The sequence below is a fragment of the Eretmochelys imbricata genome, chromosome 1 (assembly GCF_965152235.1).
Source record: "Eretmochelys imbricata isolate rEreImb1 chromosome 1, rEreImb1.hap1, whole genome shotgun sequence".
NCBI classification, from domain to species: Eukaryota; Metazoa; Chordata; order Testudines; family Cheloniidae; genus Eretmochelys; species Eretmochelys imbricata.
The window spans coordinates 271662697-271734493 of record NC_135572.1 but is presented as its reverse complement, the minus strand read 5'-3'; the positions used below and the strand labels follow the sequence as shown (position 1 = coordinate 271734493).

The 71797-nt window shown below is 45.5% G+C and overlaps 3 protein-coding genes across 4 annotated transcripts in view; all 3 read left to right on the top strand.

Moving 5' to 3' along the window:
* The first annotated feature begins 25566 nt into the window (after nt 1-25566).
* On the top strand, nt 25567-46691 carry LOC144259404 (pentraxin fusion protein-like). Its single transcript, XM_077807618.1, has 11 exons — nt 25567-25826; nt 26942-27096; nt 29892-29936; nt 31656-31703; nt 32423-32708; nt 34499-34653; nt 35946-35981; nt 38818-39103; nt 39815-39969; nt 41348-41425; nt 46084-46691. Exons 2-11 carry the CDS (start codon nt 26961-26963, stop codon nt 46689-46691), a joined length of 1833 nt encoding a protein of 610 aa, XP_077663744.1. The 5' UTR covers nt 25567-25826; nt 26942-26960.
* A 6729-nt stretch (nt 46692-53420) lies between these two features.
* Nucleotides 53421-54161, top strand: APOLD1 (apolipoprotein L domain containing 1). The gene has a single exon (XM_077807617.1). It carries the CDS (start codon nt 53421-53423, stop codon nt 54159-54161), a length of 741 nt encoding a protein of 246 aa, XP_077663743.1.
* Nucleotides 54162-69787: 15626 nt separating this feature from the next.
* Nucleotides 69788-71797, top strand: part of DDX47 (DEAD-box helicase 47) — a 10586-nt gene continuing 8576 nt past the window's right edge. The window contains exons 1-2 of one of the 2 annotated variants that reach the window (XM_077831311.1): nt 69788-69882; nt 70874-70967. In XM_077831311.1, the coding sequence (XP_077687437.1) occupies nt 70884-70967 (84 nt within the window). In that variant the 5' untranslated portion in view covers nt 69788-69882; nt 70874-70883. The remainder of the gene's footprint in view (nt 69883-70873; nt 70968-71797) is intronic. The other variant, XM_077831302.1, reaches the window with a different exon arrangement.

Genomic DNA, 71797 nt, shown 5'->3' with positions numbered 1-71797 from the left:
TTTCCTGCTCCAGCCTCTGGACTGTGAACATATTCTAATGGGAGCATTCTAACCAAGGGACTGTGGACTTGAAGGTAATCTGGAGCCTTCATATTTCCTTGATCCTTTGCAGATGGACTTATGAGTTGGTTATGGTACAGAGACTATTCTAGCCTCATTGATTGCTGATTTCTCCCTTGCAATGGACAAAGATCAGATATCTGCTGACTTTCTCACATGAGTCAGCAGCTTTTGATACCTGTAATATAAGCAACATAGCCCTTGCTTGAGTGGTTTTGTTCTTTCCTCTCCAAATGTCAAAGCCTGTTCCCATTGAACTCAATAGCAAAACTCCTTTTGATGTCAATGGAAACAGGATTTGACCCCAAGAGATCAGACAATGTGATTTTGATCAGTTGCTTATCTGTCTACAGACAGTTCTCATGCATGTTCTGCCAGGCTGATTTTGATTGCCCCTCCTGTATGTCATGCTGAGGAAAATAATAAAATCATTTGGGCTGTAGTTCTATCAAGATGTACATGGCACACACAGTTTGATGCCTCTTTTCCATCAAACCCAGATGGCACAGCATCTTGCCTTTCCTAGTGCCTGGCGGAGAGCAATACTTAGATAAAGGCAAGCTGCAGAAGCTTAGTTTTGACATAAGGGAGGCACTGATAGTGTGTTGCGGGAAATGGGGTGATTGTTCTTCCTATCCTTCTTTCATTTAAGAAGTTTTCAATTTGGGGTGCTGCTGGATCCTCAGTGATACCTAGAAGTACAGTTGGCACCAGGGGCCCAAAGCATTATTTTTACAATTGCATCTGTTCAACAGATGCAGTTGTAAAATTTGAGACAGGTAAGGGGGGTGTTGGAGGGGATGGGGAGAACATGGAGGCCCCAGGCTGGGGAGGAGTCACATGGGTAGGTCACGTGCCCTCCCTTGTGTCCCTCCTATGAATGCAGTACTGGTAAGAAATTATTTCTACTTGCACCATTGTTTTCAGGTCATTAGAGTGTTCCTGATGGAGCCATATTGGCCTCTTCCTATCTTTCCTTTGCATCAGGATAGTTTGCAATTGTGCATTTATTGAATTCAGTGGGGTTCTGCATGGATACGGGACACCACCCTCAAGCAGTTCCCCTCTCATTATTGAACTTTCTTCCCACTTTATCAGTCACAGGGACCTTTAAATATTTGGTCAAACAACGTTCCTCTTTCTAGAACAATTCTGATTGGAAGATATTGTGCTCAAGTGAGTTTAATCCTCTCAGAATCTTTCCATCTCCCAGAACTGGGGAGTTGTCCAATTTTCAAACAGGGTATTTAAATAGAAATCGAACATTTTGTTTGCAAATACAGTGAAAAGGCTACTATACAACCATGTTACGTAGCCTCTCCCTGCTTCTTATGCTAGTCCTGAAGGGACCGTCTGCAGATGAAGGTAAGTGCTAGTTAGAGATTATTCTTTACTTTTATTTCCCCACTCCCCATTATCTGATCATTTTATTGAGAAGGATTCCTATTAGCAGGCCAAGTCCACCACTGCCAAAAGCAGCTACAGAACCAGCGTGTTGACCCACTTACATTAGCCGTGATTCTGCCACTGAGCACTCTTACATGCCAACTGTTTTCTCCGTTGATCGTTGACAGATTTGATCGTAATCCTACAAGATACTATTAGTTTCCAAATGCAGACAATGGGACACACCCTCCAGGGACGCCATTTAGGGGGGCAGGAGGGGCTTTAGCCCTCCCCCCCGCCCAAGTTTCTTACCTGAGGTCTGCTCACAGTGCACCTCCAGCCCCAGACAGAGCTCTTATCTGCAACACAACTTGAGTGTGATATGTGATGAGTTCTGTGCTGCTCCCAGCTTCTGCCTTTGGGGCAGGCAGTTTGTTTATAAACAGAGGAAAAGTGATTAAGATAACAAAAAGCTTGCCATTAAATTAAATTAAGGATTATTAAATGATCCTGAAAGCATTGCCAGGCACTCCAGTTAAAAGATAGGAAACAAAGGGTAGGAATAAATGGTGAGAATGGAGAGAAGTAGATAGTGGTGTCCCTCAGGGGTCTTTATTGGGACCAGAGCTGTTCAACATATTCATAAATGAGCTGGAGAAAGGGGTAAACAGTGAGGTGGCAAAATTTGCAGATGATACAAAATTACTTAAAACAGTTAAATCCAAAGCTGACTGCAAAGAGTTACAAAGGGATCTCACAAAACTGGGTCACTGGGCAGCAGAGTGGCAGATAAAATTCAATGTTGATAAATGCAAAGTAATGCACATGGCAAAATATAATCCCAACTATACATACAAAACGATGGGGGTCTAAATTAGCTTTTACCACTCACGAAAGAGATCTTGGAGTCATTGTGGATAGTTCTCTGAAAGCATCTGCTCAATGTGCAGCAGCAATCAATAAAGCTAACAGAATATTGGGAATCATTAGGAAAGGGATAGCTAATAAGACAGAAAATATCATATTGCCTCTATATAAATCCATGCTATGCTCACATATTGAATATTGCTGCAGATTTGGTCACCCCATCTCAAAAAAGATATATTGGATTTGGAAAAGGTACAGAGAAGGGCAACAGAAATGACTGAGGTATGGAACAGCTTCCATATGAAGAGAGATTAATAAAACTGGGACTTTTCATGTTGGAAAAGAGATGATTAAGGGAGGGATATGATAGAGATCTATAAAATCACAAATGGTGTAGAAAAATTTAATAAGGAAGTGTTATTTACTCCTTCACATAACACAAGAACTAGGGGTCACCCAATTAAATGAATAGGCAGCAGATTTAAAACAAACATAAGAAAGTATTTCTTCACAGTCAACCTGTGGAATTCTGTGCCAGAGGATGTTGTGAAGGCCAAGACTATAACCGGGTTCCAGTAAGACCTAGATAAGTTCATGGAGGACAGGTCCATCAATGGCTATTAGCCAGGGTGGGCAGAGATCCAACATCATGTTCTGAGTGTTCCAAGCTTCTCTTTGCCAGAAGCTGGGAGTGGGCGATGGAATGAATCATATGATGATTGCCCTGTTCTGTTCATTCCCTCTGAAGCACCTGGTATCGGCCACTGTGGGAAGACAGGATACTGGGCTAGATGGACTATTGGTCTTATCCAGTATGGCCATTTTAATCTTCGTATATGGAACCCAGATGTATCTGCTCCCTGCTGTAGACCCCACTCCCCTCCCAGAGCTGAGATAGAACCCAAGAGTCCTGATGGTGTCTCTCTGTAGAGTTAGTAACAAAGTAAGAATATACATTAAAATTTTAAACCTAACCGGAATCCCTTAAGTGACTTGCCACAAGATGTCAAAACATGTTAGTATTAGAGTTGAATGGGTCTAATATTTATTTAATTTTCTTTCTTTTATATGGGAATTAGATACAGTAGTCCTTCAGCTAATTGCTAAGTTATCTGCCTAAAAAACAGAGTTTTCAAATGCCTAAGTAGCCCCTGGAACCAAGGTTAAAGTTGCCCCCACAAACACACACCAAAATCTGAAATAGTGCCGCTGGCACCCTCCCCTACCAGCAAGACCTTCTCCTATCTAAAATTTATCTGGGAAAATGCTCCCAGAAGAAACCCTTCCCAGGTCCTCTCTGCCCGTGCAAATGGGGTTTATCATTTGAAAGTTTAAGTTCGCCTGCAGTAAAACAGGGTATTCCTGATTATTTCCTGCAGTTTCTAATGTGGCACTTGAAGATGTAGCATCCCAGTCCAGCACCTTTAACGAATATGGAAACCCTGGCAATGCCATTGATGGGTCTCCATCCAGTGATTACCTGAGTGGAAAATGCCCCAGTGGAATGCACTGGCTTGTGTTCAGATACATGGCTGCCTTTTGCTGGAGAGACTCAGATCTACATGGATGTGTGTATACGCACCACTGCTTTCTGATCTGTAGAATAAGACATACGCAAGTGTGTGATGTATTGGATACACATCAGCAATGTTAAATGTATGTCACTGAAGAGAAGAGACTTCTGGGGAAAAACCTTATCTGCTGCAAAGAGAGTTTTTGGGAGTGAAGTCTCCAATCTGACTGTGCCCGCCGAGATGGTAAACAAAGCTTGTGAGATGCCTGGAACTGTATAAATAACTGGTATGAATATTGTCCTACATTTTTAAAGAACAGTTTGTCTCTCTTTTATTCTCTGTTTCCTTCCATATTTTTCCTTGCCTTTCTTTCTTTTTTGTGCCTTACTCTTGGTTTCTAGTTTTGGTTTCTACTTTGGGAGATTTTTGTTTGTTTGTTTAATTTTCGTATACCCCTCTGCCCTCTCTACATCCCCTAAAAGGGACAGTCAATTTGATTTTTGTTAACGTACTCCTTTTCAGTACTCCAGTTTCTGAGACAACCCTTTCTGACTTGATTTTTTTCTGCTTCCCTATTGATGTTTACAGATGTTTGTAGATGTTTTTTTCCAGCAAGGGAGAAACGGACTAACTGAATCTATAAAGGAGCACTGAAACTAACTGTACACAAAATGTTGTCAAATGTACAAGGGACCTGTGCTTACTCTATTTAAGTCTCATTTAAGGCAAAACTCTCCTTGACTTCAATGGTGAAGGACTAAGCCCAGTGTAAATAAACTGCAAGTAGGAGAGGATAATATTAGGTGTAGGAGTAGAGCATTGCCTCCGTGGAATGCACTGGCTTGTGTTCAGAGACATGGCTGCCGTTTGCTGGAAAGAATCAGATCTACATAGGTGTATGTACACGCACCACTGCTTTCTGATCGTTGGAATTAGATATAGTCAAGCGTGTGGTGTATCGGACACACACCAGCAATGTTCAATTTATGTCACTCAAAAGAGAAGGGACTTCTGGGGGAGAGCCTTTGCTGCTGCAAAGAGAGTTTTGATGAGGTTTGTGAGTGAAGTCTCCAATTTGACTGTGACCACTGAGGTGGTAAACAAAGTTTGTGAGACGCCTGGAATTGTGTAAACAACTGGTATGAATGTTTTCTTACATTTTTAAAGAATAGTTTGTCTCTTTGTCTTTCTCTGTTTCCTTCCAACTTTTTCCTTGCCTGTTTTTGTTTTTTTGTGCCTTATTCTTGGGTTATAGTTTTGGTTTCTGCTTTGGGGGATTTTTGTTTGTTTAATATTCTTTCACCCCCTCTCTACATCCCCTAAAAGGGACAGTCGACTTGATCTTTTGTTAACATACTCCTTTTAAAATACAATACTCCAGTTTCTGAAAGACAACCCTTTATTACTTGATATTTTTTTTTCTGCTTTTCTGTTGATGTTTACAGATGTTTTAGATGTTTTTCCAGAAAGGCAGAAACTGACTAACTGAATCTATAAAGGAACACTGAAACTAACGATACACAAAATGCTGTCAAATGTAGAAGGGGCCTGTGCTTACTCTCACTGAAGTCAGTGACAAAACTCTCCTTGACTTAAATAGTGCTAGACCAAGCCCAGTGTAAACAAACTGGGGGAAAAGGGGATAATTTTAGGTGTTTCTTGTTACTAAAGTAACAAACACAATTTCAGACAAATATGTAAATTTTCAAATTGACTACATCCATTTAACAAACAAACTAAACTTGTGGCCTACAGTTTTTCCATCATAAAAACATAGGGTTGCCAACTTTCTAAATGCTGACAGCTGGTCCCCCTCTGCCCCACCCCCTGCCCTGCCTCTTCCCCCTGAAACCCTACCCCTGCTCCACCTCTTCCCTTGAGGCTCCACCATTGCCCTGCCCCTTTCCCCAAGGCCCTGCCCTCTGCTCTGCCTCTTCCCTCAAGGTCCTGCCCCCCACTTGCTCCTCTCTCCCTCACCCCCTACCAACCTCCTTCCCTTGCTGACATTAGGAAAAGAAATTCATTATGGAGTCAGGTATTTCCTTGAAGCAATCCTTTTATTCACAAGCAATGTGCACAAAGTCCTGTTTCCCAGAACACAGTAGGAATTAAGAAGTAGGAGGCAGTTTCCCTGTTCTCAGTTCCAAACCTCTTTCCAGTCAGCACTTCTGCCCAAAAAGTTCTCCCTATAGGCTTTCTCTCAGGGCCTTGTTAACTGTGTTCCACTTGTTGTCTCTTTGGCTTTCTGCTTCTGCTGCCTTCTCTGCCTTCTTCTGCTTCTGGCTGCTTCTGCCCACAGACAAGCACGCTTCCACCAAACAACAGCCAGCCAGCTGCATTGGCATTCAGTCACCAGTGAAACCCCTCCAACCACATAGCTCAACATCTAATGAGCCTTGCATGTGTTCTGTGGTTTGGTCAGTGGTCCCTCTTGTTTCAGTTATCTTACTCCAAAAAGTAGCTTAACTGCTAACATTATCCCAGATGAAAGGCAGCTATCAGACCCACCAGTGTTAGACAGGTTCCACCCATCCTCTAGCCTAATAATATACAAAGTGTGTCAAATGCACAAAGTACAGAAAGGGAAGTATAGAAAACAAAGAATATTCTTTCCTGTAGTCTTTTGCAGTGCAAGAAACCTGAAGTGTTAATAGTTAAACAATTTTCACAGAAAAATGTGATTTTGGGGGGGCTTATATGAAAAAATTTGGTTGTTTCAATCCATTTTTAAGGAACAAATTTCCTCATCCAAAAGGCCACCAACACTGATTCATATTACTGTAGTGCCTAAAAGGCCCACTATGGACTAGTGTCCCATTGTGCTGGACGCTGTACAAACACAGAACAAAAAGATGCTCTCTGCCTCAAGGAGTTTACAATCTCAGTACAAAACAAGAGAGAGCCTCTGGACTCTCTCGTTCTTCTCCCTAAGATACTTGTGTGTACCTTTTTGAATGGGTGATCTCATCAAAGTCAAGCCACCACAGAACACGTCAAGGTCCGCCCATCACTTATTACGACTGAGCATGCTCACACAACCCTCCCCGTTGTGACTCACCATTTGGCAATAATTATCCAAACCACTCTAACGTTCAGAACAAATACTGTGAAGGCAAGTGAATGAAATCTCACACTGAAGAATGAATTTCATTCTCTTCAACTGTTATCACACACTTGGTTTGAAAGATGGGCACGTTTGTGGAGGGTTCTTTGTTACTTTTGCCTAAGTCACATCCTGTCTTCTTTCCTGATCCTATTCTGACTCAAACCCATTCATTCCTCACAGAGAGTCAAGTGATGAGAGAATAACAGTTGCTCTAGGATGGGTGTGATTATAACTAGCTATGATTTCTGTCCTAGGTCTCCTTGAAAAAGCCTTTATTTTCCCAGAGGAAACAGAGACTAGCTATGTTGTCCTGTCCCCAGATCTGCCCTTTAGTCTTGGAGCATTTACACTTTATATGAAGGTGGCCTCAGAGTTACCAGCCAAATGGGAAACCATTCTTTTCGCCTACCACACCAAGGACTATGATGAACTTAATATGTGGCAAGAGTTTAATGGCACTTTCAGCTTGTACCTGACTGGTCCTTGGGTGCACTTTACTCTCCCAACACTCAACACCTTTGGGAACCATATGTGTGTGTGACCTGGGACTTCAAATCCGGTCTCACAGCCCTTTGAGTAAAAGGTAAAGGAGCCAAAGAAAAGTGTTGAGACCAGGGCATAGGATCCAACCACAGGGCATTGTCATGTTGGGGCAAGATCCAGACACTTTATTGGGCAGCTTTGACAAGGCCCAAAGCTTTGTGGGAGAAATAAGCGACCTTTATATGTGGGACCATGTCTTATCACCTTCCATTATCCATTATAGGCATGGATTATCCATTATCCATATTCCATTATCCATTATAGGCAGACTAGTCCCATGCTCACATATGCTAATGCCACACTTGTATCTAATGTATTATCTCAAGACACCTTGAGACCAAAGACACTATGCAGATTTGTGGTGGAAAGTGTCTAACTTGGAGGAAAACCCCGGGAAAGTCAGGTGATGTCAGTATGTATATTTTTACCTCATGAATTTGAACTAAAACTTTGCCTAAGTGCCAAGAATATGATCCATAACTAGTTCTTGTAGCTGTAGTTTGCAGCCAACCTCAGGAGACCCTAGGCCAAACTCAGCACTTAATTTCAATGGAGTTAACCCAGGACTGAATTTGGTCACCTCTCTAAAGCCAGGGGGAAAGTTGTATCCCAGAGGTGGGTCATGTAGTTCCCTGGGGATTGGCACATATCACACATGTCTTCAGCACTCCTTTCCAACATATTCATTACAAAGCACTATTGACAGCAACCTTAAACTGTATTTCTACTCTGATGAGTTACTGTGAAACTGTATGGCCTTCCAGGTTTGTTTCTCAGCCATTTCCAGAGCAAATGTACTCAGTTAACAAGGAAAAGCAGTAACCCCTCTCCCACTACAAATTTCCAAACCTTCAAATTTAACCTGGAATCTGAGAATCAAGCTAGAATCTGAGAATCAAGCTGGGCTCTTCTTGCCCATCGACACCAGTGATAAAGGATCAGCCAGAAAATTAGTCCATTTATAAAAACGTTACAACACCGTAGCGATGCCTCAGTGACAACCTGGGAGACTCCATTGAGATCAACGGAACTTGGCAGTTAAGGAATAGAAGTCTGCAAAATAAACCTGGTTTTAGTCATTAAAGTAACAACTCGCTTCCTAAAGGGGGAAATCACCAGAGTAATTGTCATGTTTATACAGTTACTTCAGGCAGAACTGCATTTGAATGCAGTTGGCAGGATCCCATGACTACAACCAAGGGTCAAATGTCACACCGCAACCACCAGTAGTAACTAGACTGGCAGCCATCTTGTGAGAGGAGGAGAGAATTGGCTTGAGACACAATCCTAGACTGCAGAGGTAAAAATGCTATGTATGAAGTTTACTGCAGTCCCAGGGGCTCCTAACTCCAAGTCTGCCACCACTTCACCTCTATCCTGATCTGAAGCAACCTGTACACAAATGCCAGAATATGAGATCCATCACATAAACTCAGGCAGTCTTTTTGCATTTGTGGGGCAATGCTGGTCATTCTAATTTAAACAACAACAATTTAAAATGTTCCTTTCCCGTAAGTTTTCACATTATTTAGCAGAGCCATCGAGGAACTTCACAGGTGGCGCGGCTGTTAGTTTGCTGCACACACTGATCCTCACCGCAGCAGTAAGGATAGAATTCAGATCCTCATGCTCCAAAAGTACAGGACCTTACTACTTGAACTAAAAATGAATCTTCTTCGCTATCAACAATATAGGGCTGGTGGCACACAGCTGAGCAGCTCTGATACCACTCCCTAGGCAGTTAGGGTTGCCAACTTTCTAATTGCACAAAACTGAACACCCTTACCCCTGCCGTGCCCCTCCTCTGAGGTCCTGCCCCTTCTCTGGGGCCCCGCCCCCACTCACTCCATCCCCTATCCCTCTGTCGCTTGCTCTCCCCCGGCCTCGTTCACTCACTCATTTTCACTGGGCTGGGGCAGGGGGTTGGGATGCAGGAGGGTGCAGGCTCCAGGAGGGAGTTTGGGTGTGGGAGGGGGGTCCGGGCTGAGGCAGAGGTGTGGGAGGGGGTACAAGCATCAGGCATGACTTTGGGTGTGGGAGGGGGCTCAGGGCTGGGGCAGGGATTAGGGTGCAGAAGGGGGTATAGGGTGAGGGTCCTGGGAAGGAGTTTGGGTGTGGGAGGGGGATCCAGGCTGTAGCAGGGAGTTGGGGTGTGGGAAAGGGTGTGGGCTCTGGGTAGTGCTTACCTTGGTGGGCTCCCAGGAAGCAGCAACATGTCCCTCGACTCCTAGGCATAGGAGTGGTCAGGCAGCTCTGCACTGTGCACGTGCCTCCTCCTGCAGGCGCTGCCTCAGCAGCTCCCATTGGTTGCAGTTCCTGGCCAATGGGAGGTGCAGAGCTGGCACAGAGGGCGGGTGCAGCACTTTTAACGGCCCACTCAGCTGTGCTAACTGGAGCTGCTAGGGTCCCTTTTCAACTGGATGTTCTGGTAGAAATCAGACACCTGGCAACCCTATAAGACAGAAGAGGGGCTAGCCATTTCATGACAGTAGTATGTAGTCTGAATCTTCCTCTGTTTGAATCATATAATCCACTGCCGGAGCCAACCAAAGTAAATGAAAAGATGCTGAATGACTTCATTGGGTTTTGGATGAAGTCCCTAATTAAGTGGTCTGTTTTTCCATGGAGTGCAGCTGTCTCCCAAATAAAGGAACAAACAAATTACATATTCTGAATCTGAAGAGGTAAATCAAGTCCATGTGGTGTAAATTTAACCTTGCCCCACCGCACTAAGTAGCAAGTCTGGGATGTGTGCAGAAAAAAGTTAAACCCCAGACTAGATCCTGTTTCAGGCACAGCTGTTTAATAGCATGTGTTACACAAATAGTGGTGTGATCCAGAGTGTGAAGTCTTTCCTCTTCAATAACTGAGGCCTGGTCTACACTGGCAAGTTTCTGCGCAGTAAAGCAGCTTTCTGTGGTGTAACTCCCGAGGCGTAGACGCTGCCAAGCCACTTAGTGCCCAGAAACTGCACAGTTGCAACGCTGTAAAAAACCCACCCCGACGAGAGGCGTACAGCTTTCTGCGCCTGGGCTACAGCACCGCGATGCCAGTGTAGACACCCTGGCGATTACAGCGCTGCGATTGGCCTCCGGGAGATGTCCCACAAAGCCTGTTCTCGCCTCTCTGGTCATCGGTTTGAACTCTACTGCCCTGCCCTCAGGTGACCCACCGTGAGCCCCACCCCATACAGTCCTTGGGAATTTTGAAAGACCCCTTCTCCTTTGCTCAGTGATGTGTGCCGTGGTCTCAGCGCATCTTTCCAGGTGGCCAGGCCTGCTCCACACACCAGGCGATTCCCCACTTGGAGCAATGCCGAGCGGCTGGACTTCATCGGCGTTTGGGGAGAGAAGGCTGCCCAGTCCCAGCTGCGCTCCAGCTGTTAGAATTATAATACCTATGGCAGAATTCACGATGCATGACAGAAAGGGGCCATGACTGGGACACACTGCAGTGCAAGGTCAAAGTGAAGGAGCTGCGGAGGCGTGGGAGTCAAACTGCCGCTCTGATGCTGCGTCCATGAGCTGCCAGCTGGGCCATCCTTAAGCATACGCAGAATATGCAGCTGCATAGGGCACCATGAAATTTGGGGCACCAAATTGCCCCAAATTTCATGGCGTCCTACGCAGCTGCATACTTCATATGCTGCAGCGCCAGCGGCCAGCCCCATCCCCCATCTGGCCCTCCAGTGAGTTCCTTGGGGGATGCGGGGCCCGGGACAACTCCCTCCACCTCAGGCCCACCCTGTCCCCATTTTCCACCCCTTCTCCCAAGCCCCCTCCCCCAGCGACGGATGCGGCCCGGGTGGCCTGGCGATGGCAGCAGGAGTCAGGCCTACCCCTGCACTCACCAGCGGTGGCGGGAAGCAGAGAAACCCAGCCCCAGCCCACTCCACTCCGCTGGCTCCGCGCTGTGTCACTCTGCTTCCCACCGCCGGTGAGTGCGGGGCAGATGCCTTCCCCCAAGCCCCCTCCCCTGAGCGACATGGCTGGGTCCGGGGGAGCGGAGCGGGCTGGATCCGGGTCGTCCCGTTTCCTGCTGCCAGTACCAGACCCCCCGCTAATTCCCCGGGCTGCTCTGGGCCTGTGGGCCCCCCCAAAGCGGCCCTCCACAGCTCCTGCCTCTGTGGTCCCACAGGCCTTGAGCTAAGCCAAGACCCTCCGCACGGGGGGAGCAAGTGCTCGGGCTGTGTAAGGCACCATAATTGGTAGGGATGGCCCTGGCTGCCAGTTCTACAAAGAGCTGGACACGATACTCGGTGGCGACCCCACCTCCACTGTGAAGGCCACTGTGGATACTTTGGTGGCTCACATGCCAGTCGAGAGTGGACTGAGCTAGGAGGAGGAAATCTTGGACGAGAATGTGGAGGGGGAACGGGACCCAGAGGCAGAGGACAACTCAGAGGTTAGAGATGCATGCAGCCAGGAGTTCTTCTCTACCCCGGAGGAATCTAGCCAGTCACAGCGGTCAGATCTTGGGGAAGCGCAAACAGGAGAGGAGGCAACTGGTAAGTGGCTTTGATTTTGGGAATCGCTGAAGCAAGTTCTCAGGGGCAGGAGGTTTGCAGAAAGCAGGCTTGTGTCTGTATGATGCATGTACCACCACATGCCTAGTCTGGGCAACGGAACAGGGTGTTGATTGACTCCCTCACTTCACAGGAATCTACCTCAGAGATCTCCACAAAACTCTCATGGACATACTGAGCAAACTGCTGCTGCAGTTTCTTTGGCAGAGCTGCTGCAGTTTCTTGCCCCATTAAGGGTAACTTTCATGCGCCACTGTGCCATCACTGGAGGGGGAAGGGGACCATTCCTGCACACAGACGAGCCGCATAAGGGCCAGGGCGGAAGCCACAGTCTTGGAGAAGACCCTCCCTTGATTCCCTGCTCACCCTCAGCAGCGAGATATCTTCCATAATGAACACAGCCTGTGGAAAATGTGGGGACAGGAATGATTATAAGGCCCCCCCTACAGTGCTGGCTCTCCCCAATAGCCACATACCCAGTGTACAGTATGGTCCTGGAACACTGATTTCCCCTGCCCCTGTGGTTACTCACCATTTTGGGTGTCTTGTGGCTCATGTGTGCTTGCCTGGGGTCAGCCAGTTAGTGACAGGTATGTGCATAGTGGCTGTCTTTTAAATCAGCGGTCTGTGTTCTGCAAACAATTACTGCTTCTGTAAAATGTTGCATTTTGGCTTCACAGATATGACCTTGGGAACCCAGCCTCCCTCTTTGTTATCGCCAGCTGAACGGCTGCGCAGAATTAGAAAGCGGCCACGAAGAACTAAAGAGGACTTTCTGCCTGATGTCACGATGCACTCGGCGGCCGGAAAACAAGAATTGAAGGAGTGGCCAGACAGCGAGAAGAGGGGCGGAAAGTAGAACATGGCACACCAGAACAAAGCCACGGAGCGGCTCTTAAATATTATGGAGCGCCAAGCGGACACACTCCAGGCGCTACTAGCATGCCCGCCCTCCCCTGCAGCCGCTGTTGCAAAACTCTTTCCCACGGACCCCCCAGACCCCACCAACACACTCTTATCAACCTCCTGGCATTCCACTCCTGCCCGGTCACAGTCCAGCTCTGCGGACTCCCAGTGCCCCACTGCATCAACACCCGTCCCTCTACAGTTTAGCCCTGCTGAAGTACAGTACCTGCTGCACTGTACTCCAGTGAAGAAGGCTGGATATGATACGTGGACATACACAAACCTTTAACCGTCCCGGGACCCCTCCTCCTCCTGGGACCCTCCCTTCCCCCATCCCCCTCAGTGCCGATGTGTTTTTTTGTTTGGCTCTCTCCTCCAGTTATTGTTTTTTAATAAAATAATTGTGTTGGTTGGAAAGCAATCTTTATTCCGTTAATTGAAAGCAAACAGAGCCCTGCAAAGCAACAGGCAATTTCCTTAAACCTTCACAGTGCATCGTCTGCACCAATCACAGTCACCTCCTAGCATTACAAGCACTGCACTCCCGAGCATAGCAACAAATATTAGCGGCTTTCAGGTTCAAATTGCTGCCTCAGGGCGTCCCTGATCCTTATGGCCCCATGCTGCGCCCCTCTAATAGCCCTGGTCTCTGACTGTTCAAATTCAGCCTCCAGGTGCTGAGCCTCAGTCATCCAGCCCTGAGTGAAGCTTTCACCCTACCTGTCACAAATATTATGGAGCGTACAGCATGCGGCTATAAGTATAGGAATATTGTCATCGGCCAGGTCCAGCCTACTATATAGGCTGTACCACTGGGCCTTTAAATGTCCAAAAGCACACTCCACAGCCATTCTGCACTTGCTCAGCCTATTGGTGAACCGCTCCTTGCTACTGTCAAAGTGCCCCGTGTATGGTTTCATAAGCCGTGGCATTAAGGGCTAGGTGGCGTCTCCCAGGATCACAATGGGCATTTTGATTTCCCGTACTGTAATCTTCTGGTCCAGTAAGAAATCCCTGCTTGCAGCTTCCTGAACAGGCCACTATTCCAAAAGATGCATGCATCCATAGGCTCTGACTTCACCTCTACCCAGTGGGTGCTCAACCTCACCCTCACCCCTGGCCTCTTTACACAAAGAGTTGTCACCTTGGATGGGCTATCACCAGCAGGAGAGTGAATTTGTGTGGGGGGGTGGAGGGTGAGAAAACCTGGATTTGTGCTGGAAATGGCCTAACCTGACGATTACTTTAGATAAGCTATTACCAGCAGGACAGTGGGGTGGGAGGAGGTATTGTTTCATATTCTCTGTGTATATATAAAGTCTGCTGCAGTTTCCACGGTATGTATCTGATGAAGTGAGCTGTAGCTCACGAAAGCTCATGCTCAAATAAATTGGTTAGTCTCTAAGGTGCCACAAGTACTCCTTTTCATTCTGTGTAACGCTGCTCATTTGCTAGTCTGTCCACCCCTAAACTGAGCCTGTGGGGTAGGAATGTAGTTTAGCTCAACCTAAAAATAGACCAGCCTTGTATGATGATTGAGTGTGACTGAATACAGACAGTGTCTAACCCAGTGGAAAATCCCCAAACTCCTTTCCATTTCCAGCCTAATATAGATTTTAGATACTGTAGTTTGAGGTTTCTCCATTTGCAAGGCAACAGAGACCTAATTTTGAACACGCAAGTAATTGTTAGAAATGGTTATTTCTTACTTGAAGTGTCAATTGAGAATGATACTAAAGTGTGGGTATAACTTCAAGCCACTTTGCTGTGGGACTGTTCCCATGTTGAGATTACATACCTGCTTATGTACCTTCCTAGATCTGGGCCTCAGTTTGCTTAATCACCTAGAGCCAAACTGATTCCCCTCTTCACACTAGTCCTCTACTCCGCAAGTAGCCCCAATAACTTCAAGGGAACTATTCATTGTATAAGATTCTATTCAGTGCAAGGGCATCACAGCCTGGCCCTTAACTACATAAATCATGTTTCTATTAGCTGTATTTACACAAAACTGTCTGTGCCAGACATTACTTACCTTTGAACCCGATTGACGTAATATTTATGTTGGTAATGAGAAATGCCATGTCCAGTTGGCTGTTTTGCAAAGGCAATGTACTCCCCTGGTTCTGTGCATTGAACTTCTGCTTTTGTTCTTTCCTTTGGTTGTCTTTTAAGTAAAGTCAATAACTGCCACCTAAGGGACTGCTAATGTTCTCATTCAGGGACTGCTGATTCACTCAGCTATGTACTGATACAATAAATGATGCAATTTTAGAGCTAAACTTTGGCTCTAAGGGCCAGTGGTGCACTGGGGGATAGGTAGGTTTACGCATCTGTAGTGCCCAAGTGCTGATAGAGAGGGTATTAGGGGACTGATTTTCAGAGATGTTGAGCACCACAGCACCCACTGACTTCAAATAATGTTGAAGGTGGTCAGCGCCTCTGAAAATCAAGCCCTATGGCCATAATGCTTCCAAAAGCACTAAGGCATATTCAATAATTGCACTGAACAGCTTGATACCAAAGTTTACGGATTGTCTTCTGTACCAAACATGGTGTTAATTTTTGCTTATATAAAAGATTCAGAGTACGAAGTTGAATAAAGCAAAACAAAAACAAAGAGCTTTTCACCCGATCCACGTCCCTTTTCCAAAAATACTTGATTTTTCATATATATGGTATCCTGCTGGTGCTAATCCATTTTTGGAGCATCCAAAGATAGACGATTGCTTCTGGGAAGAAAAGTCTCTATCTCTGCCTCAGGTCTGAGAGTGACACAGTGGATCTTATCAGAGTATTTTTTCTAACCCTAATCTTCTATGATTCTGTGTGGGTATGTCTATGCTACGAAATTAGGTCAATTTTATAGAAGTCGATTTTTAGAAATCGATTTTATACAGTCGATTGCGTATGTCCACACTAAGCACATTAATTCGGCGGAGTGCGTCCTCACTACCATGGCTAGCATCGACTTACAGAGAGGTGCACTGTGGGTAGCTATCCCACAGTTCCTGCAGTCTCCATCTCCATTGGAATTTCTGGGTTAAGCTCCCAATGCCTGATGGGGCAAAACATTGTCGCGGGTGATTTTGGGTAAATGTCATCAGTTGCCCCTCCCTCCGTGAAAGCAATGGCAGACAATCGTTTCGTGCCTTTTTTCCATGCAGACGCCATACCACGGCAAGCATGGAGCCTGCTCAGCTCACCGTCACCGCTGCTATTGTGTCCTGGATGCTGCTGTCAGCAGACGGTACAGTACAACTGCTAACCGTCATCATCCTCCGCTTCTGCTGCAACTTTGCTCTCCTGCTCTTGTAAATGAACTCAGTCTCAATAGCAAATTTCTCCATGTTGTCATCATCCGCCGCTGCAGCTCTGCTTTCCTGCTCTCCTGGTGCCATGAATCCATCTCGCAGGTCCTCTCATTTTTCTGTATAAATATCTATTCTCGTGGCATCCGTCATCATCCACCGCTTTCGCTGCAACTCTGCTCTCCTGCAGACGCCATATCATGGCACGCATGGAGCCCACTCAGCTCACTGTTGCTGTTGTGAGTATTGTAAACACCTCACGCATTATCCTGGAGTATATGCAGAACCGGGCTAAGAGACGCCAGCACGAGGACGATTTTGATGAGGACATGGACACAGACATTCCTGAAAGCATGTGGCAATTGGAACATCATGGTGGCAGTGGGGCTGGCTGATACAGTGGAACGCCGATTCTGGGCCCGGCAAACAAGCAGAGACTGGTGGGACCACACAGTGTTGCAGGTATGGAATGATTCACAGTGGCTGTGAAACTTTTGCATATGTAAGGCCACTTTCCTGGAACTCTATAAGTTGCTTTCTCCTGCCCTGAAGTGCAGGAATACCAAGATGAGAGCTGCCCTGACAGTTGAGAAGTGAGTGGCGATAGCCCTGTGGAAAGTTGCTACGCCTGACTGCTATCGGTCAGTCGGGAATCAATTTGGAGTCGGCAAGTCTACTGTGGGGGCTGTTGTGATCCAAGTAGCGAATGCAATCATTGACATTCTGTTAGCAAGGGTAGTGACTCTGGGAAATGTGCAGGTCATAGTGGATGGCTTTGCTGCAATGGGTTTTCCTTTAACTGTGGTGGGGCGATAGACAGAATGCATATCCCTATCTTGACACCGGACCACCTTGCCAACCAGTACGTAAACCGCAAGGGGTACTTCTCAATGGTGCTGCAAGCACTGGTGGATCACAAGGGACGTTTCACTGACATCAACGTGGGATGGCCGTGAAAGGTGCATGACACTCGCTTCTTTAGGAACTCCAGGCTGTTCGAGCAGCTGCAAGAAGGGACTTACTTCCCAGACCAAAAATTACTATTGGGGATGTTGAAATGCCAATAGTTATCCTTGGGGATCCAGCCTACCCCTTGCTCCCATGGCTCATGAAGCCTTACACAGGCAGCCGGGACAGTAGTAAGGAGCAGTTCAACTATAGGCTGAGCAAATGCAGAATGGTGGTAGAATGTGCCTTTGGACGTGTAAAAGCTCACTGGCGCTGTTTGCTGACTAGGTCAGACCTCAGCACAACCAACATTCCCTTTGGTTATTGCTGCTTGCTCTGTGCTCCATAATATCTGTGAGAGTAAGGGGGAGACGTTTATGGCAGGGTGGGAGGTTGAGAAAAATCGCCTGGCATCTGATTTTGAGCAGCCAGACACCAGGGTGATTAGAATAGCACAGCAAGGTGTGCTGCGCATCAGAAAGGCTTTGAAAACCAGTTTCATGACTGGCGAGGCTTCGGTGTGACAGTTGTGTGTATTTGTCCTTGATGCAAACTCGCCCCCTTTGTTGATTTTAATTCCCTGTAAGCCAACCACCCTCTCCCCTTCGAAATAAAGTAACTATTATTTTGAAACCATGCATTCTTTCTTTATTAATTTTTTTAAAAGGGAGATAACTGACAAAGTAGCCTAGGTGGGGTGAGGTCAGGGAGGAGGGAAGGACAAGGCCACATTGCTTATTGTAGCCACACTAAAAATCAAACTGTTTGAATGATAGCCTTCTGTTGCTTGGGCCATCCTCTGGAGTGGAGTGGCTGGGTGCCCGGAGCATTCCCCCCCCCAATGTTCTTGGGCGTCTGGGTGAGGAGGATATGGAACTTGGGGAGGAGGTCAGGCGGTTGTACAATGGATGCAGTGGGGGTTTGTGCTCTTGTTGGCTTTCCTGCAGCTACACCAGATGCTTCATCATGTCTGTTTGCTCCTCCATTAGCCTTAGCATAGCCTCCCACTCCGCTCTTCGCGCTCCTGCCTCTGCTCTTCGCGCTCACTTAATGCTTTCCTAGCCTATAACACTGAATGCCTCCATGCATTCAGCTGTGCCCTATCAGTGCAGAAGGACTGCATGAGCTCGGAAAACATGTAATCACGAGTGCATTTTTTTCTCCTTCTAATCTGTGATAACCTCAGGGTCGGAGATGATAGGGGGAGCTTAGAAACATTTTCACCTGGGGGGAGATAAAAAGGAGAGTAAAATTTAAGATGATACATTTCTGAGAACAAAAGGGAGACTCTTGCACAGTGAATCAAGGAATTCACAGGAGACAGCACATGTGCTTTAGGTATAAGGTCGCATTTCACCTTTTATATTGAGTGCCTGCTGGTATGGTGACACATCACACATGGCGGGGCAACAGAATTCAGTTTCCATGCAGCCATGGTAAGGCAAAGGGTATGCGGGGTTGGCTTCTTATGCATAACTTGCGGGAATGGTTTCAAACTGCAGCGCCATCATTTCCCACAGCAAGCAATGGGTTGGGTTTCACATTTAAAAGGAGGGGCTGCGGTTTTCAGGTGGATGTGCAGCACACACCTCCCCCCACCCCACCACGTGGCTATTCTCTGGAATGATCCCTTTTAGCCAAGTGCAAACAGCCCAGCATGAACGGAGTCCTTTTACTGTTCCCTTACAAAAATTCCCCTATTTCAACCAGGTGACCATGAATGATATCACTCTCCTGAGGCTAACACAGAAAGATATAGACCGAATGTTGCTTGAATGCGACCAAAACCCAGGACCATTCGCTGCTATGCTTTGTGCTGCAATGATTCCAGAATACTTTCAGAGTACCTCCAGGAGAACTTCATGGAGATGTCCCTGGAGGATTCCCGCTCCATCCCCAGACATGTGAACAGACTTTTCCAGTAGATGGACTGGCTGCGAATGCATCCCAATTCTTCAGGGCAAATCAAACATTAATCACTATTGCTTTTAAACCCTGTACTGTAGTTACAAATGTGCACTCACGAGAGGTGCCTTCTCAAGCTTCAGGGTCGGGGATCCCACATTTGGAGGGTATTGGCTCCAGGGTGATGAAAAGGTCCTGGCTGCCGGGGAGAATGGATTCACAGCTTGCCTGCTGCACATTCTCCTCCTACTCCTCATCCACAAAATCTTCCTCCCTGTTGCGTGAGACTCCCCCCTTGCAGGTGTCCACGGACAGTGGTGGGTTAGTGGTAGGTTCCCCCCCTAGAATGCCATGCAGCTGATCATAGAAGTGGCATGTATGGGGCTCTGACCCAGAGTGACCATTTGCCTCCTTTGTCTTTTGGTAGGCTTGCCTCAGCTCCTTAACTTTCATGCAGCACTGCTGTGTGTCCCTGTTGTAGCCTCTCTCCAACATGCCCTGTGAGATTTTGGCAAATATATTTGCATTTCTTCTTTTTGATCAGAGTTCTGCCTGCACAGATGCTTCTCCCCATACAGCAATCAGATCCAGTGTCTCCCTTTTGGTCCATGCTGGAGCTCGTTTGCAATTCTGGAGGGACGGCATGGACACCTGTGCTGCTGAGTTCACCACGCTGACCAAACAGGAAATGAAATTCAGAAGTTCCCGGGGTTTTTCCTGTGTACCTGGCTAGTGCATCAGAGTTCAAAGTGCTGTCCAGAGTGCTCACAATGGAGCACTCTGGGATAGCTCCCGGAGGCCAAAACTGTCAATTTGCATCCACACTGCCCCAAATTCGACCCAGCAAGGTCAATTTTAGCACTACTCCCCTCGCTACAGGGGAGTAGTACAAAAGTTGATTTTAAGAGCCCTTTAAGTTGATGGAACGGGGTTGGTTGTGTGGACGCGTTCATTTTAAAATCAACCTAACGCGGCTAAATTCGACCTAACCCCATAGTGTAGACCAGGCCTGTGATTCTGCCCTTACAGTAGAGATGGAGGCCTCAATTTTCCTGCAGTAAGTGGTAATTAATGTCCATTTCTCTGTGATTTTTCAACAGTGGAAGAGGAAAACTATGATTCTGTAGGTGGCATAAGGTCTTGAAGGCAATAAGTTATGTTTGTGTATTATACTTGATTATGTCCATATGTTCCCATCCCAAGACAAACAGCACTCCTTTATCCTATTTAATCTGTAACTAATTACTGAGTCTTCTGATGGATATTGACTGGTAATTTATGTAATGTAGTTCTCCTCGAACTCTGTGGAAAACAAATTCAACAGAAACCATACAGACCTGCCAAGTCTCACTCAAGGCTAGATTGTAAATGTGACCTTCACTGACATTCAGCAAAGTATGGGGACATAACCCTCCCTGTTTCCACACTCTCGCAACCACAGTCCTCTATACAACCATGCAGGACCTACCTGAATCCTGAGTCTGGGCTAAGGGGGTGGAGGTGAGAAGCAGGGGCTGTCTGAAACTCTTTTTCTCCCCTCCACTAACAAGTGAGTGGTGAGGGGGCCTTGGAAGAGCCATAACTCCCCCCACCATTCCCAACATGCCCCAGCCAAGAGAACTGGCTGGACAGGAGCTGGCAAATGTGTTGTGTCTCTGGCAATAGCCTGACAACTATACTCCCTATGCATCTAATTGTGTGTGAAACTGGAGAGCTGGAGGAAATGTGACTCAGAGTGTTGTCTTTGAAGATTAAAACAAAGACTGTGAATGGCTAGCCAACTACAAAAGCAGTTTCTCCTCCCTTGGTGTTCACATTTCAACTGCTAGAAGAGAGCCTCATCCTCCCTGATTGAACTAACCTCGTTATCCCTAGCCTGATTCTTGCTTGCATATTTATACCTGCCTCTGGAAATTTCCACTACATGCATCTGACGAAGTGGGTATTCACCCACAAAAGCTTATGCTCCAATACGTCTGTTAGTCTATAAGGTGCCACAGGACTCTTTGCCGCTTTTTGAGTTACAGTGACTTCCTGGGGTGATGTAGCTCCGTGTTTCCCCTTCCACAGGACTCAGAGTAAACTCACCATCTCATGCTATCTTAGAGGAGACTCTTTCATTCAGGACTCATTTTAAGACATTTTCATAGTACTGTATCTCCTAATTGTTGTAGGAGCAGCAGTGATCTGTATGCTCTGTATGACTCTGCTCTGTATAACCTGTATGCTCAAAAGGTCTGTTACACTTTCCCACCACTTTTGTCTCCTCTCTGTCTTTGAATACCTGTGAAGTGGCTTTCCCCCTCCCGCTCCCTCCTGGAATGCTTGTGGGATGAATGGGCTGGTTGAACAGCTGGAAGAGCTCCCAGGTAGACAAGGTGTCTGGAACTCTAATTAGGCAGCACTCACACCCCCAGTGCATGGACACTGCATGGACACTGCCCGAGGTGGAGTGTGACCAACCAGACGTGGCCAAGTCATCTCTAGTCGCAGGCCATGAGGAGCAGGTCCTTAAAAGGGGAAGGGGCCACATGCTCAGGAGTGCACTCACAAGCTTGTACCTCCCATGAAGGCCCTTTGCCTGGACTGCCTGACCAGTGGTTCACTGCGTTGCATTCCATCGTGCCTCGGGAAGACTTACCTTCATCGCACCATCCATCGCTGCGCTGTGGGACACTTACCTTGAAGGATCCTGACATCTCCAGTGCTGTGCCTGTCCTGGGAGCGTGAGTATGAGAGTGTGACACCTTCCCCGCCCCCCCATCTTTTGAGCTTAGCTATCAGAATAATAAACGTGTTGCTTTCTGCCAAACTCTGGTGGGTCATTAGTTCTCCCTAAGCTTACTAGCTGGCCCAATTTCGGGTAACACTAATCATGAAAGATTTGCTGTGTATTTCAGTGGAGCATCTTATTGTTGCACTTCAGCTTTTCCCGGCTGCCAGCATGGCCTCCTGCAGCTGTGGGCAGCCACGCATAAATGAGAGCCCCCTTTGGCCTACTCTAACTTACATCAGGAGTTGACCTGGCCCCTGGCTGGTTCCAGAATTGGGGAGCCACAAAGGTGGCATACAGCCACCATTACTCCCCCGTACCAAGTCAGCCCCCAGCTCAGAGCAGCCAGACCCAAGAATCAGGGGCTGTATTTACTGGGGGAGGAAGAAGGGCTTAGATAAAATAAAATAAATATACATAGATTGAGGTGCACTGATAGATCTGTGTGGTGACAAGAGACTGGAATAGAAGGTGTCCTGAAGCTGAGCCTTTAGGAGCATAGATCAAATTGTGTGTGGACAAAGCTGGCATAGTGCATTACTCAAAATGCACTATGTCCAGCTGTTACCAGTCCTCTCACTCCCCCATTTTTAATAAGGCCTAGATTTACTTTTTTTTTCCAAAACAAGACATTGCTAAATGTTTAAAACAAATAAGAAAAAAATATCCGAGTGCGTTACCAGCAATGTTTCTGTATTGTTCGCTTTTATGATCATTCACAATTTCAGTTTTTAATCATGCAATCATAGAAACTTTGGGCTGGAAGGGAGCTCGAGAAGTCATCAAGTCCAGCCCTCTGCACTGAAGCAGCACCAATTAAACGTAGACCGAGATGGACAAACTTTTTGGCCCAAGGGGCACATCTGGGTATGGCAATGTTATGGCGGGCCATGAATGTTCACAAAATTGGGGTTGGGGTGAGGGAGGGGGTGAGGGCTCTGGTGGGGGCACGGGCTCTGAGGTGGGGCCAGAAATGAAGAGTTCAGTGTGCAGGAGGGGACTTCGGGCTGGGACAGGGGGTTGGGGCACAGGGGGGAGGGCTCTGGCTGGGAGTGCAAGCTCTGGGGTGGGGCTGGGGATGAGGGATTTGGGATGCAGGAGGGTGCACTGGGCTGGGACTGAGAGGTTCAGAGGGTGGGAGGGGGAGGCTCAGGGTGCAGGCTCTGGGAGGCACTTACCTCAAGTTGCCAATGGGAACTGCAGAGGCAGCGCTTGGGGCGGGGGCAGCGTGTGGAGCAGAGCCCCATGGTTGCCCCTATGCATAGGAGCCAGAAGAGGGACATGCCACTGCTTCTGGGAGCCACACAGAGTTGCCCCCAACCCTGCTCCCCAGCTGGAGCACTGGAGCGGGGCAAGCCCCAGACCCAACTCCCCAGTGGGAGCTTGAGGGCCAAATTAAAATGGCTGGTGGACTGAAAGCAGCTCGCGGGCCATATTTTGCCCACCCCTGACCTAGACACTGAGTCCCCATATTGTAGTTTTGCATTTGATTTTTCCTTCCTAAATATCATATTTTGCACTTGCCTTTATTGAATTCCATCTTGTTGAATTCAGACCTACTCTCCAATTCGCAGAACTCATTTTGAATTCTAATTTTGTCCTCCAGAGTGCTTGCAATCCCTCTCAGCTTGGTCTCTGTGACGGGGTCCCTGTGGTGCAATTTGGAGTGCGGGACTATTGAGCCCTCCAACCCCACCAGCCTGGGCTGCCTCTCACACTGTGATGCTGATGTCAAGCTACAAGCCTCTGACAGGCACTGAACTTATCCTCTAGGGGCTTACAAATTGATTATTTAATAATTTGTTCCAGTATCTTCCCAGGTATCGAAGTTAGGCTGACTGGTCTATAATTCCCTGGGTCCTCTTTGTTCCCCTATTTAAAGAGAGGTACTATACTTGCCCTCTCCAATCTTCTGGCACCTCACCCATCCTCCATGAGTTCTTGAAGATAACTGCTAACGGTGCTGAGATTGCTTCAGATGAATTTTATCAGGCCCTGCTGACTTGAAGACATCCAACTTATCTACATATTCTGTAACCTGTTCCTTCCCCCTTGTTTTTAATATTAATTGGGTTAAGTATCTGTCACCATTAAACTTCTCAGTGAAGACTGAAGCAAAACAGGCATTGAACACCTCAGCCTTCTTGATGTCATCAGTTATTATCTTTTCCCCTGCTAAGTAGAGGACCTACACTTTCCATCATCTTTCCCTTGCTCCTAACGTATTTAAAGAACTTCTTTTTATTACCTTTTATGTCTATTGCTAGGAGTAACTTATTTCATGCTGAGCCTTGCTGATTTTGTCCCTACGTGCATGTGCTAGTCTTTTGTACTTCTCCTTAATAATTCATCCACGTTTCCACTTTCTGTAAGATTCCTTCTTGATTTTCAGGTCATTACAGTGCTCCTTATGGAGCCATATTGGCCTCTTCCTATCTTTCCTTTGCATCAGGGTAGTTTGCAATTGTGCCTTTGATATGCTCTCTTTAAGAGAGCTCTCCTGAACTCCTTTTCCCTTAGAGCTTTTTCCCATGGGACCTTGCCTACCAGCTCTCTTGAGTTTTTATAGTCTGTTTTTCTGAAGTCCATTGTTCTTATTCTGCTGCTCTCACTCCTTCCTTTCCTTACAATCATGAAAAGTGTCATTTCATGATCGCTTTCACCCAAATTGCCTTCCACCTTCAGATTTGCTACCAATTCCTCCCTGCTGATTAGAATCACCTCTAAAATGGCAGTCCCCCTGGTTACTTCCTCCACTTTTGGAAGTAAGGAGTTGCCCCCAATACACTCCAAGAATTTATTTATTGGCAGGTCATGAAACAGTGTTGCTCTAAAACTTTACAGACTTGGCCACTGATCCTGCAATGTGTTATGTGTGGGCAGAGCCCGGCAGAAACGTGTTGAATTCAGTGGGACTCTGCATGGACATGGGACTCTACCCTTGTGCAGTTCCCCACTCATTATTGATCTTTCTTCCCACTTGATCAGTCACAGGGACCTTTAATTATTTGTTCTGCCAGATAAGAGCCAATGGTAACAAAATGTTCCTCTTTTTAGAACAATTCTGATTGGAGAATATTGGTGCTCAAATGAGTTTAATAACCCTCAAAATCCTTCCATCTCCCAGAATAGGGGAGCTGTCCATTTTTCAGACACAGAAATTGAATATTTTGTTTGCAAATAGAGTGAAAAGGTCACTATCCAACCATGTTACATACCCTCTCCCTGCTGCTTATCCTAGCCTTGAAGGGACTGTCTACTGATGAAGGTAAATGCTATTTAGAGATTATTCTTTTATTTTATTTCTCCCCTCCCTGTTATCTAATTATTTTAGTGGGAAGGATTCCTATAAGCAGGCCAAGTCCATCACTGCCAGATGCAGCTACAGAACCAGTGGTGTGGTACCCTCTTACATGCCATCTGTTTTCTCTGTTGACCATTGACAGACTTGATCATGATTCTGAAAGACGCTTTTAGCTCCCAAATGCAGACAATGGAATGCACTCCCCTACCCCAAGACCTTCTAGCTAAAATGTTTCCCTGAAAAGAGTTTTACAATATTGCCAGCTATTCCTTCAGGTTGTATCTGGGAAAGCGTTCCCTTAAGAATTTCTCTGCCAGTGCAAACAGGGTTTGTCATTCAAAACTTTAAGCTCACCTGCAGTAAAACAGGGTATTCCTGATTATTTCCTGCAGTTCCTGAAGTGGCACTTGAAGGTGTAGCATCGCAGTCCAGCATCTATGACAAATATGGAAACCCTGGCAATGCCATTGATGGGTCCCCATCCAGTGATTACCTGAGAGGCAAATGTAGTCACACGGATTTAGAAATTAATCCATGGTGGACACTGGATTTGCAAGCAAGGGTTCAAGTGTTCAGAGTAAAGATCACCAATCGAGGAGACTGTTGTGAAGAGCGGATAAACGGGGCTGAAATCCGAATTGGGAGCTCGCCGGAGAGAAGCGGCACAACAAATCCCAGGTAATATGCTCTGATGGTCTGAATGAAAGCGCTTGAGCACACAGAAGGAAATGTAGTGGAAGTGGTTAGAACAGATCTCAAATGGTTTTGTTGCTCATAATGGTTTTAATTAAGCTATGCTCAGTTCCCATTGGCCAGCACAACTGCCTCTGTTCATACCACTTGTGTTTGTGCGTGTGTTTGTGTGTGTGCTTTTAACATGCTTTAAAATGGTTTCTATCAAGCATGATGTGTAGTTGGGGTTTTAGAGGCTAAAAGTAATTTCCTCATTTCTCCTGCTAGTAATTGCATGATCAGCTTTTTGCTCTCTTAAGACTCTTGATGCTGCACTGGAAGTGAGAAGCACAAACCCCAGCATTCATGCCGAGTCCCTCATGGTACTATTGTGTGTGAGTGCAGAGGACCAAGCTAGTGGCTCCTGAACCAAGATTGGTCCTTTAATTAGACTTTCACAGTTTCTTTCTAAGAACCGCTTTGCCATGGGACATTGATTTAATGCAGTGTCCTCCAAAGTGAGGTGCGCGCACCCCAGGGGGTGCGCAAGACCATCCCTGGGGGTGTGCAGCAGGAGGAGCGCTGCCGAAGGAGCAGTGCTCCCGGACCTTTGATTCTTCAGCGGCATGCTGGCGGCAGCTCGGCTCTCCCTGCTCCGTCTTCGGCGGCAGCTCTTCTTCTTCTTTGGAGACCACTGATTTAATGAATCTACAGTATCGATTTAAAGAAAGCTGTTGTTTAAAATGATTCAGCATCAGATTCTTCCACTCTTATGAGTATTACCTGGAAACTCCTTGAGGAGTGAGGTACTACACAATGTGAGTAAAGGTGGCAGAATTTGGCCCTAAAGATCCTCATGCCAAACTTGTAGAATCAACCTTATCTATAGCACTGCTATAGACGACACTAGAGTAAATAGTCTGTGTGTGTTGTTCTGCCTTAATAGTGATTCATTGTTTAACAAATAACTGAGGAAAAATAAGATGATGATGACATTTATTTGCTGAATTATGGGGCCACTTTGTATTTTTCATCCTTCCCCCACCTCCCCCCGTGATCTGAGCTATTGTTGTTGTCAAAGTATAATAATAATAATGGCTATTAATCTGGTTCAACTCCAGATGTGCCCAGATCGACTCCATGGGCCCTGGGGAAACACGCTCATTTGACTGTGAAGGAATGCAAGGGCAGTATGTGACTGTGACCATCCCAGGCACAGGAAAATACCTCACACTGTGTGAAGTCCAAGTGTTTGGTCTACCAGTAAATTCTTCTGGTAAGTAGAGCATTGCTCCAATGGAATGTATTGGCTTGTGTTCAGATGCATGGCTCCCCTTGGCTGGAGAGAATCAGATCTACATGGATGTGTGTACATGCTTTCTGATCAGTGGAATTAAACATACTCAAGTGCGTGGTGTGCTGAAAAGGACACACCAGAAATGTGGGAAAGCCTGTTCTGCTGCAAAGAGAGTTTTGATGAGGTTTGTGACTCAGTGAAGTCTCCAATTTGACGGTGAGCACAGAGATGGTAAACAAAGTGTGAGACGCTTGGAACTGTGTCAAGGATCGGTATGAATGTTGTCCGACATTTTTAAAGAACAGTTTGTGTCTGTTTGTCTTTCTCTGGCTGTGCCTACACGAGCACTTTTGTCAGTAAAACGTATGTCACTCAGGGCTGTGAAAAAAAACACCCCCAGATGGACATATGCTACACCGCCAGAAGCTCTCCCATTGACATAGCTACCGCCGCTCATTGGGGTGGTTTAATTATTGCAATGGGAGAGCTCTCTCCCTCGGCACAGAGCGGCTAAATGGGAGACTTTACAGCGGCACAACTCCATTGTTACAGCTGTGGCGCTGTAAGGCCTCTAGTGTAGACATAGCCTCTGTTTCCTTCCATCTTTTTCCTTGGCTTCCCTGGTTTTCTGTGCCTTATGCTTGGGTTCTGGTTTTAGTGTCTGCTTCTGGGAATTTTTGTTTGTTTGTTTAATTTTCCTTCTCTGCTCTCATAAACTCATTTTAAAAAACTCCAGTTCCTGAAAGACAGCCATTTATGACTTGATTTTTTTCCCTGCTTTCCAGTTGTTGATGTTTACAGATGTCTATAGATGTGTAACATACAAAAGAACCCTGAAACTGACTATGCACAAAATGCTGTCAAATACACAAAGGGCCTGCACATACTCTCATTGGAGTCAAAACCCTCCTGGACTTAGATAGTGTAAAACTTAGGCCACTGTAAACAAATGGGGGGGGGGGGAGATAATCTCATTAGATGTTACCCATTACCAAAGTAACAAACAAAATTGCAGACAATATGTGATTTTTTTTTCCTAGTTGACAATGTCCATTTAACTAAGAAACTAGGCTTGTGGCTTACAATTTTTCCAGCATAAAATACCTGGCAAAATGCTGTTGGGAAACATAAACCCTAAAATGGTGCTAACAATCCTGAAACTGTTTTTGTCTCCTAAGGTATTTTCAGAGGAGTCAGGGGCCCAAATCCCAGTGAATTCTAGTGGGCTTTGGATGACTCACTGCCTTGGGCTTCTTTGAAAATTCCAGACTAAAGAACGTTACTATCATTTTGAATTGCCTGGCATTGTTGCTGAATGAAGATAGGTAGTGGGCCTAAAAAGCTTGCTGGGCTTGCAGGTCCTCTTGTCACCCGTGAGAGTTGTAGACAGTCAATAGATGGACGCACCATGTGGAGCCAAGCTGGCTCTGAGCTAACCTTGGACTAAGGGTCTGGCTATACTGGAGCCAGAAGGTGTAAATTCCAGCTTGAGGAAACATACCCACACTAGCTCTGATAGAGCAAGTGCACTAAAAATAGGAGTGTAGCCATAGCGGCACAAGCATGGGAGGGGCTAGCTGCCCCAAGCACGAACCTCTGGTCTTAGATAGAATCAGATAGCTTCTCAGAGCTAGCATGAATATGTCTCGTAAAGCTGGAAATGACACCTTCCAGCCCCAGTGGAGACATACCCTAAATTCCTTCTTTATCACTGCTGCTGCACCAGCATCCAAGACAAGCTCCTTTTCTCTCTCAGGGACTCCGCTGCTCCATGCCATCAGGTGAGTCCTTTTTATGCTCCTGCTTAAAATCAGGGTGAGCCACAAGACCAGACTGGACGGTGCACAGTCCTTGGCACAAAAGCAGGATGCTGCCACCTAAGGCTGGGTGTAATTGGTCTCTATTCTGGAGCTGGTGCAAGCTCTCTGCTCTCCACAGGCAAGTTGGCTGGCTGACCCTCTTGAGCCAGTCACACATCTGAGAGAAGTGTAGGGTAGAAGTAAAGCAATGGAATGACTGTTTCAGCTCCCTTAATGAATATTCTAAATGTAGGTGTGTATGACAGAGGGCATCCCAGAAGTAGGTGATTCCTTCCCAGACTCACCTTCACTTTATATTAGAGATTCAGAAGAAATGCATATAAGTCTTAGTTTGTTTCATTGGCCATTTTTGTGCACTGCTATCAGGCAGGCAGACTGGGGAGTTAGTTTTAGAGATGGTTGGAACATTTTTGACTACATGAAATTTTGTTGAAGTACAGTATGTGATTTTGTCAAAGTCAAAACAGATCGGTTTTGACAAATGTTTCACTGGGAAGGATATTGAGGTGGGGGCAGTTGTTTTTTGTTTTGGTCCAGGGATCTTTGGTCACTTTTGACCAGAAAGAGACTGACTCAAACTGAAAAAGCGGCAAAGAGTCATGTGGCACCTTATAGACTCACAGATGTATTGGAGCATAAGCTTTCATGGGTGAATACCTCTGACAGGACTCTGCCGCTTTTACAGATCCAGACTAACAAGGCTACCCCTGAAATAGAAAAGTTCTGGTTGTCAATCTGAAAATGGATGTCACACAATTCTGATTAGTGAAAACATTCAAAAGGTTGTGGGTTTGTTTTTTTTTTCATTCCAATGTGGAACGAAAACAAATTTAGAAACATCAAAAGTTGTGCAAAATGGAATTGTTGTCCTCTGGACAGCACTAGTTTGTGTCACTCAGGATGGAAACTGAGTATTTTTTGTTTACTTTTGCTTTCATTTTTATTCTTTTGTAGACCTCATGCTCAATGAAACTCTGGGCCCAAGGATCCCCAATGGAGGTAAGTTAGAATCTTATAAGAAAGATGAAATGAGATGCAACAGGCCTGGTCTACTTTGCTTGCTTCACTTCTATTTCTTAGATGTCTCCAGAACCAGAAGTGATTCTGTTGGGTAAGAGGAGAATCATAAAACCCAACTCTGTCTTCTCCCTTTGTCCTGATTTTTCTTTCTCCTTTTCTCACATCTTCCTTGTCTGTAAATCAGCCTCTTATCACCTTCAGAACTTTGCCCATGTATGCCACTGGCTTGATTTCACTTTTGATACAAACTTCATCCAACTTTGCCTTCACTTCTTCACACTCTTTAAGTTTTGCAACTCCTTTTGGATCTTAGCAGTTACAGAAGGAAAAGATCTGTTAGATGATAGCCTATCTTCCTGCCAAAACATAATATAATCATTAGCATTCATCTAGTGTCTTACATCTTCAAAGTTCTGCATGTAGATTAATTATATGTGTATTAATTATTATTAATAAACATAGCCACACATTATAGAACTTATTAGATATTAAAGGGATGCCAACTTGAGAGCCAGTCAATTTCAAAACATGTGTTAAAAGTAAATAGATTTTTACTATCTAATTTTCTTGTTTTTAAAATGTTTTTCTCTTCCTTGTTGCTGTGTGAACAATGCATCCAAACAGAGAACATAGACTAACTGTATGGGGGAGACCATGAAATTCATGGTATTGTTACCCCTTTTACCTGAACGTGTTAGCCAGTATTTGGAGTCTTGTGTGTTGTTGACATTAGGAGAAGAAACTGATTATGGAGTCAGGTATTTCTTTGGAGCAATCCTGGTTATTTACGAGGCATGTGCACAGAGTCCTGTTTCCCAGAACACAGTAGGAATTAAACAGCAGAAGGCAGTTTCCTTGCTCACAGTTCCAAACCACTGTCCAGCCAGCACTGTGCCCCAAAAGCTCTCCCTCTTGGCTTTGTCTTGTTGAAAGAGCTCCTTTTGCTGTCTCCTTGGCTTTCCTGCTGCCTTATCTGCCTCCTTCTGCTTCTGCTCACAGATGCACACACCTCCACCAAACAATATCCAGCCAACTGTATTGGTATTCAGTTGCCAGTGAAACCCCTCCAATCACATAGCTTAGCTTCTGACCAGCCTTGCGTATGGTCTGTGTTTTGTTTGTGGTCCTTCTTGTTTCAGTTACCTTACTCCAAAAAGGAGCTTAACTGCTTACCTTTGTCCTAAACGAAGGGCAGCTATCATAGCCACCAGCTTTAGCCAGGTTCCACCCAACCTCCATTATAACAGTATACAAAGTGTGTAAAATGCACAAAATAAAGAGAAAAATAGAGAACAGAGAAGAATATTTTTCCTGTAGTCTCTTTCAGTTCAAGTAAACATAAGTGTTAGTAGCTAAACAATTTTAACAGAAAAAATTGACTTTTTATAAAGCTGACATACCTGTGAGCAGATCCTAGAATAGATCCGAGCCAAATGGTGAAGAGGTGGTCTCCGCAGATTTCCAGATCCTGGAATATACAGATTGCTGCTGCCCATTTTCTCCCATGTGCACTGAAACATTGACCTTGCCTGGGTAAACTACCAGGAAGTGAGGTTTCTCTGTTATGCCTGCTGGGGGAAAGCAGCAGAGAGAAGACATGGGCTGTGCTCTAGTACTGGGAACAAGGAACACGCAATAGGATAAATGATCCTTGTCCTCAAAGGCATCTTGTGACTCCTGCTCTGCTTAATTTTTCAGATCATTTTGAAACGGACATATGGATCACTCTGAATAACTCTAGAGCAGGTAAATATTGGAGGGTTTTTTTAAACATGATACTGGGTTCCTGAGCAAATCATCATTGTGGTGTCAGGTACATCCCCTGCTACAGCCTTACGGGGAAAGTAAAAATTTCTCTTTGTGGGAAAAATCATACGTCCCCACTGGAATAGTTCACTTTCCATTTGCACAGTTTTGATCAGGGCTGTCTGACCGTCAGGTAATTTTGAGCCCTATAGAAGAATCCTTAGATTGGAGGAATTGGGCAACAGGAGCTACAGAAATGCACTCTATATCTGAACCATAACGGTGATATTTGTAATGTAAAATCCAAATTCAAAATCAATGTTGACCTTTAAGTGCTGCATTTGCAGCCCCCAAAGATGGAAGTACTCTTTAGATCCCTGAGCAGAGAGCAGTCCGAGTTTCCCTCAGGTAGTTCCTCACTCTCTCTCCAAGGCATTTTACCCTGATGGGTTTGGAGGGGCAGGCTTCATAGGGGTGATAGGAAAGTTCAGTTTCCAGGCCCATTCAGTCCTTGGCTTCTCTCTGCTGAAACTGCAAATGGTGACCAGAGCTGAGAATTGAACTCCTGTCCTTGAGGAAATGGACTGGAACTCTGGCTCATTAACTCAGTGCATCTTATAAACTGCCACATTTCCTTTCTGTGATAATCAAGCTGTTCTTACTCTAGCACTTCTCTCCAAAGCAGGTGATGCATAAGAACTGTGTTTGTTGTTTTACAGCTCCTAATGTAGCCCTGGGGAAAACAGCCTCCCAGTCTAGCACCAGAGAGATTGAGGACAATCCTATGAGGGCCACTGATGGATCTTTATTGAACCATTTCCCGAGCCAACAGTGCTCACAAACACGCAGAGAGTTCCAGCCATGGTGGACAGTGGATTTGAGCAAAACATTTATTGTGTCCTCAGTGGTGATCACAAATCAAGGTGACTGTTGCAAAGAAAGGATCAATGGTGCAGAGATTCGGATTGGGAACTCATCAGAGCTTGGTGGGACACTGAATCCCAGGTACTGGTCTGTTGTAGTTTGCGGAAGTATTTGAGCATGTAGAAGAAAACTGAATGAAAGTGACTGGGTACCTTTCCTGTACAGGACTTGAGCCCAGGTTTTATGTGCAGTCTTTTCCACGCTCCTGCAGAGTGGTGAAAAGTCAGTCTTCTCAGATGGTCATTTCCCATATGTGAGGATTTGTTAGTCTCTAAGGTGACATAAGGACTCCTTTTCTTTTTGTGAATACAGACTAACACAGCTGCTACTCTGAAACCAATCCAAGTCTTGTGCATCAATCGATGCAAAAACCTTTTAACTGGTTGCTAATCAAAACCCACCAAAGTCAAGAAATATATAAAATTCTCACAGCATTTAGTATTGTACTAATAATGCTGTTGCACTTACAAACAAGGGCAGATTTGGTGGCCTTACTCCAGGTGAGCTGCACCTTACACTGGAAAATTATGTTGTGTAAGAACACAGCCCTGAGAAGTCATGGTAAATGATTACATGTTAAGCAAAACTGCACTCACTGGCCACAGGACTGTTGTGTTTAACTTTGTGTCAGTGGGTCATGAATAACCCAGCTGACACGATGATGAGTGTGACAGTCCTTGCATATAGCAAAAGCCTGATTCTTGTCTATACTAAGGCCCCTTTATATTGCTCTGACAGTAATTTACCCTCACTTTAAGGGATTTTACACTGTCAACAGCATAAAGGGGCCTCAGTATACACAAGAATCAATCCCCATCTTGCTAGTTACCATAACTCCTCAAAGTCATGTTCTGACACAATGTAATTTCTCAGTGTAGACAAGTCCCTAGATGATGCTCCAACCCTTCCTGCCACTGCTTTCTTTTTGATCTCTCAGGTTAGGGGCCACACAGGTTATCAAACAATTTTTTAATAGGTAGCTAAGGTACATGTTTTAATAGTGATAGAACAAACTGCCAAGACAAGTGTGGATTCTCCATCTCTTGAGGTCCTCAGATTAGGACTGGCTGCCTTTCTGGAAGTTAGCTTTAGCCAAACAAAAATTAGTGGGCTCAATACAGGGGTAATTGGGTGCAATGTAATGGTCTGTGATATACAGGAGTTCAAACTAGATGACCTAATGGTTCCTTCTGGCCTTAAACTCTATGAATAAGAAGAATTGCTGAATAATGCTGCAGAATGCAGTGCAGTTCGGAGAAGGCAGGGCTTCAGCCTCTTCTGCTCCTCATGCCCTTATGTTCCCAGCCAGACACTCTGTCCTGCAGAGCTCCTAAAACAGCAGCTGGACAAGATGAAGAGCTGGAGAATGGCAAGAAAATACAGTAGCTTTTTGTTGTTGTAGTTCCTTTTAAAAAAGGATGCAATGCAGAGAATTATGCACCATTGTGACTGAAAAATCAATTCTTTGGTTTTCTGAGTGGCTACAAAGCACATGAGGTCCCTGTTTTTGTGGTAACCATGCTTATCTTGACTTTTACATTCTTAACCATACTACTGCATGAACGGTGTTCGTGTTTCACTGACTTCATTTTAATAGCTACGTCATTTAAGAAAATCATTAATAGAAACACTTTTAAGTGATCAACCTCATGGCTGAGACATTTGAAAAGGCCTAAGGATATGAGGAACCCAGGTCCCTTAGGCCCTTTTGAAAATCCCGGCCAACATGTGCTTATTTCAGCGCGTGAGCATACAAGAGATGGGAGCTTTCATTCCACAGATACAGACTTCATGGTGCTAGTGCTCTCTCAGGTTCACAATGCATAACAGCTCTTACCACTCTCTGTGAATAAGATCCTGTTCATTTCCAGATGTGCTACAGTTGAGTCCATGGAGCGTGGGCAAACACTGTCATTCGACTGTCATGGAATGCAAGGGCGTTATGTGACTGTGACCATCCCAAGGCGAGCTGAGTACCTGACTCTGTGTGAAGTGCAGGTGTTTGGTCTGCCATTGATTTTCCCTGGTGAGTACAGTTACTGAATTCACACACAATAGATTTCTGGCTGTGTTTGGGGAAAGTTCCCCCCAAAATTTACTGGAGCCCTGTGCAGAGGGAGTGCAGAATGAGCATAAAACACTATCAATGGGGTAAGTGAGTAAAAAAAATCTGATTTAAGGCTTTTCTATACAGAGAATTCATGCATGGTAAGATGGGGTGTAAATCTACAGCACACTAGCTGTCATGCACGAAAGCTTCCATAGTGTACTTTGATCTACTCCCTTTATATGCTCCCTTTGTACAGATATGAATGACTACACAGGCTGCCAGGCAGTGGAGAATCAGGATCATTTTCTTTTCATAGGAAGGTAGGGTCAAGGCCAAAGCACTGAAAGGGGATGTCTAAATCCAAAAGAGGTACATTGGGAGATCTCCTGTGGATACTGGAACTGATTGACCTTAGGGGGTCTGCTCTCCAGCATATCTTTGATATGTTTCATTAGGCCTTTTGGTACTGTTATTGTCCACCTTGGCCTTCAGCCTTCCTGTCCAGCCTATTCATCAAGCATCACTGGCAGCCACTTTAATGGAGTCCTTACGCCCAACAGTGCCAGCCAGGGACAAATAATTTCAGCCAAATGGAAAACACCAGACTGAGATGAAGGAGGGGAAGGTAATAGTGGGATGAAATGCAGCGTCAGACTGACCAGACAGAAAAGGCTCTGGGTCATTTGACTTTCTCATAAGGGGCTAAATGAGCGATGATATATTGCGGCAGAATAATTTAGTTCTAGGCAAAAGGTAGACAAGCACCATATACTTCAGAGGCAAGGTGTTGGGTGCATCATAATGAAAAGTACACCAGCAATGGTAAGGCGTGATGTGGCACAATAAAGCCCCGTGCCAAGGGCACAACATTTAATACCCAATAGGAAACATTTATCCGGGGGGGGGGGGCATGATCACCCACATAACACGATACATCTTCAAAATGCTTTACAAGCAATGAAGTCTATAGGCAGATCCCCTCAGTTTTGTGTTAGATGTCAATCACGAAATCAGCGTCTGGGTCCAGTGCCCCAGAACCCTCACAGGAGAGACTTGTATGTAATGCAGCGCTGAGCCAAAGGAAAGCTTGGATAAGGGAGTAATTCTGAGAAACCCAACAGTAATTACATGTCCGGGGCAAAATTTTGGATCTGGCATCTTTTTTCTTTTGAAAAGTGGCCCAGTACATAAGAACAAACACATTCATGCTTCCCTTCTGCTATGTGACCAGCTCTGGTAATGATTTGGTTTTTTTGACTATGTTTCAGGTGAAACACTCCGAGCACCAAAGACAACAACAGGAGGTAAATGCTGCCAATTTGATATGGATGATGGAATACAGCTAGACAGACTGGACTCTATGTTCACTTGGCACAGGCTTGCAGAGCGACTATTCAGCACGTGCTTTATAGAACCTAGAACAGTGGTTTTTAAACCATGGGTCGCGATCCAGTACTGGGTGGCAGAGTGTCAGGCACTGGATCGCAGCAGCTCTGGTCAGCACTGCCAGCCGGGCCGTTAAAAGTCCCGTCGGCGATGCTGCCCGGCTAAGGCAGGCTAGTCCCTACCTGTTATGACACCGCGCTGTGCCCCACAAGTGGCCAGCAGCAGGTCCGGCTCTTAGGCGTGGGGGCCACAGGGCTCCGCATCCTGCCCTGCCCCTAACACCCCAAACCTCTGCCCCAGCCCTTAACCCCTCCCACACCCCAAACCCCTCATCCCCAGCTCCGTTGGGTCATGGGCATCAACAATTTTCTTCCACTGGGTCGCCAGAAAAAAAGTTTGAAAACCACTGTCCTAGAACACACACTTTATAGTCCCAAGCTGTAATAGAGAGAGCACAAGTCTATCATTTGTTATTCTACACATATATGGAAAAATGCCTAGCTCGGTGGCCTATAAATAATGCTACTAACCTACAGCAGGTAGCAATAATATTTTGCATTCATACAGTGCATTTCATCCAAGGATTTCAAAGTATTTTGCAAAGGTGGGTGTTATATGTATGGAAAGGAAACCTGAGGATCACAGAAATTAAACAACTTGACCAGGCTATAAGAGCAAGTCCGTGGCAGAGCCTCCAAGTTTCCTGACTCTTAATCACCGTAACCACTAGACAGTTTCTGCCTACTTGTTCAGCTCCTGCCTATATGCAGAGCATGCTGAAACTGCAAATCTCCACTGCATTGCTAATACACACCTATAGTGAGCGCTGATAAATGGTGCCTGTGAAAGCGTGCAGAAGCCTTTTGGGAACTGAGCAAATAAATCTTCTCAGAATACACAACAGGAGAAGTCTCATCATCCGTTCACAAGGTGTTGGGGTGTATACAGGCCACCAGCACTGCAGAGGTAGCTATAGGCGGCTTCGTGGGAGCAGTGCTTCCTCTTCACCCTGGGTGAAATCCCAGCCCTATTGAAGTCAATGTCAAAATTCCCATTCATTTCAATAGGGTCAGAATGTCACCTTGTGTTCCTGGCCAGGCTGAACTGTTTGTTTTCTAGCTTGTATGGCCACAGGGAGACTGCCAAGACTCATTAGTAAGGCTACGTTTTAGTCACAGGTATTTTTAGTAAAAGTAACCCCCCTCCCACACTGAAATGCCTGCTGCTGCTGGGGAGGGGGGGTGGCCCAAGACTGCCCCAGCAATGGTTGGTATAGCTGACCCAGGTGGCCCCCGGGGCCAGTCACACTACCCGGCCACTGCAGAAGTCACAAGCTCCCGGAAAGTCACGGAGCCATGACCTCCGTGACAAACTCGCAGTCTTACTCATTGGTAAACCAACCAGGCATGGCAGATAGCCTCGGATTATGCTGCCCAGCCCATCAGAGAGCATTTACATGGTGAGCCTGGCACACTGCGGGAGGGAAGCGGGCAGGGTTGGCCACCCCCCCCCAGATTTGCTGCTTGGCTTGTACTGAGCATGCTCACACAGACTGAGCATGCTCAGTAATACTGCTGAAGCTGGCTACCCTCACTCCACCCCACCCCCCCACCCCCACTATCGCCAGGCATGGGTCACCTCAAGAGTCTGTGACAGGAGCCAGAATAGTCTGGGACAATTAGCAGTGCTTGATAAGGTTTTCCAGACCTCATTTAAGCTCAGCCATATGAAATACAATATAGCTGGTGCTTGCAGATTGGAATGCAGCACATCTTAGTCTCCAGCTTTCTCTTTACTAACACTTCATAGAGGTTTTGAGTTATCTTTTCATCACTACAAACCGATAGCACGCACAAATAATATCTGTCCACAGTACACCCTAATATCACATGTCACAGGGAGAGTGCACCAGTGTATAGTGCTGCCTACAGCAAGCATGCCAATAGCATATTGTGACAGGCCCTGATTCAGGAAAGTGCTGAAGCACATGCTTAAGGCCATCCCTATTCAGGAGAGCACTTAAAGTTAAGTCCTGTCCTGGAAAAGGGATGCTTTCCTGAACTGGGGCCATAGCAAGCAAATCAATATCCCCTATAGTGAGCAACTATAAAGTGAGCTGGGTGCAATCCTGGACCCATTGAAGTCAATGGCAAAACTCCCATTGACTTCAATGTGGCAGGATGTCACTGCTTGAGAAGAGGCGAGGAAAAGAGCTGCCAGTCCTCCACAGTGCTCTGCAGACACCTGATTCTATTAGTAGGGCAGCCAACCAGCCAGTTTTCAGTAAAAGATGTGTCTAAATTGAGCGAGATTAACCCACGCAATGTAGAGCGTCGGTGGAGGTATCTGACATCCCAGAGGCCAAGCATGTCCAGTCTATGCTGAGAAGTGGCTTAGCTTGGCTTGACAGTAACCATGTGGCATGGCATTTGCCAGCTGTCTCTCAATATTAGAGACCGGATAAATAAGGATCAGCAGATAGCTGAAGCAGGCCTCTGCCTTATGATTTTGATAGGCTAGATCTTGACTGATTTATTTAATCTACTTTATTTTGCAGCTGTGGGCATGGGGGTAATTCTTTCAACAAAATGTGTAGATCTTTGGCTGTTTCCTTATTTTGCCATTAAAGAGCTGCATTTTGTATCTCTTGGCACTAACTCTTACACGTTCTTGGGCTGATTACCTTGATGAAGCTACTAGTCTCCCTGGTACTACACCTGTAGTAATTTCACAACCAACTGTCTTTCTTTCCAGTCCCAAATGTAGCACCACATGGTATTGCCTCCCAGTCCAGCAGATATATGTACTCCTATAATGCTCAGAATGCTATCGATGGCTCTTTATCTGCCAACGCTTTGATGGGACAGTGTACCCACACACATAAAGAATGGTCACCCTGGTGGAGGCTGGATTTGAAATCAGAGCATAAAATCTTCTCTGTTGCATTAACAAACCGAGGAGACTGTTGCAAGGATCGGATAAACGGTGCTGAGATCCGGATTGGGAACTCTAATGAACGAGGTGGAATAAAGAATCCCAGGTATCCTTCCTAATCTTGAGCTGTCATTGCATGAACATACCAAAATCAAACTCACTATGGGCCAAAGAAATATGGAATGAATTAGAAGCTGTTTCTTTTTCCCTTACTAAATACTAGTTATGGCTAGAGAGACAGCTCTGGAGAACGACCTTTTATCCTTAGAATGCATGCAGTGGCCGTACGTATGTTACCTATACCATTTGCTACCACCTTAATGTGGAGAGACCATTAAAGAAATAAGAAGGGGTTTTGGTCTCCATGCCTAGTTCAGTTCTAGGTCTTTTCTAGGACTCTCAACCACTGTACCAATTAGTGCCAGTTGTGGTGGTGGTTTTTCTGATGAGGATACCCATCCACTAGGAACTGGATTGAGCTCACTAACTCATTCTGGACTCATTCACAACTCCAGAGTGAAGGTTGCAAGATGTTCTCCATTCTTGGGCCTGCTTTTCTGCCCACTCTAACTTACAGGAAAAGTGTAGTTTCAGATTGTTTTCTGCTCAGTCCCAGCCCAAAGGAAAAAGTCTGAAGCAAATAGAACTAACCATTTTTTTTAGTGATGAGAATGACAAAAAGAGCATATGTCTGTGTTTTGTGCAACCCTAACTCAAAATGTAACATCTTTTAAAAATTCAAATTGGTCATGGATTTAGTTATCCATGTATAGTGCAACAGCTCATTATCTTTTAATCAGAGTGCTATTCTTTCCAGATGTGGGACAGTTTTCCGCATGGATTATGAGGAAACCCTCTCATTTGACTGTGAAGAAATGCAAGGGCGGTATGTGACAGTGACCATTCCTGGGCGAGCTGAATACCTCAGTCTGTGTGAAGTGCAGGTCTTTGGTCTGCCTGTGAGCCCTTTAAGTGAGTACATTGCTGAAAATCATAATGTCAATGCAAGGATAGAGATGCAAAAAACCATACGATTTATCAATCAGATGTAAAGTCAATCAGATGTAAAGATTTATCGATCAGATGTAAAGCTTCCCTCAGGCTAATGTCTTCCCTACACCGGAGGTTTGCCTCCATCCCAGCCATCACTAGCCACCAACCAGGTAGCAGTACCAGTGCACACCCCTAGTGTAGCCAAGCTCAACCGCAATTTGCATGAGTGCCATTTATGTCTGCTTGAAAGCAGTTTGCCTTGGCTATATTTGGCATTTGGACAGGTGCAGTTACACTGTTGTCCACCCACCAGTGGCTGGAGTTGAGGAAGATTCTCATTGTTTGTAGGCAAGGCCTGCAGCCAGTGTAATTCTCCCACTGCTGAGAGGTGAACTTCTTGAATGATTAGCCTTATTTTCTACTGTGTAACTTAAATCTTAATGAGGACTCAGTGTTTAATTACCAAAATCCAGTCTTCTGGATTCTTTTCATGTCCATTCACACACGCTGATGCAATGATTTCTGACAAAGTCCCAAGGATGATTAAACTGAAAAAGTGCAGAATACAGGGATGGAGAAGCAAATAATCAAACCTGTGTTATCCTACTTATTTCTGTGCCAGGAGGAAGGATACAATGCAATTTCCTTTAGAGACAAACTTAGCCTCACGGCACTATCTTAATATAAATAATAATCAATCATCATAATCAGAACTGCTTATTTAACTCTGTTCAGACAGGATTTGTCTCTTTTTAACCCAGTGGTAACTTGAAATTACATTTTTAAGACCGTGCCCTTTTGGTTGATAGCCAACCTTCTGCAGACCTTGTTCCAGCAAAGCACTTTGGCATGTATATAAATTTAAGTACTTGATTACTCCCTATCAAAATTGATAGAACTGCTCACATGCTTGATGTTTTGCATGTGCTTAAATGCTTTGCTGGGTCAGAGCTTTAATTAAAGCCCCTGTGAAAGAATGATTTTGCGGGTGGTGAAGATGATAATTTTTTATGGGATTGAAAACCTGCTTCTGAAGCTAGAGGTTTGAAAAGGTAAACTGTTAGTTGCTTCAAAAATGGACTTTTGCAAGATGGAGACGCTTAACCTGCATTGGGGAGAAATGGTTCTTAGGGTCTGAAATGACTAGAGAGTAATTACATTTGCAGGTTACAAAGGGATGAAAACACCTTTTGAACCACAGGAATTACAAAAGAGAAAGTGATGTCTAATCTCAATAGACTGGAGCTGGCCCACATACAAGTAGGAAGGGACCCGCTATGCTAAATAGTTGAAGGTAATTTGTGTACCTCCAAATAATAGAAGGTAATAACAATACTGAACATGTCATATTTCCCAGGCTACCTGAGCATTGAGGCTGACTGGCTGATGCCACTTCCCAAAACAAGCCCTGAACGGAATCCAGTAAAACAGAACGGTAGTTCTGGTTAATTCAAACACACACACTCAAAACTTAGGCTACATGAAGATCAATTCCTCATTTAATGAAGAATATTAGGAGATGCTGCAGTTCTGTATATGTAGGAAAAGGCAAGTAATAGATGTGGATGGTGTTTACTGTATGCTCAGGATGAGACAAAAAAAATTATCTCTAGAAATGCTAGTTAAACACCTCATTGTGCAGAACAAACTGGCAACAATGTGAAATAAATCCCTTTTTTATTACTTGAAATATACTTTGCAAATTTAAGTCTTTTTACATAGCTGGTGGATATTTCCTTAGACTGAAGATGCTCTTCCCAGTTTAATTAATAGCAGTCATCTGAACTGGTTGTTCCTGAAAACTGGGACCTCTGAGAGGCTGGTGAGGCCAAAGATTTTAGAATATCTTCCCAGGAAATGGCTTTACACCAGGGGATGATTCCACTGGCTCTTGCCTGGAGTGGAGTATAAAGCAGAATTGTATTCCTGGATAAATGAAAAACATAACCTTAGTGGGTAATTTCCATGTGTTTCTGCTGCCACCAAACCATCTGCATTACTTCATCTGTATTACTACTTGGGGCATAGAATTCTCTCTCCTCAACATTTGTTATAATCCAGTGACAGAAAGTTATCACAGATGGATCACTGTTCTCCACAGTTCTGATTCTTTATAATCTATAAAGTAATTGTTATAAAACTATGGAGATTTAGAGGGTTGTTCTTATTTCTAGTGTTTTAAATTATGCACTAAGGAAAAAATAGCAGATAGATCAAAATCAGGAGTGGAAAATACAGTATGTAAACACTTACTACAGGAGCATATATGTGATATACACACACACTCTCTCCCTCCCTCTGCAGTATGAATAGATTATCAGTCTCCCAGATCACCCAAAGTCCTCTTCGTCCACTGTTTACACAGATGACTGGAGCCACCCTATTGATCACCCTTCCTTTCCCAAGCTTTCTCAGGAAGGAGTTGTGCAGATCTGCATCTCCATTTCCCCTTTTCTACAGGTTTACAAGGGAGGCCAAATTATTTCCCCACATGTGTTCTTCACCCATCCCCAGGGAAACACAGCATCTTCTCTGTCTAATGGGTAATGAACAAGATTCAACTGAAAGTTAGGCAGGATGATTCCGTGATGTCACCCAAGGTTCCACACTACAGGGCTAACGTTCCAAATTCTCTGTAGTAATAGCAGATATCTGGGGCCAAATTCTGATTTAGGCACATTTGGCTTCAGGGATTAGGCTGGCTGGCTTCAGGTCACCTTCAGTGAGAACCTCTTGTTCATTATTATCCCCGAGTTCATGTGGCAGACAAGATCACTGCAGATCCCCCAGGTTCGCTTTAATACCATTCCTCCTATAAAGCTTATGCTTATTCCTCACATACACAGTGCTAAAGCACATGGAGAGGGAGCGTTGTTCTACACTCCATGGGATCATGGTTGCTTTTACACAGGAAAGAGAATAATGAGAATGAACACACAGAAAAGAACAATGAAAAATGGTAGAACTCTGGAGAAAAGAGAAAGGAGGAAGAGAAGCAGATAGAGATTTTAAAAGGAGAGAGAAGAAAAACTGGAAGATGGAAAGGAGTAAAGACAACAAAAGACAGAAATCTGTGTTTTTATTAAACAAAGAAGGTGTTTGAAATATTGCTGATGCTTTTTGATTTATGCTGCTTTCAGTAGTGGCCGAAAGTAATGTAAAATCAATGGCTCTGCCCTCCTGGGAATACCTTTAGCACAGGGGCTTCCCTGGATGGTTCTAGCTACTTACCCTTCCCCCAAGCATCCTCCCTATCCCCCACAAGCTCTCTGTGCCACCACCTCTCACAGACCCCAGTGTAGAAGGCATCCAGTGGGAAGGGGACGTGGCCAAAGCACAGATGCACTGTGGCTAGTCTCAGGTATAGCAGTGGCCCCTAAGGACTGTGGTGGACAGTAACACATAAATTATTAGGGCCTCTCTGAGGCTATTTTAATTTATGCCAGGAGCCAGGTAGACCCCCACAAAAGCACCAGATTGTGGGGAGCCACATACATGGAATAAAGCCACCTTGCTCCTATTCCCACCCCATGCCTGTATGGAGCAGAGCCTCCTTCAAATAGTAAAAACAACGAGGAGTCCTTGTGGCACCTTAGAGACTAACAAATTTATTTGGGCATAAGCTTTCGTGGGCTAGACCCCACTTCATCAGATGCATGGAGTGGAAAATACAGGAGGAGTATAAATACATGAAAACACGGGAGTTGCCTTACCAAGTGCGAGGTCAATCTAACGAGACGATTCAATTAACAGTAGGATACCGAGGGAGGGAAAATAACTTTTGTAGTGGTAATTGAGAGTGGCCCATTTCAAACAGTTGACAAGAAGGTGTGAGTAACAATAGGGAGAAATTAGTATGGGGGAAATTAGGTTTAGGTTTTGTAATGACCCAACCACTCTCAGTCTTTATTCAGGCTTAATGTGATGGTGTCCAGTCTGCAAATTAATTCCAGTTCTGCAGTTTCATGTGGGAGTCTGTTTTTGAAGTTTTTTTGTTGAAGAATTGCCACTTTTAGGTCTGTTTTTGAGTGACAATACCCTGTGCTAAAGGTATTCCCAGGAGGGCAGAGCCATTGATTTTACATTACTTTCGGCCATTACTGAAAGCAGCATAAATCAAAAAGCATCAGCAATATTTCAAACACCTTCTTTGTTTAATAAAAACACAGATTTCTGTCTTTTGTTGTCTTTTTTCCTTTCCATCTCCCAGGGAAACTGAAGTGCTCTCCTACTGGTTTTTGAATGTTATAATTCCTGATGTCAGATTTGTGTCCATTTATTCTTTTGCGTAGAGACTGTCCAGTTTGGCCAATGTACATGGTAGAGGGGAATTGCTGGCACATGATGGCATATATCACATTGGTAGATGTGCAGGTGAACGAGCCCCAATGGTGTGGCTGATGTGGTTAGGTCCTATGATGGTGTCCCTTGAATAGATATATGGACAGAGTTGGCACCGGGGTTTGTTACAGGGTTTGGTTCCTGGGTTGGTGTTTTTGTTGCGTGGTGTGTAGTTGCTGGTGAGTATTTGCTTTAGGTTGGGGGGCTGTCCGTAAGCGAGGACTGGCCTGTCTCCCAAGGTCTGTGAGAGTGAGGGATTGTCCTTCCGGATAGGTTGTAGAGCCTTGATGATGTGCTGGAGAGGTTTCAGTTGGGGGCTGTAGGTGAAACCTTCAAATAGTAATGACATTTCACACTTTATATAGTACTTTTATCTGAGGGTCTCAGAGCAGTTTAAAAGCATTAGGCATTGCTAACTCCCGTGCCCCCTTGAGGTATGCAAGTAGTTTTATCCTCCTTTTACAGGTGGGGGTAAATGAGGTTAAATGAGGAAAAAAGGATAAGTAATGTATCCATGTTCAAAGGGTGAGTCAGTGTAAGATTGAAAATAAAACCTAGGGCTCCTGATCCCAGCCCCTTAACGTACCCACCAACTTTCTCTTCTCGGTCTTAATTACGTTGTTTGCAACTGCAGTGATATACTCATATTATTATTTACTTCCTATTGTAACATGCTGCCCCTGGATGGGCGGTCAGCAGCGAACCCAAGACCTCTACACCTAAAAGCATGAGCTTCTATTGACTATCTCCTCAAGAAGTACAGAGAGCTAGAGCCCTGCAAATCACGGATATCTATTTGATATCTGGAGACCATGTTTGCGGATCATGGATCAGATGCGGATGCAAATTTTGTATCTGCGCAGGGCTCTAAGGAGAGCCATGAGAGAGTGTGGGTTACACTATAATAATTTTAAAGGTCTAGTTTTGGGCCCAAACTCTGTGACAGTGTCCCTTTAAATTATGTCATGTTTAAGATATATCAGTGATAATTTGTATCCTGCACTAGCTGAAGCAAAAACCTCAGATTTTCTTCCTCTTTAACAGCTTCTGTTCTTTTTTAAAAGCTTCCATCACAGACTCCCCTTCGCCCTCAAAGGGGAGAAAAAGCTCACATAAGTACTGTTATCCTTTCCTCTGTTTCTCAATGGCAGGGGTTATTATTATTATCTTGTACTACCATAGAGCCTTGTAGCTTTAGTGACAGACCAGGACCCCATTGTGCTAGGCGCTGTACAAACATAGAACAAAAAGATGGTCTCTGCCCCCAAAGAGTTTACAATCTAAGTATAAGACAAGAGACAGCCACTGGACCATCCTTCCCCCTAATATACTTGAGTATATGCCTTTTTGAATGGGTGATCTCATCAAAGCCCAGCCACCTCAGAACATGTCAAGGTTCACCCATCACTTATTACGACTGAGCATGATCACACACGTGACACACCATTTGGCAATACTTATTCAAACCACCCTATCATGCAGCACAAAGGCTGTGAAGGAGAATGAATGAAATCACATATTGAAAAGTAAATCCTTTTCTCTTCAGCTGGTATCACACACTTGGTTTGAAAGGTGGACACGTTTGTGGAAGGTTCTTCATTACTTCTGGACATGTTGCCTTACTCACATTCTGTCTTCTCTCCTGGTCTTATTCTAATCAAACCCATTCATGCCTCAAAGAGGGTCATGATGGAAGAATTGCAGTTGCTGTGGGATAGGTGTGATTATAACTAGCTATGATTTCTGTCCTAGGTCTCCTTGAAAAAGCCTTTATTTTCCCGGAAGAAACAGACAATAGCTATGTTGTTCTGTCTCCAGCACAGCCCTTGAGTCTTGAAGCATTCACACTTTGCATGAAGGCGGCCTCAGAGTTACCGCCCAATCGAGAAATCATTCTTTTCTCCTACCGCACCAAGTACTATGATGAACTCAATGTGTGGCAAGAGTTTAATGGCACCTTTAGTTTGTACCTGAGCGGTCCTGGAGTGCACTTCACCCTCCCCAAACTCAATACCTTTGGGAGTCACATGTGTGTGACCTGGGAATCCAAATCTGGTCTCACAGCCTTTTGGGTAAATGGTAAAAGGAGCCTAAGAAAAGTGCTGAGACCAGGGCATAGGATCCAACCACAGGGCATTGTCATGCTGGGGCAAGATCCAGACACATTCTGGGGCAGCTTTGAGAAGGCCCAAAGCTTTGTGGGAGAAATAAGTGACCTTTATATGTGGGACCATGTCTTATCACCCTCCATTATCCAGAATGTTTACCTGGACCACTCATTTCCCAAGGGAAATATTTTTGATTGGAAATCATTATCATATGAGTGTACGGGAAATGTGATCGTGCCATCCAAACTGTAACTGAGTGTAATGTGAATGAAGGGGTCTGACATTCTAATGTTTCATTTCTCCTATGCGTGCACAAGAAATAAAACAGAACAAGGAATAGAGTGGAAAACTCTATAAATTTGTGGGTTTTTTCTTTTTTACAAGATAGAAATTAGAGATAGCAAAGCCCTTATAGACAGCCTAGTCCCATGCCCACACATGTTAATGCCAATCTTGTATCTAAAGTACACTATGCAGATTTGTGGTGCAAAGATTTGCAATGACCTTTATTGGTAACAGTTTAGCTCTAGCCAACTGGATGGATGTGCAAAAGGTCATGGGGGTGGGAATAGCTGGCCTGTCAATCATATCCCAGTGACCAGCTCCATTAGCTGAGTTCCCAGTGCCTATCATGTGACCTCCTATTCAGGGCAGCCCATCACTACAGCGAGGCTAACAACCTCATGAATCTATGATCCCTGGCATTGACACACAGCCAGGTGATCCAGATGTGGGAAATCCTGCTCAGTGGGGCTCCCTGCACCAGAGGGGTGCTGATTGGTCCCATGTCACTTTCCCGTACATGACCTTCTGCCCCACTGCTTGCTGCAAGAGAAAAATACCAAACAACTAGCCTTCAAGTCGCCAGACCCTAGCTTAACCGAGTGATCTGGAGCTCCTCCAAGGGCTGCTTGACAGAGAATAAAAAGTGTTAGAAAACTCCAGTGAAATCCCTTGAATAACTGAACTGATCAGTCCTCCAAGGAAGGCATAAAACATGCATCCTTGCTGGGGGTGGGAGAGCCCTCCATGCTAGATTAAATTGTGGTGGGGAACACCGTAGCAAAAATATCCTTCCTGGCTCTGGCAAGCAGTCAGTTACTCCTAAGGGTGCTGTGCTTATCTCTGTAAGATTGCTGCCTCTGGTTGCCACCTGGCCACCAAAAGGAGTGAGGGAGAGTGGAAGTGTTACAGTCAGGCTCATGCAAAAGACAATAATCTGTCCTCCTCTCTGTTTTATAGTTGGGGGTGGGAGGTAGCTGGCCATGTATGGTACTGGCCAATCAACCTCCCCCTGCTACTTGCCCTGTGTTTTACCGCTGGGCCTCTATGGCTTTGTCTACGCTAGGGAAAGAGAGTTTGCTGGGGGGAGGGAGGGGTTCAATCCAGTTAGCTCAACTGACAACCCCACTTTGCACCAACATAGACACAGTTAAAACCTGTGGCTCAAATGCTTGAAAAAGCACTTTTTTCCTAGACAAAGCCACAAGGAGCTGTGGAAGCAGCCATTATTTCCATGCTCACGGTCCCACGGGGAGGAATGCTGCTGACAAGATCAACCACAAAGCAGCTGAAATTGCTTCACTGTCCATTGGAATGGTGGTGATACTAGAGCTGTAATCATCCTCCATGGATTACGGAAAACAGTCTCCTCTAGGCTACAAGGCCCTGTCTTCACAGGCAAAAATAATGTGTTGCCAGTCATGCTTGTTCAATCATGTCAGCTCCCCACAGCTGAAAACCCTGATAACCCTTATTAAAAGGCATGTTAACACATCTCAAGCTGTGTTAGCCAGCAGTGTTAACATGTTAAAAACTACAACTTGCCCTGGCTATACACGTAAAACTTTTGCCAGTGTAATAATGCCAGTTAGAGGTGTGGATTTTTATGACATTTATATACCAGCAAAAGCCCTTGCGCAAATGCAGTTATACCTGCAAAAAAGTCCTTTAATCAGCATAGCATATTTTGTTCTACAAACTGGAAAAAGTCATATTGGCAAAAGCCCTCTTTTGCAGGTACAGTATAAACTACACCTATGCTAGGCGGATTATATCTGTATAGTTATACCAGCAAACTTTTGTAGTGTAGACTAGATCTTGGCTTTGAAAAGGTATTAGCTAGCATGTTTTAAACAACTCAACCATTTTCCTAATGTAGCCGTACAAGAATTTTAGAGGGTTTTTAGTTGTGTTACGCTAATTCAATTGAGCAAATACAATTGAAAAACACACCCTTTTGGCCTGTCAAAGCCCCAGAAGCTGGTAACGTATTTGAAGCCCCAATACAACATTCCATTCACAGCTGCATTTGTGCACATTCTCTTCCCCAACAAAACATTTTTGTCACTTACCTGGCATTTTTCATCTTCAAAGCATGGGACAAATACAAATTAATGAATCTTCACATCAGCTGGGTGATGTTGATAAATATTCTTACCATTTTACAGAGGAGGCACATGAATCCAAGAGGATACTTGACTTGTCCCGGCAACAGAGTCAGAATTAACACTCAGACATTCCTGGTTCCTAGCCCTGTGCTCAGAGCAGTACACCAGTCCTCATCAAGTTTTAGGTTCTGCAAGAGAGGTTGCAAACCAAATGTATAGGGCTGGTCATTTTTTTTTTCAGTTTTGAGATTTTTGAACAGTCAAATTTTTCCATTGGTGGGGGCTGGAATCCAATCAGCTCTACAAATGAAACACGCTGTGGTTCATTTAATCACAGATATCTAGGTCAGTACTTCCAGTATACTTGTCCTTAACAGCACTTTGTTGTATGAATGGTGATAGTCCAGAGGAGACGCGGGGGCCGGGGGGGGCAGGTTTGCTGCTTGGCTTATACTGAGCATGCTCACACGGACTGAGCATGCTCAGTAACACTGCTGAAGCCGCTGCCCTCATTCCGCCCCCCCCGCCCCCCCCCACCACCACCACCACTATCGGCAGGGGTCACCTGTAGCTGTTCAATGTTTGTTCTGTCTTCTCCACCATCTCCTCAGCCACATCCGTCCTCAGTGCCATGCAAACCTTCACACCAACAAACATATCCTCAGCTCTGATTATTTATAACACTTCTGGTGAGAGACCACCTGCCAACTAACTAAAAGGCCATCCTGTGTGCATAGGTAGATAGCTGGCTACTACAAGAAGATTTTCAGCTTACACTTGGGTTTTGGTCACTGACATGGTCAATAATACAAAGAATGGCACTGAGGCGGCCCTCTCCTGGAATATGCACTTTCCCAGGAAAAATATGGCACACCCAGGACTTTGCCAACGTCGCTTGTCTAAAGGCAGGCCAGAGGGTGTGTTAGAACTAGAGCTGGGTGACTAATTCATTATGACTAATTTATCCAGCAAATGCACCCTTCATTCTGGTCACAAATTATTTGAATGTCCAATACCATGCTAGGCACCTAACAAAAGGAAATATAAATACAGTCCCTACCGTGAGGAATGTACAGCCTCAATTCAATATGACACAACAGGTAAGGACTGTAAACAGAACAAAGTCAGGATAAGGGATAAACCTCTATTAGCTCAGTCACTACAAACCTCTGCATGATCCTGTCTACACTCAAGAGTCAGCACTGGTGCAGCTACACCGATTGATCGCCACCGATGACAGCTTCCCTGGTGTAGGCCAGTGATTCTTTCATGTTGTGTGTGTGCTCCAGCCAGTCAGGAACTAGGATCTCCATCAGAGTTCAGTTTTTAAAAGTACACTAGGCTTAGCGAATAAACTGATTGGTTGAAAGTGTATTTTATTTATTCCTTATTTGTTACAAGCACATGAGGGTTCACTCATCCAGCAAGCTGACTGGCTAGCACTCATCTCATTCGGTGTAGTACTAGATAAAGTCACTAGCTATTTAAAGGGGAGGAAGGGCAGTGATTCCCCTAAGAGGATGACTGCTCTCATTCAGAGCCAGGAATAGTCGGATTTTTTTTTTCTGCACTTCAGGAAAAGCGAACACACAATGTTCATTTGACGGGATCATTTCCTGAACATGATGTGTGCTGCACTGTCTCCAGGTCACTTTCCAGTGTGTCACATCCTTCTGGACGAGGGGGGCAGGAAATGGCAGACTCCCACTATGAGGCAAAGCATTCCCACTGCAGCAATTGGTTCGTGGGAACTATAAATTGGGTTCATCCAGAAACAGCATAAAATTTGTCCTTGGTGAGACTTGCTGGAAACAAAAGGTAAGTTGGAAATATTATTCCTTGGGACCCCTTCAGCACCCTTGATTAGGAAACAGTATTCTGCCCAGAAACGTTTTTGGTCTGTTTCAGACACATCTCTATTATTAATTATATTAATCATTATTATTATTTATATAATTAATTACATAGGGAACTTTTTTCTGAAAACTGGGGGAGGGAGAGAACGGCTGGAGATTCTGTTCTCCCTGTAAATTGGGAGAGACCCCAGGGAAGCCTGGAATGGAGGGGGCTATATTTAAAATTATTATTTTACTAGTAGTGTCTGTGCAACTGCAGTTTTCTTTTTAGAAAAATGTTCATTTTCTCAGCAAGAAAATCAGTCGCGCAAATGATTAAGGGGCTACCAGAATTGATTTCTTATATATTATCATCATATCAGATTATGTTCTGCGCAAATGTTTGGCTCAGTGCTTATCATCTGTACCAGTTTAGGGGACAGGAACGGTGGTTGAGAATAGTGTTAATGCGTTGATTTGGTTACCTGTGTCTTCTAGAGTTGGGGTGGGTTAGGATCCCTGCCACAGAAATCTTTCATCCTCTGGCACTCTAGTGGCTGCCTGTCTTTCCACATGAAATTGTATCAGACAGGAAACAACCTCTAAGGGTCTATCTCCAGTGTTTATCAAATGTGGCCTCCATGTGGCCACCAGGGGCTCTTCTTGTGGCTACAGCCGCCTGGGCTGTGATTGGGGAGGGGGAAACCAGTGCCCCCTCCCCATCCCTGGTGTCCTCAATGGACAGCCTTGGTTGCTGGGGCTTCTAGCAAGAGTTGGGAAGCCGGTGAGTTCCCCACTTTCCCAGGGGCGGTGGGGCTCAGGATTTGGGCTTCAGCCCGGGGGTGGCAGGGAAGGCAGGCTCCTGCCACAAGGCTTTGGGCACCAGCCACGGGGTTTTAGGCTCCAGCCCCCCTCCCCCCCGCCATTGCCCCTGGGCCCTGTTGCCTCTCCCGATCCCCCATCCAGGGCTTAATTTGTCCCCAGACTTCTTGGGGCTGAGTAAGTCTGCTATGACAAATGATACTTGTATGTTTGTTAATACCACTTTTCACAGCAGACTTGCTAGCTAGCAATAAATAAATTACAATGATTTGGACGTGTATATGTGCATATTTATTTGTTTTTCCTAACGCTAATTAAGTATTTCAGAGGAAAGTGTGAGAGCAGCCACCAGCAAGAGTCGGGGGCCGCACTCTGAGGCCACTAAATAATTTGTCCTGAGAACCCCTTGCACTGTAGATGTGAGATGTGATTGCAGGTCGTATAGATATACCCGAGCAAGCTTTAATCTAGCTAGTGCAAGTACCAATAGCACTGAAGGCGCGGCAGCATGGATTTCAGCATGGACTAGCTGCCCAAGTAATACCCCAGATCTTGGGCAGATTTGTACAGCTCGTGCTGAAGTACATCCTGCCACAACTTCACCGCTATTGGTACTCACCATTGCTAGATTAAAGCTAGCTCAGGGATAGCTACACATGCTGCAATCACACCGCTGGCTGCAGTGTACACATATTTGTAGCTCCTTTGCAAAGCTGCTTTAGCTAGGGAGGCAGTGTGGCCACTGCATTGGGACTCAGGAGATCTGATTCTCTTCCCAGCTCTGCTGCTGTGCGACCTTGGGCAAGTCATGTCATTCTGTGCCTCAGTTTACCTATCTGTAAAATGGGGATAACGATACTTTTGAAAGCGATTTGAGAGCAACTATGAAAAGTGCTTTATAAAGAGCTAGGCATTATCATTAGATTGTTGCACTTTTCCCTTAAGCTAAGTACAGGGCACCGGTAGTGAAGTAATGATCACACAAGGCTCACAGCCTGAAAAGAGGTCACCAAGTCCAGCCCCCCCACACTGAGTCAGGACTAAGTAAACCTAGACCATCCCTGAAAGGTATTTGTCCAGCCTGTTCTTAAAAACCTCCAATGATAGGGATTCCACAACCTCCCTTGGAAGCCTGTTACAGGACTTAACTATCCTTATAATTAGAAAGATTTTCCTAATATCTACCCTCAATCACCCTTGCGGCAGAATAAGTCCATTAGGTCTTGTCCTACCTCCAGGCGACCTGGAAAATAATCAATTACTATCCTCTTTATTACAGTCCTTAACGTATTTGAAGAATATCATGTGGGACTGTATCAAAAGCTTTACTAAAATCAAGATATATCCTGTCTACAGCTTCCCCCCATCCACTAGGCCAGTAATCCTGTCAAAGTAGGAAATTAAATTGGTTTTGCCTGATTTGTTCTTGACAAATCCATGTTGGCTGTTACTTATCACCTTATTATCCTCTAAGTGCTTACAAATTGATTGTTTAATCATTTATTCTACTATCTTCCCATTCAAATTCACCCTAGAAACCTGGTTCTCAACATTTTCCATACAGTGACAATAGAAAAATGTTTCAGGATCTGACTCCCAACTAACCTTAAAGAAAAAGATGATGGATGCAGGACCCTCCTGAAACATGTTTGCAACTCCCCATGGGGAACCTGACCTCCACTGAGAATCCATGTCCTAGGGATTACCCCTTTAGGCTTCACCTCATCAGTCTCTGTATTTGCCACCTTTAAATAGAAAGGACCCAGGATAAATCCCATAGGATCTCCATCAAGGAAGAAGTGCCTGAGATTCACCTCCCTGGTATCTGCACTACCTTGATATAGCAGACAGGGCCTTGAACCAATCCTCAAACACACACTCCTAAGACTGACCGGCTGAGTAAAGCCCATCTGTTTGTATTTCCTGACAGGGCCATGGAGAGAAGTGCTATAACCTTTCCTACAGCACTGGACCCTACACGCCACTTCCAAATGCTGCTGCTGAATCAGAGAAGCAGACTGCATGGCCAGATCAGGAAGCTTCGCGAGATTGCACGTAACATCAACAAGCTGCGCAGGCGATCCCTGATTGCAAACATCACCGGGAGTTCCCTGAGTGCAGTAGGAGCAATCACAGCCATCGTGGGGCTCTCCTTGAGCCCTGCCACTTTAGGAGCATCTCTCCTGGCTTCTGCTGTGGGGCTGGGCGTAGCCTCTGCCGGAGGGGCTGTCAATGTCACTTCCGATCTCTCCTTAGTACTCTCTAACTCCAGGGAACTGAGAAGGGTGCAGGAGATCGCAGTGAACTGTCAGAACCAGATGAGGGAAATCCTGAGCTGCCTAGAATTCCTCCACCGTGGACAGGGCCCAATGGACCCCCTGTTGCTCCAGTCAGAGAAAAACGCTTCCATCTCACTGTACAATTCCCTCTGCTTCATGGTATTCTACGGTTCGCGCAACTTTCTTGTGCCAGAGTACACGAGGGAGGTCACAAAGGTGAGCCAAGCTGTGCTAAAGGCAAAAATCCAGAAACTGGCTGAAAACCTTGAGTCCTGCATCAGAGCAATGGACGAAGTTTGTGAACTCTTAGAATCCAGAGTAGAACTTTCCTCCAACACAAGAAATCCCAGCTCAAGTGCCAGGATCACTGTCAAACCTCAGGGAACATCCAGCTGAAACAGCCAAACTAAGAGTGTTATTAGAGATCCTGCATTATTCACTATTTTTATTACTGTTGTTATTTTTACAAGCATTTGTGGCACCCATCCCCACAGCTGGGAACAAGTTACAAGGTTCTGATTTAAATATGACAGCAAGCATGTCCCTAAAAGGGAGTTTATGCTTTTACCTCCCTGCAGCACTGAACTAAAATCTGAGGTCATGATGGAGATCTAGCCTGTAGGGTAAATGACAGGAACGACTCCAGAGCCTGCATTTAGTGGAAGACCAGCTGGGTAAATGCTGGATTAAATGTTAATCTGCCCAAATTTCCTTGGCTCCCATCTGGTGCCGCTCCGATGTCAGAGAGGAATGGGTCTGGAGTTAGATCCAAAGACTCCTTGCCTGGTCTTGCTCCCTGGTTGTAAATAACCTGTGAATTCTTCTCATAGAGGTAAAGGGAGTGAGATCTATTGTAATATCTAGCACCCACAAATTTCCTACTTAAGTGGCCAGAGATGTGACAAACTATATCCACTAGATGGCGGTACAGCACACACAATATCTCAGTAGGAGCTATGCACCAAAAAGTATTCTATCCCGTGTAGAGAGATATTTTCCTTGCCACGTGCTGTGGGACAAAGTGGAAATTGTGATACATTTTTTCCTATTTATTTGTATAGAGTTATTTTAAGCTTTTAGAATTGTATTTAAAAAAAAATGTTTAAGAAGATGTTAAAAATAATGGCTTCCAACCCAGAGGGAAGCATTCCACAGGGCAAAGCAAGTCAGTGCTAGAGTCTGATGGAAAGTCTCCTATTCACTCACCAGCCAGTGCAACACCCTATCAAAAAGGGAGATAATTGTCTGAATTCAAATAGGTACAAAACATGTAGATTGCAGGAAACCAAGTACAGCTCTCGGAATGGGAGGGGGGAAAAGTGGAGGGGGGGGCAAATTCCCTAAGAGGAGGACTCGCCTCTTGAAATATGTAAAGGACAGTGACAGTTCCTCAGGCAAAAAGGAAGTTCCAGTTGTGAGATGTGGAACGGGATTCGATAGGTAGAGATGTAAATAGTTAGGCGTCTTGGGATATCAGTGTGAAGGTGGCAGGTCTCATGAGACAGCAATACACTGTTAGTGAGTGCCGTGGAGGAGTCTGCGGTTGGGATGTATATCGGTATTCATGACAGAGAGTGATGTAGAAGAGATGGGTGGTCCAGGGATTAGGGCACTAGCCTAGCACTTAGAAGAGACCCTGCTCTGCCCCAGAGTTCTTGTGTGACTCTGGGCAAGTCACTTGGCCCCTCTGTGCCTCCATTCCCCATCTGTAAAATGGGAATAATAGCACTTCCTTACCACCACTACCACCACCACCCCCACCCCCGGGATACGGTGCACTCAATACTTTACATATTGTGAACTGCTTACACATTGAGGTGGTGGAGGCCATATAAGTACCTAAGATAGGTGTAGGAGAGAGGACTTGGAAGCTAGCTTTAGATTAGTAGGAAAAAGGCTTAGGTCTAGGTACATTTTCAGTCCCACATGCAGAACTAGCTAAACAGGAGGAACTTCAGAATCATAGTGCAGGGATGAAAAAATGACCTAAAGAGGAGGATTTAAATGTATGAAGCACTGAGGAAACTCTTGGGGGAGGGAGGGGAGAGAGACAAGCCAGAGTAGCAAAGTTTGAATTTTTGTCCTTGTTTTCTGCCCCTCCCACGTTCTTGGAACATGTGATTTTATGTACTTTAAGAAAACAAAAGCAGCTGTCACTGAGAGCATCTCACATCCGAGAATGATCACCACACACGAGTAATGACTCCGATGCGACGCTGATTCAATGAAATGAATATGAAGCTATTTTGTGTCAGTGTATATGTATTTCTGTATGTGTGTGATCTCTGATATTCTACCACATCCATACCCCAGTGTTGGGTGCCTGCTGCCTTTCTGGCTACCAGACATTAAATAAAGACCCAGTACTAGAAGTGTTGTGTATATTTGGGGTGGGAGGTGTGAAGGGTGGGTGTATTGGATGTGTATGTGATCTCAACCATCAGTCCAGCATATCCATACCATGTAAGTAATGGGTGTACAAGTGTGTGCACATCTCCACTTGTGTGAGTACGCATCTACCTACGTGAGTGCTGTTTGCGCATGTCTCTGACCACATGAAAATGGCCCTGTGGATTGCATGTGAGCGAAAGTGTTTTATCTCGGTGTGAGTGCAGATGTATTGTGTGATCTCTAACATTGCTCAAGCAAAGCAATACCTCACAACTAACTCCTGGCCAGCTAAGGCCAGCCCTAGACACACAGCAACCTACAATTCAGACCAGAGAGCACAGGAAGATCAGCTAGAAGAGACCACCAGACTGGTCACAGCTTCTCACTTTCTTTTCAATATTCATCATGAGCAAGGCTGCAAGTTTGTCACAGAGGTCGTGGAAGTCATGGATTCCGTGACTTTCCATGACCTCCGTGACTTCTGCAGCGGCCAGTGTGCTGGCTCCAGGGCTGCCCAAGCAGCTCAGGCAACCCCTGGACCAGTCATACCTGCCACTGCCGGGGCAGTCTTAGGCCACCGTCCCCCGCCACCCAAACAGCAAAAGGAGGAGTTTGGGTATGGGAGAGGGTTCAGGGCTGTGAGTTGGGGCGCAGGAAGAGGTGAAGGCTCTGGGCGGCGCTTACCTTGTCCACATGTTCCTCCCTCAGCTCCTAGCTCCAAGCGCTGCCTCCTCCCGCAGGCACCACCCCCACAGCTCCCATTGGTTCCCAGCCAATGGGAACTGCGGAGCTGGCAGCGTACGGAGCTACGAGCTTAGGGAGGGACATGTGGGTAGGGAGCCTGCCAGCCCTGCCAACTCCTCCCCCACCCCACCCCAACACCCATGATGACCCCCGGACCACTCCCCCAGCAATTGCTGAGCCCCCCGGACTGCCCCCCCAACACCTGCAGGGCCCCCAGTCACCCACAGCGCCCCTGGTTCGCTCCCCCCAAGCACCCACACACCCACACGAGCACCCTCGGCACTCCCAAGATTTAGTCGGAGTATATAGTACAAGTCATGGACAGGTCACGGCCATGAATTTTTGTTTACTGCCCATGACCTGTCCATGACTTTTCCTAAAAATACCCATGACTAAAACATACCCTTAATCATGGGTGGTGTTTGTTTCATGGTAAATAAATCATTGAAAGGCTGACTCTGTTTTCCAACTCATTTCATTATTTGGGTGGCAATAATAATACAGATAAATTGCTTTTTTTCCTGCCCTCCCCTCCCCTTTCCCAACTTCCCAGGAACATAGTTTCAATCAGCTGCCTAGAAGCTGAGATCCAGTCAAAGGGTTCACTTCCATGTTCAGCCAGGCAGGCAGAAACTTCTGTCTTAATTCAATCTTTACTCAGGCAAAATGCCCATTGACTTTCGGATTTGGTTTCTTCCCGTCACGGGGTGCACATTCAGACTCATAGGACTGTGGTCTCCTCAGAAGGTCTCAAACTCATACCCAATATCTAATACTAAATACTAATATTTTTACATTTAGTTTAGCCCCTTTCACCCTCAGTAATCACAAAGTGCTTTACAAAAAGTTTTACTTACAGTACCCATAAACATGGAAAGTGGCACATGTTTAACTACACATCAACTCTATCCAACATGTTAGGACAGGAAGTAAGACTTTTATCAAAAGAAATCTTAGAGTGTAAGAATAGCCATACTGGGTCAGATCAAATGTCCATCTAGCCCAGTATCTTGTCTTCCGACAGTGGCCAATGCCAGGTGCCCCAGGGGGAATGAACAAAACAGGTAATCATCAAGTGATCTGTCCCCTCATTTTCAGGCAAACTAGAATTACACAACCTGGACTTTGGCCAAGACACCAGACCTAACATTCCTACTCCAGGGACACCCTTAATAGTCACTAGTGATCAGGTCCTTGGTTTCACATCTCTTCCAAAAGATAACACCTGCAGCAGCAGAAGGCCCCATAAGGGCAGTGAGTTCACTCAGTCAGAGGGAAGAGTGACTTCCTATTATATCACCAACTCCGTTTCCTGCACCACCGTAGCTTTTCCTTCGAGGTCATCCCATCTAAGTACTGACAGGCCTAACATGACTTAGTTCTAACATATGATAAGATCACAACCTAAGGTGATGTGGCTGCTGGCCAACTTTTGAAGAGTCTAGTCTAGAGCCCCCTCCAGTATTTTTTGCCCCTGAACACTGTAGGAAGTGGTAGTTCCATTCTCGATGGTGTCCTGGATATTGTTTCAGGCTTCCTCTCCTTTCCCTGTCACACAAAGTTTATTTGGATTTCCCCTCACTTTCCTCATTGTTCTAGGAGTACAGGAAACAGCACATTTGGAATCCATTGACAGATGTTCAGTTATGTCACCATTTCCTCTGTGCCACCCACCCAGGTTTTCCAAACAGATTGAGAGAATGCTCATCAGAAACACACTCACGAGTCCCACTGAAATCAGAATCACTGTACTACTCTAACACAAATTCTGTGATAGTTTAGCATCCTTTTTTCTAAGTCAGGTGAATGATATTCAGCACGCCTAAGTTGGTTGTGCACTTTTGCATGTGTGCATGTGCATTACACACATGGGGCTGTGGAAGTAGACACAACTGATATCTGTCCAAGCTCCTGCTACCACAAATCCATCTCCTCTTCCACTACCCCTATGTGACCTCACATAACCAGAGGTCATATGGCTGAACCTTTAAAAATAATTTCAATCTAACAGACAGCCGCATTAGCTTCAATCCTTCTTATGTCACCAGGAGGTGTTTATAAGAACACTGCAGACTGAAATCGATAGTAAAAATCAGTGGATTCTCAATCTTTTGTATAGTATGGAGCACAACTTAATAGAAAGGTTGTTGTATTGAGCAGCTCCCTTCTCATTCATAATTGCATGGACCCATCTCCCAGCTGTTATCATCTCTTTGGCACATCAAAAATGGTTTATTTTGAAAAATAATATTGGAAAGACTATAAGGTAATCTTAGCAGGGTTGGCTGAAAACAATCATCTGTTTTTCGACAGAAAAATGAAAGTCTGATTAAACAAAAATTATTTCAAAAAGTGTCCATTTTCTGCTGAAAAAAGTTGATTTTTCATTGAAAAATTCAACACTCCAAAATAAAAATATTTCACCCCAAACCTGAAATATTTTGATTGAGAAATGCTGCCATGGTGCTTTATGGCAGTTGTAGTTCAGTTCCTTCATATACCCATTCTCCTCTGAGGCGGGCTCTCCAGCTGGAACACGTCTCATGATGGATCAGGGCCAGGGATTCCCATGGAAACCCACCACACCTCTCAGAGAGTGGAGACCAGGGTGCATCATGGGAGATGTCACCTGATCAGGAAGTCCAGCCAACAGAAGAGAATGGGAGCTTGAGACACCTGAACTACATCTCCCATGAGGCAGCAAGATTTCCAACTTGAATATTTTGGTTTTCAAATTTCTGGGGGGAAAAATTTCTGGGAATGGAAAATTTGGGGGTTTTTTTAATTTATTTTTAAAATTTTCCACAGAAACAAAAGATTTCAACCAGCTCTAAAGTTTAGCTCTCTTTGTGTGATTTAACACATGGAAACAAGGAAAAGAGGTATCTCCACAAAGGCAGCCAGTTTTCTGCAGACCACGAGATACCACTCAGCTGAACATCAGTGCTCCACAGCCTGGCCTGGGAGATCTGCTGTTATAGACATTTTTGTTCTCTTTGAGAAATTTGAATTTTTTTATGCAATTTTGACCCAAGAAACTCTTAATGCTAATTGGCAAGGGGGTTTACTGGACTGTCCTGATTATGGTATTTATATTCTGGTTCACCAAAGAATGTCATGGGAGGTCTTAAATGAAAGCTGGAGCCACATCAGTTATTAACAGCATTGTGAAATGTATGTACATACACTGTATAAGGAGTTATGTTTATATGATGAAAACATGTTTTAAAGTCTGTATTAAGGCAGACTTGACAAACAGGTTTTTCGTCAAACAAATGATGTTTATTCACCTGTGTTTGTTGAGGTGTAAATTAAGCTTTGTAAGGTAAAACAGTGGGCATCATTTACATACAAAGTCAACAGAGAGATATGAAATCAACAGGGCAGCAACACACAGGAAAAACAAACCCCAGAGAGTTATACTGTCTCTGAGTACAGACAATGACTTTTGGAGATAGAAGTAGAAGGCAAAGAAGACATCCTCTTATCCTGCACTTAGGAAATAAATGGGCATGGTGCAAACTCAACCGGCCTGAGTTAGAAATGCTGTAGAAAGACTTTGGGAGAGAAAAGACGTCTTTAGCTAGAAGGTTAGCCTGTTAAGTTTAGTATCAAAAAGCATGTTATGGTTTTATGTGTAGCCTTTTGTTTCCATGATCCTTATTCATTATCTCTTGAATCTTTGATAATCAACTTATTATTGTTTTCATTATAACTCAGAAAGGAATAATCAATTGCACAAATACAAAATGGGAAATGACTGCCTAGGAAGGAGTACTTCATAAAAGGATCTGAGGGTTTTAGTGGATCACAAAATAAATGAGTCAACAGTGTAACACTGTTGCAAAGGAATCAAACATTCTGGGATGTACTAGCAGGAGTGTTGTAAGCAAGACAGGAGAAGTAATTCTCCCACTCCACTCAATGCTAATAAGGCCTCAACAGTATTGTGTCCAGTTCTGGGCATAATACTTTGGGAAAGATGTGAACAAATTGGAGAAAGTCCAGAGGAGGGTAACTAAAATAATTAAAAGTCTAGAAAACATGACCTAGAAGAAAAGATTGAAAAAACTGGGTTTGTTTAGTTTGGAGAAGAGAAGATTGAGGGGAGACATAACAATAGTCTTCAGGTACATAAAACATTGTTATAAGAGGAGTGGACAAATTGTTCTCCTTAACCACTGAGGGCAGGACAAGAAGTAATGGGCTTATATTGCAACAAGGGAGATTTAGGTTAGACATTAGGAAAAACTTCCTGTCAGGGTAGTTAAGCCCTGGAACCAATTATCTAGGAAGGCTGTAGAATCTACATCATTGGAGGTTTTTAAGAACAGGTTAAACTTACAGTTATCAGGGATGATCTAGATAATACTTAGTCCTGCCTCAGTGTAGGGGACTGGAATAGATGACCTATCAAGGTCCCTTCCAGTTACGATTCTATAAATATATCTTAGTGCTGTGATATTAAGCAAGGAGCTGACCCTGAGTTGAAACATACAAGCTGGTGTGTGCATGGTCCCCTTTGGGGGGCAGAAGACATGGTATTTCTGTGTGTGATCAGTGGATAAGGGGCTGGATACAACAGGGGAAAGGCTTCAAAGGGGCTCAGGACTGGGGGCATCTCTTGTTAAATTGCAAGGTAAAATAAGGGGTTTGGGTTGCTAACAGGCTGGTGGTGTCAGGAAGCAGCTGACACCTAGTTAAGCACCAGCACTTCTCCTACTTGCTGGAGGCAGCAGGGTAACAAGGTGACTCAAAGTCCTGGGTATCCTGAGAACCATCATAGTAATTAAATAATGTAGTTTGCTATGAATGCAGCCTCTTCATTCCCACATATAGAGATCAAGCTTCCAAAGCATTAGCTTTTGGGGAAAAGTTTTTCTCTTTTGTGATTATTTCATCATTTATAGAGCTATAGATAGATAGTGACTGTCTTATCTGATTTTCTTTTTCAGGTTCTTTTGCTTCTTTTCACATTACAGGTCCAAAAATCACAAGTCAACCAAGAAGCTAAGGCAACAGAATTCTAAACCTGAATAATGTATTACAGTGCTATGTCACAGCCACACCATACTTAATGTTGAGTAACAGTTTCTATGAAAACCCAATTCAAAGGGCTCAAAATGCACATGCAAATACTGTAAGGCCCCATCCTGTCTAGCCTTTCTGTAGATTTGGGTTCCACTACATCTGGAGAGGAAAAAATACTCCTCACCAATTCATTAAAAATTAGACCATACTTCATAAGATTCAAAACTTTGAAAATACAGAAAATATGCAATCTGATATTGTTAAATAAAGTTCTAATTAAATTTGACAGTAAGAGCTCAAGGTTTTATCGGGTACTCTGATTTAGAAATTTGGTTTTACATCACAAGCTTGACATCCTAGAAAATTGATCCCAGGCCTCCAACCTGCATGTCTTGGATCTTTAAGCCCTGGACTACACTAGGACTTTAGGTCGAATTTAGCAGTGTTAAATCGATGTAAACCTACACCCGTCCACATGATGAAGCCCTTTATTTCGACTTAAAGGGCACTTAAAATCGATTACCTTACTCCACCCCTGACTAGTGGATTAGCGCTGAAATCGGCCTTGCCGGGTCGAATTTGGGGTACTGTGGACACAATTCGATGGTATTGGCCTCCGGGAGCTATCCCAGAGTGCTCCATTGTGACCACTCTGGACAGCACTCTCAACTCAGATGCACTGGCCAGGTAGACAGGAAAAGAACCGCAAACTTTTGCATCTCATTTCCTGTTTGGCCAGCGTGGCAAGCTGCAGGTGACCATGCAGAGCTCATAAGCAGAGGTGACCATGATGGAGTCCCAGAATCGCAAAAGAGCTCCAGCCTGGACTGAACGGGAGGTATGGGATCTGATCGCTGTATGGGGAGAGGAATCCGTGCTATCAGAACTCCGTTCCAGTTTTCAAAATGCCAAAACCTTTGTCAAAATCTCCCAGGGCATAAAGGACAGAGGTCATAACAGGTACCCGAAGCAGTCCCGCGTGAAACTTAAGGAGCTGAGGCAAGCCTACCAGAAAACCAGAGAGGCGAACGGCCGCTCCGGGTCAGAGCCCCAAACATGCTGCTACTATGATGAGCTGCATGCCATTTTAGGGGGTTCAGCCACCACTACCCCAGCCGTGTTGTTTGACTCCTTCAATGGAGATGGAGACAACACGGAAGCAGGGTTTGGGGACGAAGAAGATGATGAGGAAGAGGAGGTTGTAGATGACTCACAGCAAGCAAGCGGAGAAACCGGTTTTTCCGACAGCCGGGAACTGTTTCTCACCCTGGACCTGGAGCCAGTACCCCCCCGAACCCACCCAAGGCTGCCTCCTGGACCCGGCAGGCGGAGAAGGGACCTCCGGTGAGTGTACCTTTTAAAATACTATACATAGTTTAAAAGCAAGCATGCGAAAGGATTAATTTGCCCTGGCATTCGCAGCTCTCCCGATGTACTCCCAAAGCCTTTGCAAAAGATTTCTGAGGAGGGCAGCCTTATTGCGTCCTCCATGGTAGGACACTTTACCACTCCAGGCCAGTAGCACATACTCGGGAACCATTGTACAACAAAGTATTGCAGTGTATGTTTGCTGGCGTTCAAACAACATCCGTTCTTTATCTCTCTGTGTTATCCTCAGGAGAGTGAGATATAATTCATGGTCACCTGGTTGAAATAGGGTGCTTTTCTTCAGGGGACACTCAGAGGTGCCCGTTCCTGCTGGGCTGTTTGCCTGCGGCTGAACAGAAATGTTCCCTGCTGTTAGCCACGGGGAGGGGGGAGGGTTGAGGGGGTAGCCACACGGTGGGGGGAGGCAAAATGCGACCTTGGAACGAAAGCACATGTGCTATGTATGTAATGTTAACAGCAAGGTTTACCCTGAAAGAGTGTAACCATTGTTTTATAAAATGTGTCTTTTTAAATACCGCTGTCCCTTTTTTTTTCTCCACCAGCTGCATGTGTTTCAATGATCACAGGATCTTCTCCTTCCCAGAGGCTAGTGAAGATTAGAAAGAAAAAAACCTGCACTTGTGATGAAATGTTCTCCGAGCTCATGCTGTCCTCCCACAGTGACAGAGCACAGACGAATGCGTGGAGGCAAACAATGTCAGAGTGCAGGAAAGCACAAAATGACGGGGAGGAGAGGTGGCGGGCTGAAGAGAGTAAGCGGCCGGCTGAAGACAGGGCTGAAGCTCAAATGTGGTGGCAGCGTGATGAGAGGAGGCAGGATTCAATGATGAGGCTGCTGGAGGATCAAACCAATATGCTCCAGTGTATCGTTGAGCTGCAGCAAAGGCAGCTGGAACACAGACTGCCGCTACAGCCCCTGTGTAACCAACCGCCCTCCTCCCCAAGTTCCATAGCCTCCACACCCAGACACCCAAGAACGCGGTGGGGGGGCCTCCAGCCAACCAGCCACTCCACCACAGAGGATTGCCCAAAAAACAGAAGGCTGGCATTCAATAAATTTTAAAGTTGTAAACTTTTAAAGTGCTGTGTGGCATTTTCCTTCCCTCCTCCACCACCCCTCCTGCGCTACCTTGGTAGTCATCCCCCTGTTTGTGTGATGAATGAATAAAGAATGCATGAATGTGAAGCAACAATGACTTTATTGCCTCTGCAAGCGGTGATTGAAGGGAGGAGGGGCGGGTGGTTAGCTTACAGGGAAGTAGAGTGAACCAAGGGGCAGGAGGTTTCATCAAGGAGAAACAAACACAACTTTCACACCGTAGCCTGGCCAGTCATGAAACTGGTTTTCAAAGCTTCTCTGATGCGTACCGTGCCCTCCTGTGCTCTTCTAACCGCCCTGCTGTTTCGCTGCGCATAACCAGCAGCCAGGCGATTTGCCTCAACCTCCCACCCCGCCATAAACGTCTCCCCCTTACTCTCACAGATATTGTGGAGCACACAGCAAGCAGTAATAACAGCAGGAATATTGGTTTCGCTGAGGTCTAACCGAGTCAGTAAACTGCGCCAGCGCACCTTTAAACGTCCAAATGCACATTCTACCACCATTCTGCACTTGCTCAGCCTGTAGTTGAACAGCTCCTGACTACTGTCCAGGCTACCTATGTACAGCTTCATGAGCCATGGCATTAAGGGGTAGGCTGGGTCCCCAAGGATAACTATAGACATTTCAACATCCCCAACAGTTATTTTCTGGTCTGAGAATAAAGACCCTTCCTGCAGCTTTTGAAACAGACCAGAGTTCCTGAAGATGCGAGCGTCATGTACCTTTCCCGGCCATCCCACATTGATGTTGGTGAAATGTCCCTTGTGATCCACCAGAGCTTGCAGCACTACTGAAAAGTACCCCTTGCGGTTTATGTACTCGGTGGCTTGGTGCTCCGCTGCCAAGATAGGGATATGGGTTCCATCTATGGCCCCACCACAGTTAGGGAATCCCATTGCAGCAAAGCCATCCACTATGACCTGCACATTTCCCAGGGTCACTACCCTTGATATCAGCAGATCTTTGATTGCATGGGCTACTTGCATCACAGCAGCCCCCACAGTAGATTTGCCCACTCCAAATTGATTCCCAACTGACCGGTAGCTGTCTGGCGTTGCAAGCTTCCACAGGGCTATTGCCACTCGCTTCACAACTGTGAGGGCTGCTTTCATCTTGGTATTCATGCGCTTCAGGGCAGGGGAAAGCAAGTCACAAAGTTCCATGGAAGTGCCCTTACGCATGCGAAAGTTTTGCAGCCACTGGGAATCGTCCCAGACCTGCAACACTATGCGGTTCCACCAATCTGTGCTTGTTTCCCGAGCCCAGAATCGCCGTTCCACCACATGAACCTGACCCATTAGCACCATGATGCATGCATTGACAGGGCCCATGCTTTCAGAGAAATCTGTGTCCATGTCCCGATCACTCACGTGACCGCGCTGACTTCGCCTCCTCGCCCGGTATCGCTCTGCCAGGTTCTGGTGCTGCATATACTGCTGGATAATGCATGTGGTGTTTAATGTACTCCTAATTGCTAAAGTGAGCTGAGCGGCCTCCATGCTTGCCTTGGTATGGCGTCCGCACAGAAAAAAGGTGCAGAATGATTGTCTGCTGTTGCTCTGACGGAGGGAGAGGCGACTGACGACATGGCTTACAGGGTTGGCTTACAGGGAATTAAAATCAACAAAGTGGGTGGCTTTACATCAAGGAGTATTTCAGGCAGGACTTCACGGAGGGTTCCAATAAGAAATGGTGCACCTAAGTAATTGTTCTTACTGGAATAAGCAGGTTGGTCTGGCCTCTGATTGATACATGGCTAGATTTGCCTTGCTGCACCTTCTCTGTGAGTGACTGGAGTGTGACCTAGAGGAATGAGTCCCCTAGACGGGGGGGCTGGGGACGCAAATGAGTACAAAACAAATCTGGTCTATTTCCTGTTTTGATCCACTCCATCTATCTTTTACATCTTTGGCTGGCAGCAGACAGTGCAGAAGGACTGCAAGCCATCCTCATCTCTTGCCTGCCCAGCAGAAGATGGTACAGTACGACTGCTAGCAATCCGTATCGCCTGCCTGCTCACCATAAGACGGTTCAATAGGACTGACTGCAGGACTAAAGAGAATGACCTGGTCAAGTCACTCCAAATTTAGTCTCTGCGCCCATGTCTGTCCAGGCGCTCCTGGCCGACGTGGCCAGGAGCACCTCGGACATGACGATGACGGCTACCAGTCCTATTGCACCATCTACTGCCACAAGGCAAGGGGTTGCTGCTGCTGTGTAGCAATGCAGTTCCACATCTGTTAGCACCCAGGAGACATACGGTGACGGTTCCCTGACCGGGCTCCATGCTTGCCGTGGTATGGTGTCTGCACAGGTAACTCAAGAAAAAAGGCGCAAAACGATTGTCTGCTGCTGCTTTCACGGAGGGAGGGAGGGAACGGGGGCCTGACGATATGTACCCAGAACCACCCGTGACAATGTTTTAGCCCCATCAGGCATTGGGATCTCAACCCAGAGTTCCAATGGGCAGCGGAGACTGCGGGAACGGTGGGATAGCTACCCACAGTGCAACGCTCCGGAAGTCGACGCTTGCCTCGGTACTGTGGAAGCACTCTGCCGAGTTAATGCACTTAGAGCATTTTCTGTGGGGACACACACACTTGAATATATAAAAAAGATTTCTAAAAAACCGACTTCTATAAATTCGACCTAATTTCGTAGTGTAGACATACCCTAAGAGGGGACAGAGAGAATCTCTAGCAGTTTTATCAATGTTATTTGAAGAACTAACTGGAGAAAGCATTGAGCCTGCATTAACTAGACAAAAGCCATTTTGCTTATCTCCCTCTTGCATTATCATATGACATGAAGCTACTGCAAAGGAAATAATATGTAAAATGATATTGTTTTCTATTCTTCTCCGGGAAAGAAAACTGTCTATCAAGGTTGTAGACTTTTTATTTCCCTGATGTTTCCACTGAAACAAGTGAGAAGCATGAGGTTTCAATCTCTGAAAGAAGATTTAAGTACATTTACACTAGAGATACCATGGCTACACTTTACCCTGCTAAACTCCATGTAATTTACAACTACAAGAAGTAGATCTTTCTGGACTATGATGAGCCTCTGGGGGTTGTTTTGTTTTTATTGTTTTATTATGATTATCTTACTTTATCTTCAATGATCAGGCAGTGGTAGCTACTGAAGAGTATGATCTCACTAAACATAATTTTCATTAATATAAACCCTAAACATTAATTGAGGGCTTTTTTCGCCACCTATATTGGTATGGAATATTGTCATGGATTTTAATATATTCAATAGAGATACCATGAACAAAGATTTTATTTTTCCCTTCAAGTGCCAATAAGTGAGTTATGAATGTTTTATTTTCCTTTGGCACCTTAAAGACTAACAGATTTATTTGAGCATAAACTTTCATGGGTTAAAAACCCCACTTCTTCAGATGCATGGAGCGAAAATTACAGATGCAGACATAAATATACTAGTATATGAAGAGAAGGGAGTTACCTCACAAGTGGAGAACCAGTGTTGACAGGGCCAATTCGATCAGGGTGGATGTAGTCCACTCCCAATAATAGATGAGGTGTCAATTCCAGGAGAGACAAAGCTGCTTTTGTAATAAGCCAGCCACTCCCAGTCCCTATTCAAGCCCAAATTAATGGTGTTAAATTTGCAAATGAATTTTACTTTTACTGTTTCTCTTTGACGTATTTTTGTTCAAGTATAGCTACTTTCAAATCTGTTATAGAATTCTATAACATTTATTTTCCTTTGTTGCTTATAGTCTATTTCATTTGAGAATAATTATTTTAAACTGATTTTTGGCAGGCTTCCTGTTTCTGCTGTACTTACAAAAAATGCTGCTCTTAGTTTTTGTGTCCTGAGATAGCTGCTCTTCACATTCTGAATTGGCCTGCCTTACACTTTGATACTTGACATACCCAATTTTATGCTCCTAAAGATTTGACTTCCAATTATTAAAGGATGCCTTTTTGCAACAAACTGCCTCTATTACTCCGTTGTTCAGCCATCGTGGCACTTTTTGGTCCTTTTTTTTTTTAAATTATTTGGGATATACATGTAATTTGAGCCTCTATTAAGAGTCTTCCTCAGCACCTCCCTGGTATTTCTGTCTTCTCCCTGGTTTCAGAGTAACAGCCGTGTTAGTCTGTATTCGCAAAAAGAAAAGGAGTACTTGTGGCACCTTAGAGACTAACCAATTTATTTGAGCATGAGCTTTCATGAGCTACAGCTCACTTCATCGGATGCATACCGTGGAAACTGCAGCAGACTTTATATATACACAGAGAATGTGAAACAATACCTCCTCCCACCCCACTGTCCTGCTGGTAATACCTTATCTAAAGTGATCATCAGGTTAGGCCATTTCCAGCACAAATCCAGGTTTTCTCACCCTCCACCCCCCCACACAAATTCACTCTCCTGCTGGTGATAGCCCATCCAAAGTGACAACTCTTTACACAATGTGCATGATAACCAAGTTAGGCCATCTCCTCCTTTCACCCCAACCCACCACCAGAGCACAGCAAGCTCCTGCTGCTCTGGAGGGAAGGATGAGGAGTCCTGATTTGCTCTTCCCCTCTGGCCTTCTGACAACACCACGCATCGGTGGGGACGGTGGAATCTGCCAAGCACAATTCACTGATAGCACCAAAATGAGACGCCGCTGAGCTCTCCGCTTCCTTTCTCGCCTACTTTATGGGCAACTTGATAGTGATGCTCGGGCGACCCTTGCGCTCACACCCTGTTGCCCCGCCCGGGCAGTAACACCCCCCCCGGAGCTCCTGCCCCCGGCTGGGCCAAAAAGCCACCAGCAGGTTTTTGGCCCCGAGGCGCGGCGGGTGCAGAGCGGACCAGGCCGGCGAGGTCACACCCCGATGCAGACGCCGGAGGTCAGCTCCGCCTGGGGGGACAGAGTTGCCCCTCACAAAACCAGCGCCCGCCCCAGCGGGGCTTGACCCTCGGCGGGAGCCCCATGTAACCCCCCCCGACTGCGCCCTACACACACACACTCACCCCCACACGTATCGCCCTCCCCCCGCGCACGCGCACACGGTCACACCCGGCACACGCGCAGGGCGCCGCGGCCACACTGGCTCCCAGAGCGCCCCCCCCCCGCCGTCATATTATCATCACACGCACCGCTCGAGAGCCAGGCAGGAACGCGGCTCACGTGCTCCGTCCGCAGCGCGCCCCACCCCATTGCGCTCTCTGATTGGCTGGAGGCCCACTGCGTGCAGACAACTAGTCGCACAATGCTCCGCGTCCGATTGGCCGTGCCTCGAGACGGATTTTTCCCCCACCGCCCAGGAGACCGTATGTGACGTCATTGGGAAGTGCCGCCTCTCGGGAAACCGCATGTCCCGGCGCTCCCCGCGGTGGGGGGGGTCAAAGGTGAAGCCCAAGATGGCGGCGGATGCGGAGCACGGGGCAGCGGAGGAGGCGGTGGAAGAGCTGCGGAGCTTCAAGGACCTGGTGAGAGAAACAGAGACCGAACTCCCCGCACCCTTCTCCCCTGGGCTCGGCGTCTCCTGCCCGGGTCCGCCCTGCTCTGGACCCCGGGACTTGGGACCCTGGTTCAGTTCCCTGCTCTGCTCCCGGCTCCCTGGGGCGCGTCCCTCTGTCTCCCTTCCTCATCTGTGGGGCGGGAAGGACCGCGCAGCCCGGCCCCGGCTCGCCGCGCGCGGGGAGGAGACGCGCGCTGCAGACTGTGCGGTGCTCAGGTGGGAGGGCGGCCTCGGGGCCAAGCACCAAAGCGAGCCCTCCTGTTCTGCGTGCCTGGTGCCACCCTGTGCCCTTCCCCGGCTGCTGAGTCTTGCTGCTTACTGCTTAATCTTGGAGCGTTTAAAGGAGACCTGGTGCCAGCACTTGCTGTGGGACCTGAACACACAGGCCTCCTGTTGTGCTGGCGCTGTTTGCCTCTCTGTGTCAGGGGTATCCTGGAAGGGAGTGGGGGGTATTAACTGGCAAAGTGTCCAGCTTTCATTTGGGGCTTCAATTACCCTTGATAGGAGAGCTAAAGAGATGCTATTAACATAAAATATGGCTGTTAAAGTAGATGAAGATGCTATACCTATCCTAGCCCTCTGCTCCCAGGTAACTTCTCTTTTAAACTCAGTTTATTCTGTTCTTAAATGTTTTTCTCTGCCCTGTTTCTACATGAAGGGGGAAAAAAACAGCCAAGTAACAGGGAAGACATGGGGAAATGCAACTGGTTGTATACAAAGTGCTGTGAAATGCATGAATTGGAAAAAAATGTGTTTTTTCAGGCAGATTTGTGACTTTTTTTTTAAAGTTGAGGGATTTCCTTAAAAGCGATCCCCAAAGTTTGTGGCTGCAGCATTGAGTGTCCAGGGGTTGAGTGGGTTGGAGTCTGGCTGGGAGGGACTTAGCTTCATTTGATTGGCTGGCTTGGTGGTAGTTGGCCATTTGTTGATGTTTGTCCCCTTTTTTCTTTCACTCTCAGGGAGTAACAGATGTACTATGTGAAACTTGTGACCAGTTGGGATGGAAGACACCAACTAAAATTCAAGTTGAGGCTATTCCTGTGGCTCTCCAAGGTGAGCAGAGTCTGCTTGTCTGTTTCCACGAACAGGTGTGGAAAGAAGGGTGTAGACTTAATATGGGTGAATCTTGTAGGGTTCTCTAATTCTTGAAATGATTGAAGACAATTCTTCACTCTCCACAGGAGTATGAATGTTTACTCTGTATCCTGTCCAGATTCTAGTTCAGATCTGACAGTCTATCTCCCTAAACTCCCCTGCGATACTAGATGGATACAGTATTCCTCACTCCCTGTATTGCCGTTTACCTTTGAAGTGCACTATTAAAATATGGCATTGGGTAAACATGCTGTTTAATGGAGCTGGATGAAAAATTCATAGCACATAATTCAGCAAATTTTGTTTTTCCTCTTTGCAAAATATTAGTGCATATCATGATTTTCTCAAAACTGTTTTCCAGTTAATGCCAGTAAATAAATCTTGCTCTGTAGCAACTTCATTAACAGTTTGTAGTGAATATTTGACATTTCAGCTGTTTTGATTAGTCACATAGATGCTAGGGATGTAAATATCATTTAAAAAGTTAACCAGTTAAACGATTAAAATTATATTGTGTAACTGATTAACCAAGGTCCCTCCTGCTGGCCTGGCGCAGGTTAGGGGTTAACGGTTATGGTTGGTTAACCTTTTACATCCCTAATAGATGCATGGTACATTTCTGCTCTCTGCTTAAAAGAAGGTGTATCTTAGAATCAGATTTTCCAGAGTGAATAATTGCTCATTCAAAATGGCTTTCTGTGAACATCCTGTAACTGCTGATTTCAATTATGTTTTTAGCTAACATTCCTGTCACTAAACTCATTCACTAGAATATTCATAAAGTGAAT

Coding starts and splice junctions, on each gene's coding strand:
- LOC144259404 (XM_077807618.1), top strand. CDS start 26,961: ATGGGCCCTGGGGAAACACGCTCATTTGACTGTGAAGGAATGCAAGGG. Junction 32,709..34,498: donor GGTGGGACACTGAATCCCAG/GTACTGGTCTGT, acceptor GTTCATTTCCAG/ATGTGCTACAGTTGAGTCCA. Junction 34,654..35,945: donor TCTGCCATTGATTTTCCCTG/GTGAGTACAGTT, acceptor ACTATGTTTCAG/GTGAAACACTCCGAGCACCA.
- APOLD1 (XM_077807617.1), top strand. CDS start 53,421: ATGGAGAGAAGTGCTATAACCTTTCCTACAGCACTGGACCCTACACGC.